Below are 72,089 nucleotides of genomic sequence, written 5' to 3'. Positions count from 1 at the left end.
CTGTCAGAAATAGCGGAGCTCTCTGCAGTGACACTTTTGCCGGCTGATCGGGAAAAATTCGATTCGTGCACCCGAAGTTTGCTAAAATTCGGATTCGATGCGAATCGAATTTTTCCTAATATTCGAAACGAATTCCACTTCGCCAAGTTCGATTCGCTCATCTCTAATAGTAACCAATCAGCTTCTAACTTCAGCTTGTTCAATTAAGCTTTGACAATAAAACCTGGAAGCTGATTGGCTACTATGCACAGCAGCACCAAAATCTGTTTGCACCAGTTTTAGTAAATCTCTACCATAGGAGTTTATTTACTGAAAGTGTAAAATCTGGTGCAGCTCTGCAGAGAAACCAATCAGCTTCCAGGTTTTATTGCCAAAGCTTAAATGAATAAACTGAAGTTAGAATCTGGTGCAGCTGTGAGTTAGTAGCCAATCAGCTTCTGAGTGCTCCAGTTTTAGTAAATCTCTCCCATAGTATCCAAAACCATATTAAAATCTATAAGAACTTTTACATGCTTGTGGAAAAAAAAAGTCATGGGTAGCTGGGCACTGCTTTAGGGGACCAAAGCAAACTTTTTTCTAAAAGTACTATTTGACAGGGTATGGGTCTTTTATGCTTAACCCCCCTGGCGGTATTCCCGAGTGTAGCTCGGGGTACAATTTCAGTACCAAAAGCGGTAACCCCGAGCTACACTCGGGCTTACCATGCGGCATTGCATAGGGAGTCCCTGCAGAGCTTACCTTGTCCTTTGCTCCTGTGATGTGTCCCCTGCAGCGTCCCTGGCCATCTCCTCCAGCTGATGCCAGCATCTGGCTTCTATGTCATTTTTTTCAAAACAAATTTTATATAGTAAAACATTGCTGTTTAAAACCATTTCACATACATTTTGTCCCGAGTGCTTTGTCCGGCGCCCTGCCTGCATTTTTACTCTTCTTTCTGCCTGGAAACTTAGAAAAGTCCATGGCGTCCAAAAAGCGTCCCTTTAGGTCAAAAGCGGGTTTAGATCAGCTAGAGAACAACGATAGTAAATCAGAACCACTTGCAGAATTGAGTGATAATGATTCGTGGGGGAAATTCGTCATCAGACACTGAAAACAATTTTGAGACTTTGCTCAGCGATGTGCGAACTTGGAGCTATATTTCAAATTTCAGTGTTTTTGGTTTGATTATATTATTGAATTAAATGTATTATTATTATATTATTATTTTTTGTGATTATTTATTAAATTATAATTTATGATTTTGTGTTTCAAATTTTATCCTACCCGGGATGTTTAATAGACTCTTGTTCGGACAGATTTCAGTGAGTTATAACTAAATATTACAGCCTACAATAAAAAAACGACATATTTCCATGCAAAATAATGGTACCGCTTTCAGCACCAAAAATCTGAAATAATCATACCGCCAGGGAGGTTAAAGGGTAGCATTAAAAAATATGTAAAAAGAAAAAAACGTGTTTAGTGTCAAAATCATTCACCATAAATGTTATTACAGCTGCACTCAAAAACAGCAAACTACAAGTGGTTAAACCTATTTGTTGCAATATTGTTGCACTGTTGCATAATTAAAAAAATAAATCAACATGAAAGTTCATCAAAACCATATATAAAATGTAAGGTCCCAAATAATCTATCCAATAGAATGATCAGCTTGAAGTATCACCAGTGAGTTCTACCACCATGCCCCTTACCTGATCATCAGACCCCCCTTGCCCACAGCCCTCTATAAGTGTTCTGAGGTGAGTGGAGTTTGCTGCAGCCAATGTATCCAGTTATTAGGGAACCACAGGGCACACCAACAAGGAGACTTAATTCCTTCACCTCTTTCGCTCCATAGACGTTAATCTGGCAAAAGAAGGCAACTAATGGCCTCCAGTAGTGGATTGGAGGCTGTCATTTGTTTTCTTTTGCACTTATAGACCACCTAGAATTTTGGGTCTGATTTACTGGTAAGGGGCTGTGTGCGACATGGTGGTAGAACTCACTGGTGACACTTCAAGCTGATCATTCTTTTGGGTCTTTTTTATTTGTATTTTCACATATGGTTTTAGTGGACTTTCACGTTGATTCATTTATTTAATTATGATTGTTTTTACATTGCTGAGGATATACAGATACAGCTCAAAAATATTGAAATAAATACACAATTTCTTGAAATCATAGGAGTCAAGGGAGAGAGAATCATCGTGCATGGGCCATCATAGGTATGTTGGTAGGTCATTGGGGCATCACTCTCTGTGTTTGGTGATGGATCTACATCACCGGATGATTTGTTTGATATCATAGAACTTTTTTTTAAAACAAAGATATTTTCCAAAGGTGTCTAATCTAAAGAATTTTTCCAAAGGTGTCTCATCTTTTTTTAACAAAAAGAAACAAAAAAAGCTGCTCAAATAGTGAATAAATGAAAAAAGCTGCTGGCAAGACAATCAGGTCAATTGTATACAAATATTATAAATAAATTGCTGTGCTCAAATGTCGCAACTAAGGCAACCTTATACGTGATAATATAAATAAGTCCAAATGTGAAAATAGTCCCAGTATATTGAACCATGCAGTAGATCACCACATGTCTTCAATTAAATTAGTGCTCCACCACCAGAAAATGGTAGGACTCTTACCAGAACATACAGTGGGGCAAAAAAGTATTTAGTCAGCCACCAATTATGCAAGTTCTCCCACTTAAAAAGATGAGAGAGGCCTGTAATTGGCATCATAGGTAGACCTCAACTATGAGAGACAAAATGAGAAAAAAAATCCAAACAATTACATTGGCTGATTTGGAAAGAATTTTGTTTTGCAAATTATGGTGGAAAATAAGTATTTGGTCAATATCAAAAGTTCATCTCAATACTTTGTTATATATCCTTTGTTGGCAATGACAGAGGTCAAATGTTTCCTGTAAGTCTTCACAAGGTTGGCACACACTGTTGCTGTTATGTTGGCCCATCCTCCATGCAGATCTCCTCTAGAGCAGTAATGTTTTGGGGCTGTCGCTGGGCAACACGGACTTTCAACTCCCTCCAAAGGTTTTCTATGGGGTTGAGATCTGGAGACTGGCTAGGCCACTCCAGGACCTTGAAATGCTTCTTACGAAGCCACTTATTCAAGAGTCACAAACGCATGAGAATATATCCAACAAATCCCTCAGAATTGCTAGATCATGGTACTGCATGGAAATATTGCCTTCAATTCCTCTCCATTCTTAATCTCACGATTATACCTCTCAGTATGACCATGCAGAGAAAGACAAAGGGGCGACCATCGCATAAAACCATAAAACACATTTATTGACATAAAATATTGCACTTACATTCAGATAAGCAGATCAGTGCTGTGTACAGAGTATTCCCATATCCCGGGAGCAGGTACATTTCCTGGTGTTAGAAAGCAGTGTGTAGACATCCTATGCACAAGCTCCACCCGACACGTTTCGTTGCATACAACGTCGTCTGGGGTGTGTAAGCTATGTGCAACTGCCACTGCTGCTTTTTATAGCCATCCAGAGAGGGAATGAGCCCCCTTAGATAAATTAAAACTGAGTATCTTTAAATGCCAAAGAGAGATACAGCACAAAAATATTGAAATAAATACACAATTTCTTGAAATCATAGGAGTCCAGGGAGAGAGAATCATTGTGCATGGGCCATCATGAGTATGTTGGTAGGTCATTGAAATATCACTCTCTGTGTTTGATGATCTACATCATCGGATGATTTGTTTGATGTCATATTTACATCATGTAACTATTTTTAAAATAAAGTATTTTTCCAAAGGTGTCTCATCTTTTAACTTTTTTTAGTGAATAAGTAGCAAGGGGTGCTATCTATTCCATACTCGTTTTGTGTGTGTGTGGGGCTTGATATCTGGGGCCCTCTTATTTTAATAGGTGCTTTTAGAATTTGGTAAGTCCCCACCACATCCATCAAGCCAGGAATGTCTAGATGAGGCTTTATTTCTCATTTTAATGGGGACCTTAATGCACCTCATGATGTAGATCCATCAGCAATCAGGATCAGTGATACCCCGCTGAACTGCATACCTAAATACAAAAACCGACATCACAATAATCCTCTCCGGTCACACGCCCATCAAAAAATGATGGCTTCTCGGCTTTCTGCTGACTGTCAATGAACCAGCTAGGAAAGATAGCTAATGTCATTGACCAAATATGGTCATGGTCCTATATATTCAGTGATGTCACCCTTGATGAGGTGGGCAGCCTGAAAATGTTTTTTAGTGGCAGTTATAATACCTTCCCAAAATGAATGTTTTCAGGCAGGCAGGTCATTTAGGTTGTTTGTTGGGTGAACTGCAACCATTTTGTGTTTGGGTCGAACCCATGATCATCCTGAACTTGAAGCTCAGTCCAGTCCTATGAGATACAGGATTCTGTTTCCTTTTGCTTTTCCAGGGTTGGGAGGTCCTCAGTTATGAAGAAAATGGAGATGAAGTGATGTCATGTGGACAATCCTCTGCATTATGGAACAATAAGTGTAGGGTTCAGATCTAGAGGGCTAGAGCAGTTAATTGTGTATGGCTCTGTATCAACTTTGTATCTACTTTTTTAATATGTTGGGCCTTGCTGTTGAATTGTTATAACTGCCTTGCATTTTCTGGCTTCAATATTTTTGAGTCAGAGACCTAGAACAAACATGCTGTTAATGGGTGTGGGTAAGTTCTGAAAATCTTTATGTCCAAAAGCACTGAAATCGTGCTAGTATGTAACCATGGAACTACCACTCTCCAAAGGAAAAGTGAACAATGGCCGCCTACATTATTCGCTCATGACAGATATACTTTAATAAAAAGAATGGCTAACTCTCTCTGCTCTGCCTTGTGAAAAAGGAGAGAATTTTAAGTTTATTGAACAATTTTCCTCACTGATGGTGCAGCAGCCTCCCCGAATAAAGGCAATTACAGAGAAGTGCCCTTGGTGAGTGTTTACGATGAAGTACAGCCAGAAATCAATGTTCTGAAATAGATCAGACTTACTGAAGGCTGCAAGGCAATTTAGTTCACCAAGAAACATATCACTTTTCAGCACTACATGAGCTAATAACTACTTTATCAGTCAGTCAGCAGTACATTGCTTTGTTGATTTTATTATTATAAAATAGCAATATAGATTTACCCTGAGGCCTAAAAACTTTCCCTTTCAAGTCAAGAAATAGTACAACAGTGAACTTGGTTGATGCTGCTTACTGTCATTGGCTATTTGGGTTATATCCATATCTACCCTTCACTGCAAGGTAGGTCAACAGGGCAATTTACAGGCAAAAGGCAAAATTATAGAAAAATTATAGTTATATTTTAAGTTAAACTATGTGTCAGGGAAAAAAGAAAAAAATACCAGTTGAATTGCAAGAAATCCAGTGTGCTTCTAACATCTTATTCAGGCTGACAACACAGTGATGTTGATTTACTAAAAGCAAGCAGGCTGTTCACAGTCTATTTGCTTTTAGTAAATTGACCCCATTGTCTCCACTGAACTGAAATTTCAAGAATTGTATTCAGACTTGCCTTCTTGACTACAGAACTTTACTTATTCCCACCCCTCCTTACTGCACTCCACATGCATGGAGGCAGGGGCATACCTACAGGGGTCACAATTGCCACCTGGCCCCATGCTGCCTCCCTGTATGCCTATACTCCCAGTCATCTTTATTCTGCTGCCCCCTCTGTGCTATTCGGCCCCCCTGAGCTCTTTCCTGGTACCATCCCCAGAAGCTCTGTGAGTTCCCCCGTCCCCTCTCCCATCTGCAGGGGATCTGTCAGGATGGAGAATGGGGAAGGGGCTGGTAAATGTGTTCCTTTTCTGAATAGAGGGTAAGCGATCCGCAATGGTCACTGACTCTGTCCATTCATAACTGAAAAATAGTAAACTGTGTTTATTATGTTTCAGTTTGTGAATGAACAGGAGCCTCCATACAGAAATATTCCTATCTATTCATTTTGAAACTGCAGAGAAGGAGATTGAGGTCTGTGTCCTGCAAATAGAGTTTTAAAATGGTAAAGTAAATAAATAAATAAAATAACTAACTACTAACACCTGAGGTGGAACTACCAGGGTCACAAAGGTCACAATTACGACCGGGCCCTGGTGTTCCTCTCCTGGGCTCAGGCGGAAGAGCCACTGCTGAGAGTCAGTGGGGCCCTTCATGGTTCCTTCACCAGGGCCCTGAAGGTTCTAGTTACGCCACTGATGTATTGATTTCTTTCCCAGAAAAACACTGCTGCTGCCTTGACACCGTAAAGCCTTCTCACATATGGCTCTTGCTTGTGTTGGCGACTGCGCTGGACTGACTGGATTGGTTGTTGGCCATCAGTGGATATTTTTTGTGGGGAAAAAGGAAGAAATCCCTTCCAACAGATTGTGCCCAACAGTGGCGATAAGCACTCTTAGGGGTTGGGCTACTACCTTTTCTGTGCTACCCTGTTGTCATTACAGCATGTAGACTGGATGGGAAGCAAGTAGTGCCCTGGAGTCCAGAGAAATACAACTTATAAAGTATGGTTCATATTGGGAAGTAGCAACATGTGCATCAAGCCAACATTTTTCGGAGGAGAGGACTTCCGCTTCTTCAGAGCTATTGCTGCCAACAGCCCTGAAGAGTCATTTCCCCCAAAAGGTGATGTCTTAATGTACGTGCTGCTACTTCCAAATAAACGCCCATTACCCATACTTTACAAGTTGTATTTCTCTGGATACTGGGCACTTCTTGCTTCTCATCCAAGTCACATAAGGCTCTTGACAGCTGTAACTCTTGGGGTGTGCCTTTGTAGTACAAATAGTTTCTCAACAGCTGCCCGTGTATGAAATGTACTTGCTTGGTGATGATGTAACAAGAAGTAGTACAAGCCATTTTGGTAAAAAAAAAAAAAAAAAAGAAGAGGTAAAACAGTATTTTTAAAAAGACAGCTCAGCACTAAGACCAGGTTCACATATCTATGGGCTGGTTTCAGTGCAATTTTTCAAAAGCGTCCGGTGCGGTTTCGTTCAGCAGTTCAGGTGCAAATTTTTTAAGTGTATGACTTTTTAAAACACCCCTGAACAGGGGCAGACTGACAACTCATGGGGCCCCCGGGCAATAGGGGATCATAGGGCCCCTGTGTCCTTGCCCAAACTCAAAAAAGCCTATGAAAAAGGTACCAGGGGCATCTCATGGGGCCCCCTACTGACCCCGGGCAGTGCCAGAGTTTCCAAATGGTCAGTCCGCCCCTGCCCCTGAACCAGACTGAAAATCGTACCTGACTGTAATGCGGCTGGTCCACACTTATGTGAACCAGCTCCATGGAAAGCTAGGTTGGTTCACAGGTCATGCAAATCAGATGCAGTACTAAACGCATCCAATTCTCATATATGTGAAGTGAGGCTGACATCTTACTTGTGGGCTGCCTCTCTCTAAACGATAATCCAAACAGCTGTATACACATAAAATAGGGAGGGGTGTTCTAGTCTTTCCTTCCTCCTCAAAAATCTCTTTTTGCTTTATCCCAACCTTGATCCAAACCAAAAAGGAATACAGTATCTTCATTTTTACTCCTCTTCCTGCAAGGTGACACAGCAAGAGAAACTGCTGGCAATGCTAAAATGTAAATTTGATGTGGGCATCAGTGCCCTCACCCAACAGTGGTATTCTGTCCTGTGATAGACTCTAAATGCCTCTCCCACTGGGGAACAGTACAAAACATTTTCCACTGATGGACTTGTCTTGGGAATAGATTTATGGCCTCCTCATACAAGATGTTTTCTTATGCAAACCCGAATAGCAGCGAGACTTGCATTTTTTAGATCTTGAAATGAAGCTCATTCATTACTTTTAAACCTAAACATCCTAATTTGCATGGAAAACTGGCTGTCAATCGACACAGAATAGAGTGTTCTTATCTTGTTAATACCTGAAGCACAACTAATGGGTATGGTATCATTTAAATTATACAGAAATATTTAATGTGGGAAGATTTACACTCCTCCTCCTATAACATTGTTGGTGTTTTTTTTTCTGGGAGCAGGTACCTTTTTCTAATTGATACCCGCTCCCACTTCTGCATTTCACACCAGAAGTTCATCCCCCTCCCCGTCCACAACTTCCTGGGACATGACACATGTCCCAGGAGGCTGCGGGACCAATCTGAAAGTACAGCACATTTCATGCATTCATAGTGGAGAGTTGGCTGTGAAACAGCAGGAAGTCACAGCCAGAATCCCACAGAAAAGATGGTGGTACTGGGGACCTGGAGATTGGTGAAGAACCAGCCCAGGTGAAGACAGTGCTGGCCTCCTGGGCTGGTGAGCATAAAAGTCAGTAGCTACAGTATTGGCAGCTGTAGACTCTTATTATTATTATTTTTTATGAGTGTAGTTCCTCTTTCATAACATTGTACCTACATGCAAAAGAAGCATCATATCTCACATATAAAAATACATAACAACCATGTAAAATGTATGTATGCACAGTACAATCTAGTAATAATGTATTTTGCACAACTGTAGAAACCATCACTTCCTCTTTGAAAAAGGTTTATTCTTTCTACTCCCTGAATTTTAACAATAATGCACAGTGTTCCTTACTAAAATATGCAGACCCTAAACGCACATAAACACTTTTCACCCCAAAAAGTGTATAAATCATATAAAGAATATGCTAACGGGATTACGGATTAGTTAAACAATCACTTTTATGTCATTGCTAAGAATAACCCCACAAATGTTGGAAAGTATTTTAATTGTCATAATGGAAACATATTGACATTACAAATTCAGGGAGTATAAAGAATATGCTAACATGTATGAGTAAACAACAACTCAAATTGCAAAATTAGATAAAAGGTAAAAATATAATAAAATCCTTGAAAATAATAGTCTTTCAAAAAAAGTTCACAAAAACCTTCCAGCAAGGAGATGCTTCCAAAGCGATTTCTGAGATCAGACCTCAAAAGAAAAAAGAACTCACGAAGTGTATTACCATAGATAATGACGTTAAAACATCACTGCAAACGCATGTGAGTCACACTAAAACCACACGTGATCACTACTAGAATAAGTGAGCAACTGTGTAAACGTGTACGTGAAAACTCTAGTGACACTTGCATGCAGTGTTCATACTGTGAGAAATGTGTCCACTTCTAAGTATGAGGACTAAATACCCTTACCAGAGCGTGATTATAAATCAGCATGTAATCATCCAAATGAAGAAGCCGCCTGATAGGCTCGGCCAATGAATCAATACTCCTTCATCCACATTAAACTTCACACAATGCCACCATATAGGGCTAGATAATGATTCAGTCCATGATAGGCTCAACCAATGAATTAATGTTCCTCTGTATGCATAAACTCTGAACCGTGCCACCATATAGGACTAGGCAATGATTCAGTCCATACGAAGCCAAAATATCTTTATTAAACGTTAAAAGTGGATTACCATCATATATAAATGAAGTATTCATTTATGAATAAATCAAGTGACGAAACGCGTCAAAGGAAAGTGACGTCAAGATGCACAGCAAAGCCGGAAGTTACCGGACGGCCATCTTGGATCCTGGAATTCTCATTCATTAACACAGAAGGAGTGCTTCTAAGGATCCACAGAGGGTCTGGCTGATTACTTTATTATTATACTATGTCTTTTATATATGATGGTAGAACCCATGATGGCGAAACATGTAGGAGACTGTGTAAAGGATTTCTTTCAGTGTACTGTGAATAGTGCATCACCTTAATTACCTTTGTACACGTTTTATTGTTTTTAAATATTTGCTGTAATAAAACATTGTATTTTAACTGGTGACTTGTTTGGTTATAATTAAGTATCTAAAAAATCCCATTCCAACCACTTGTACTATATATCTCAAGACAAACAGATTGTGCACTTCGCAAACAAATATCAAGTGCCCCAATCTATAACTGGCCTTTGCAGCAAGGAACACACGGAAGGGCGATGCATGTCAAATAACAAAAAAGAATAATTCCCAGCTCAGCTTACCAAACAATCTGCAACCAACCAAATTGCCCTGTCTAAGAATTTTCATTAAAAACAGGGGTTTAGTTTGCAAAGACGAGTAAGCTGCAGAGCCTCTTCACAGCACCCCATTATTTTCTGCAGTCTTAACTCTATAATTTTGAGATCCTCCATAGTAGAAGCACATGTAACATAATGGATAGACTGAGGGCAGGTTAGCCTGGAGGTAGCCCGACCCTCCTTAAAGGCACAGGGACACACTGCACACCCTGTATATAGCACAATGGCAGCTAAGGTTCCAAATATACCCCTCACCATTACAAACTAATGGCAACTGCCCCGATCTATAACTGGCCTTTGCAGCAAGGAGCACATGGAAGGACGAGGCACGTCAAACCCCTTTAAAGAGGAGTTCCACCCTTTTTTCATGATCCTTGCCACACAATGCCCACCCTCAGAACAGTCTGTTATGGGATATTTTTATTTATTTCTAAATACCTTTTTTTGCTGTCAGAATCCTGCACTTCCGGTCCGGCCGACCTAGGCAATTTCGTCATTAAGCGATTTCCTAGGACTCTTGGGAAATCGCCATTAGTTTTCCCAGATATCTTTGGGAAGCCTAATGGTGAAGTCTTGCGGTATTTCTTGACCAGAGGTGAGGTTATGGAGGGGAATGATTGACAGGTTGCCATACCAATGGGGCGGGATCTTCCCTTGCCACCTCCATTGTTATGACAAAGTACAAACAACAGTGTCCTTTGTCCTTACAAGGCAAGCAGGAGATCAGGAGGTGCATTCTGGGTAGCTAGCTGCACCGGATCTAGAACAAAGTAGGAGCTGGCTTCAGATGCCCACACTAGTAATGGCTGCTGCCTGCCTGCCGGGATCCTGCTGAGAAATATCACATTTACAAGTAAGCAAACGACATACAGTTAGAACACTGTCCTAATTATATACTGCAACTGAAGAGAATCACGGAGGTGCTCTTTGTAGAAAACTGCCGAGGAAACTGGAACTCCACTTTAACCATTTGCCGCCCGGCCTATAGCCATTTGGCGGCCGCAAAAATGCATTAGCTTTCCGGGGTGTACGCCATTTGGCATCCTCCCGCACATGCGCAGTTTGCGTGGTTGCAGAGACGCGCAGCAGCGCGATCTATCACCGGCCATCTACCTCGGACACGGCCGATGACAGATCTGAGTATCGGCCCCGTTGCTGGTACCATGTGACCTGCTGTGACCAATCACAGCAGGTCACATGACAGTTGTATACAATGGATGGCTTCATTCATGCCATCCATTGTATACTAGTGTCTAGCTGTGAATGGTCACAGCAGGTCACATGCACATGTCATGTGATTAGCTGTGGCCAAATCACAGCTAAGCACAAAAAAAAATAAATGCTTATAGCAAAGTAATTCTTTGCTATAAGCAAATTGTGTAAAAAAAAAAAAAAAATACTGATCACTTCCCCAAAGTAGTAAAATAGTAGTAAAAGTAAAAGTAGTACTAGTAAAATATGAAAAAAAATCTTTAAAAAAAAAAAAAGTAATAAAAATTAAAAAAAAAAAAAAAAAATATTTTTTTTTTCATACTGTCACCAGTCAGTGTCCCTAATCACCGCCATGCCAGTTATATGATGACGCTGTACTGCACTGGTGACAGTATGTAAAAAAAAAAAATAGTGAAAATAATTTTTTTAATTTTTTCATTTTCCGAAAAATTATGACAAAAAAAATATAACTTCAAAAAACTCGCCATTCCTCTTATGAAGTACGTCGGACTGTCTACTTTACAAAAAGGGGTCATTTGGGGGATATCTGTACTGTTCTGACATTCTTGGACCTCAAGAAATTAGATTGGCTGTCAGTACTTCAGGATTGATCAATATTCAGATCTATACCATAGTTTGTGAACTCTATAACTTTCCTACAAACTAAATAATACATCCTAATTTGGGTTATTTTCACCAAAGACATGTAGCAGAATACATCTCGGCCTAAATTTATGAAGAACAATTATTTACTTGTAAACTTTTATAACAGAAACAAAGAAAAACGTGTTTTTTTTCAAAATTTTTGGTCTTTTTTTGTTAATTTAGCAAAAAATAAAAACCCCGGTGGTAATTAAATACCACCAAAAGAAAGCACTAGTTGTGTGAAGAAAATGATAACATTTTTGTTTGGGTACAATGTTGTATGACCGCGCAATTGTCATTCAAAGTGTGAGAGCGCTGAAACCTGAAAAATGGCCTGGGCAGGAAGGGGTAAAATTGCCCGGTATTGAATTGGTTATGGAGGGTCGGGCTCCCTCCAGGCCAACCTGCCCTCAATCTATCCATTATTATACATGTGCTTCTACTATGGAGGCTCTCAAAATTAGAGTTAGGCCTGCAGGAAATAATGGGGTGCTGTAAAGAGGCTCTGCAGCTCACTCATGTATTTGCAAATGTGTGCAAACTAAACCCCTGTTTTTAACACAAACTGTGAGACAGGACAATTCGGTTGGTTGCAGGCTGGTTAGTAAGTTGATCTGGGAATTTTTCTTTTTTGTTGTTAGACTGTGCACTTTGCAAGTGCAGTTGCACTAATTTTCCCGGAACGTAGTAAATATGGTGAAGCTCTGTTGATTTTTGTCTTCAAATCGTGTACAAGCAAAAATGCTGTTTTTTTTAATTTTCCTTACACTTGATTGGGTATTCCTTACAAAGTGAAATTTCACCATATTCACAAAGCTCTGGGGAAAATTAGTGCAACTGCACTTGCAAAGAGCACATCATATTTGCCTTTAGTAAATCAACCGCGCAGTATCTAAGTGGGTTTCTACCTCCAAAGACGTGAGTCCTCGCCCACCAACTCATATATAGTTTGCTATGGAGGGACCTTAAAACCTGGAAAACCTTAAAGTGTTACTAAACCCAGGACCCTGCATTCACTTTTCTCCCACAGTACACAGAACATGGAAGTGCAATTATTTTAGTAAATATAAACTGCTAAATACCTTTTCTCATCAGAAGTTAGAGCAGTCTTGTGACTTTTATCAGTGTTCAGCTGAGCACTGGTTAAAGCTTGGAGGAGGAGTTTTCATTTTGCTCTAGGAGGATGCAGAACCCCTGACCTCTGTCTGGACAGTGCTGATTGACCCTGTGCTGATCACATGCACTCTCCTAAGAAAACAAAACCTATCTAGCAATACACACCAAACTGAGCATGTGCAGAGTGACTCCCCACACTATGTTTTATCAGAAGATAAGAGGGGGACCTTGGAAGAAGGGGAGGATCAGAGAAGACAGGATCAAACAGCATTTTTACACAATGTGGAGGATTAAACCCTTAGATTCCACAGTGAGTATAACAAGCATGCTTTACTGCTTATACAGACTGATTTTACTGTTGTTATTAACACTTTAACTTAAATCAAGGCTCTGCGTTTTTGGAGGTAGCATCTTCCATTAATGTAAAAAAAAATTACGAGCGAGTAACTAATCCAAAGAACCAACAAGCTCTCTTGCGGCTTTCTCTGCTCATCAACTGTGGCTTCTGGGGGAGGAAAACTGAGGAACGTAAGCTCCCTAGGTGTCCGTGAACCCAGGGAGTTGTGAAAAATGGAGCTAAAGAACATATGCCTGCATCTGAGCGTGGTGCATAAATGAGGATTCTGCTACATTTGACAAACTACATTTTCGCACTTGGCAACTAGTTAATTCTTAGACAGTACTTGGAGAACTTTGTGTAGGCTCTGCAGATTACACTTGAACGTTGCTGCATTATTAAAGCCCAGTCAAAGTCAGTTTATCATAAGACTTATCAAGTTTGCTGACAATGTATTTGGAAGCCCTTTATTAATCAAGGTCAATTTAGGACATCTACAATGGTGATGAAATTAGACAGACATTAATTCTCATCCTCATTTTTTTCCACTATGGCTTTAATCCTTTTATTTTCCAGACAACACAAATCAATGAATACTTCATTCTGACTTGAATAAATGACTACAGCAGATGGGTTTTAGCATGATATTATAAAAGCTATTAATCATTTTTATAAGGATTCTGTTAGAATAACTTCCCTGGTAGAGAGCATACTGGCTGCATCAGAAGTCATTAAAAATGGTGCTGATAAATGACTTGCTGTTGTTTTTGCTGACTTGATGCTCAGAAGAATTGACTGGCAGAGAGCTCCTTACACCCCACTTCATCATCAGCAGAATTACTGCAATCCATTCTGCATCTGCTACCGGATATTTAGGCTGGAGAACACAAAGGTTCAACTGGCTAAGGATCAGCCAGAAGAAAAAAAAAGGACAAAACTGACATTCATGCCATTCATACTGATTTTGTGCTTACACTAAGGAGTTATATAATGCTTTTTAGCTGCTTAAATCATTTTGCCAAAGTCGATGTGGTTATTATAATGACACTTTGCTTACATCTTGTAATTAATTCTTGCTAACTATATAGACAATGAGACAAATATATAGCAATTTCTTGTACAACACATTCAACAAGGTTTAGGGCACTAGATAGATAATAAACAGGTGGTGCACACACCTAGTGCATTATCCAAGGTTTATTGAAAGGTATGAAAAGTAAAAACATACTCACAGACAGGGGCGGACTGACAACTCATGGGGCCCCCGGGCAATAGGGGATCATGGGGCCCCTGTGTCCTTGCCCAAACTCAAAAAAGCCTATGAAAATGGTACCAGGGGCATCTCATGGGGCCCCTACTGACCCCGGGCCCTCGGGCAGTGCCTGAGTTTCCTTATGGTCAGTCCGCCCCTGCTCACAGACAAAGCATGTATCTAAAAAGCATTTGCATAATGATGATGGCCACAACGGCAAGCAAGGTGTTCCAACTGTCAGCACGGTCAAATGGCTGACGCATTTCGGGGACGAATCCCTTTCCTCAGAGCTACTGACCAGCCTCTGGTGCATATGTGTAGTGGATGGATGATGGGAGCCTTAGGCCTTAGGCTCCCATCATCCATCCACTACACATCTGCACCAGAGGCTGGTCAGTAGCTTAGGCTCCCATCATCCATCCACTACACATCTGCACCAGAGGCTGGTCAGTAGCTCTGAGGAAAGGGATTTGTCCCCGAGATGCATCAGACATTTACCGCACTGACAGTTGGAACACCTTGCTTGCCCTTGTGGCCATCGTCATTATGCAAATGCTTTTTAGATACATGCTTTGTCTGCGAGTATGTTTTTACTTTTCACTCCTTTCAATAAACCTTGGATAATGCACTAGGCGTGTGTGCCACCTGTTTATTCTCTATCTAGTGGCTGATCTCCCTGTCTGAAGAGGGCTGCACCCCTGAAACATTTCCTTTGGTCGTCGCTGTCCTGGTTCCCTTGGCTTCCCTTTTGGCTGTGCATTTGCTGAGGCGCTGGAGAGTACATACGATATCCGGTAAGGTTTAGGGCACATTAGACACTGTGGCAAGCTGCTCACATTGTCTATATAAAGTGTACATGGGTATCAAGGCAGGAGCTGTGGAATGGACAGACAGGCCTAATGGCACCGACTGATGACAACCACCACCCACAGACCGGAGTCACTCAGGGTGCGGAGTCTAAGCCCCAAGCTGCCCTTCACCAGGGCCCCTGATGGTGGGGATGGACTTGACGCAGCCAGGGACCAGGTCGCGGCCCCCGAGAAACCCCAGCTGCAGTAATGGCCGCCGCCAATGGCGTATAGCTGGTAGGAACCAGATAACGATAGCGTAGTCGGACAGGCCGGGTCGATAACAGCGGAACAGACAGTACAGAATGGTAGACAAGAATACACAGGTCACAAGCCGGATTCAGCAACGGGAGGTCAGATAAAGGGATAAGGCTGAGAATAGTCTTGACAAAGCCGAGTCAGTTTCCAGGAGAGCCACGAGAGTAGAATAAGAGCTGCAACAACACTATCAGACAGGACACGAATGCAAAGAGCACGTGCAGACAGCAGGCTTAAATGTGCTCAACCACACCCCTCTGGGGGATGGACCGCAGAGGCCTAAAAGCATAAAAGGCTCCCACCATGCTTTGCAGAAACCCAAGATGGATGCTAGCACATGGAGCAGCATAACCTCTGGGAAAAGGTAGGACCTTGACAATGGGTAGAAGAATTACAAAGAAAAGAGGAGAGTGCATGAGTGAAAGAGGGGAACGAGGAGAGAAGAGAACAGGCATGGGGGTAAGTGGATGAAATTTTCCAAAATGGACCTTGTTGTATCTCCATTGCTTGACTTTGTACTACTTTCTGAAAACTTATCTCTACCTGTTTTATAAATGTCTTGCTTGTTCTCATCATTATTTTATACTCAATTCATTGTACTTATCTATGTTCATAAAACCATTTTGTTGACAACATGTTCATGTTATTTCGATTCCTAATAAAACTTTTGAAAAAGAAAATGGCCAAAGGGGAGAAAAAAGGATGAATAGAATTAAAGTTGAATGATCACAATAGGAAATAGCCATGGATAGGACAGTGGGAGACAGCCCATACAGGAGAACAGACAATGATGAAAGTGAAAGAAAATCACAGAAGACAGGGGTATGGCGGTGAACAAACACTAAGGTGGGAAGAACGATCCAGGAAAAGAAAGAAATGAACAATGGAAGTGGACAAGAATGGGCAAAAAGATGAGAGCTTGGATAGAAAGGGAATGCAATGATAAGAGAGGAAAATAATCATTACATAAGGCAAAGAGAAGGATTGTATGTAAAACTAGGAATAAGAAGAAATAGGAGAGCAGTTACAAGAGCAAAGGAAGGAGATGGAATACAGAGGGATGTCAACAGGAAAAAACAGACCATCAGTTAGTGCTCAGTGGCCAGAGCAATGCAATTTACTATAGCAGATATACTGCTACAGGGCGGCACGGGTGCGCAAAATCATATATATATATATATATATATATATATATATATATATATACACAGTTGCAAGAAAAAGTATGTGAACCCCTTGGGATTACATGGAGTTTTGCATGAATTGGGTATAAAATGTGCTCTGAACATCATCTAAGTCACAACAATAGAAGAACACAGTCTGCTGAACATAATACTACACAAACATTAGATGTTGCCATGATTTAATTGCACATAACATGTAAACATTCACAGTGCAGGGAGGAAAAAGTATGTGAACCTTTGGACTTAATAACTGGTTGACCCTCCTTTGGCAGCAATAACCTCAACCAAACGTTTCCTGTAGTTGCAGATCAGACCTGCACAACGATCTGGAGTAATTTTGGACCACTCCTCTTCACAAAACTGTTTCAGTGTAGCAATATTCTTGGGATGTCTGGTGTGAATCGCTCTCTTAAGGTCATGTAGCAACAGTGCTAAACTTTCTCCATTTGTAGACAGTCTGTCTTACCGTGGACACATGAACATCTATCCTTTTGGAGATACTTTTGTAACCCTTTCCAGCTTCATGCAAGTCAACAATTCTTGATCGTAGGTCTTCTGAGAGCTCTTTTCTGCGAGGCATGGTTCACATCAGACAGTGCTTCTTGAAACCAGTAAACCCAAAACAGGTGTGTGTTTCTTAAGGGCAGGAAAGCTGTCAGCAACACATCCAATATCATCACACTGATTGGAGTCAAGGTTGGCTCACTCCTGGCTCCAATTATCTCTGGGAGAAGTCATTAAGCTAGGGCCTCACATACTTTTTCCTCCCTGCACTGTGAATGTTTACATGTTATGTGCAATTAAACTATGGCAACATCTAATGTTTGTGTAGTATTATGTTCAGCAGACTGTGTTCTTCTATTGTTGTGACGTTCAGAGCACATTTTATGCCCAATTCATGCAAAACTCCATGTAATCCCAAGGGGTTCAAATACTTTTTCTTGCAACTGTATATATGTGTGTGATTTTGTATTTCTGGGTAGGGGGCTCTTGCGAGCTGCGTGTGCTCCCTACCCGCGCCACCATTCGCGGCCGCAGCTGAAATTAGTATTAATACAAGCTGCCTGTCAACTGCATGATATTTGATGAACACACACACATGCACAGGAGCTTCACATTGACCATGCTGCAGAGACTGCACTAGCAACAATGGACCATTACCACCTTAATGGCTCCTTGTAACGTACCTGGTGATAGAACCTGAGGTGCAGAAGAAGGTCTCCCTTACAGCTCTGTCTCGGGATCCTGGTAGAGTAACAGGGAGCTCCAGAGCACAGAGGTGCACAAATGCCTGGTAGGACTTCTGCTGATGGATGTTGATGTGCATCTGGGATGCAGTAACAGCTGGTAGAATGCACACTGCCAGAAATGCAGGAGCAGGCTGGCAGAAGTGCAGAAGCAGACTGGCAGATGGCACGCTGGCAGAGGTGCAGGAGCAGCTGCCGATGGCATACTGGCAGAAGTTCAAGAGCTGGATACCAGCAGGGATCAGTTGGTTCAGGTGCAGGAGGCAGAGTAAGGCAAGGTCAGACAGTCCAGGTTGGCAACAAGCAGGCAGAGCAAGCATAAACAGTAAGCAACAGCAGGGGCGGACTGAAAACTCATGGGGCCCTCGTGCAATAGGGGATCATGGGGCCCCTGTGTCTTCGCCCACACCAAAAAAAGCCTATGAAAAAGCCAAAGAAAGATACAAGGAGCATCCCATGGGGCCCCCTACTGACCCCGGGCCCTCGGGAAGTGCCCAAGTGCTTGAATGGTCAGTCCGCCTGTCACGTACCTGGATAGTGAGCCTGATGTGAAGAGGCAGACCTCTCGGACAACTCCGGCTCAAAGACTGCTGAGAGTGGGACAGCGGTCGCAGGAGCACGGTGGGGTATGAGTGCCTGAGATCTGTCCGGTAACAGCTGGTGGGCTGATGAGTAGCAGGCCAGAGCAGGGTGCAGAAGTGTCCATGCAGGATGGATGGATGCCGGAGCACCGTGTGCTGAGGATGCAGGGTCAGACGAGCCGGGTTCGATATTGGTGAGACAGATCAGGCTTAAACGGCATGTAGGAGAATAGTCGGGTCACAGGCCAGGTTCAGTAACAGGAGATCAATCAGATGGGAGCAGGCAGAAGAATAATCCGAGGACAAGCCAGAGGTCAAGGCTGGAGGCGATCAAGCAGAAGTCAGGAACAGGCTGGTTTGGCAACAGGAATTAATCACGGAAGTCAGGAAACACGAGCAGGGGGAAAAGACCATACAGCAATGAGATAACCACAGCAGACAGTTTAAATAGCCCTCTTGGCGCCAGCATTGATGACAGGTGCGCTCCCGCGTGTGCGAGTGCGCATGCGCAAGCCTCTGCCCAGGCGCCCGCACATCTGCTCGGCTTGCCAGAACCCTGCACATGCGCATATTTGTGCGCCATGGAGATTTACCTGTACTAAGGGCAGGCCTTTCCTGGCAACACCCCTGGGCGTCAAAACAGATCAGGTCGGCAAAAGAAGATCAACACAGGAACAGGATGCACGTATGCTTAAACGTAATAGACAAAATGGCACTAATGCAAGGCACTAGCCCAGCCTAAATAGCCCATCTGGCATCAATGCACCATCGCACATGTGCATGTGCACTTGCGCGCATTTGTGTGCAGGATCACGCACCTGCTAAGCGGCCACGAGCAGGGCTTACAAGGGTTCTGCACCTGCGTATAAGTATGCCTGACACTCCTGATTCAGAATGCATGCAACATCTTGTCATTATTCAAAGAGGTGACCCAAATGGTAAGCCATGACAGGACAGGGATCAGTGACACAATCACATTGGTGTCCTTGCTGGAGCACACACTACATAGTACAATAGTCTAAACACTGAAGACAGAGAAGTAGGAGGAAGAGAAAACAATGTACTATCCAGCTTAAATAGGCCATTTGGCATCATTACAAATGCTGAGTGTGCATGTGCTCCTATGCACACACTAATTACATTACACAATCATATCCTTGCACATGCCTGAGCCTTTATTATATTATATACTGAATTATATACAGTAGTTTTCTTGTTCTAGCACATATTGGACTTTTTTTTAAAGCATCTTAGGTAGGCTGCATTTCAAAAGGGACATACCAGGTAGGTGTTCATGAAAAAAGTCAAACATTTTAGTTTATTATTTGACAGAAAAAGGGGCAACAGCTAGATTTTAGTCCAAAAATCAACAGTAAAGTGCCAATGAAAAATTGTTGTAACTCCGCGTACAGTATTTAAACACTTTCACAAGGTCACATTTTGAACAAGACACACACTTTCACAATATCACATTTTGAACAAGACACACATCAACCAGCTTTTAATCAGAACATCAGCATTGGAGTTTATTTATTTCACTGGAAACAAGCCCCTAAACTGTTGTAGTGCTTACAGGCAAAATATTGAATCGCCTGCATTAGGTTGTGCCTTCTGCACAGTATGTGCGTTGTAATGAATCACTTTGAACAGAACCTAAAACAGCAATTTCCAGTTATCGAAATGGACATTATAGTGTAATTTATTCGCAAAGACAGCCCCAAAAATAATGTAGTACCTACTGCACATGGGCAGTATTAAATCACTTGTACTAGGCCATATTTTGAAAAGGACCTATGAAAATGGGACAAAGCACTATATATACTCTGTCCCAAAACAGCAATTTCCAGTTATCGAAATGGACATTATAGTGTAATTTATTCGCAAAAGACAGCCCCAAAAATAATGTAGTACCTACTGCACATGGGCAGTATTAAATCACTTGTACTAGGCCATATTTTGAAAAGGACCTATGAAGATGGGACAAAGCACTATATATACTCTGTCCCATAGGGAACTGAACAATGTAGAGAAAAAGTAATATTTCTGTTTTAATGACCAATTGAGCACCAACTCTAGCTGACTTATACTAATTGGTTGTGGTTTAGCACAGGACTATTTAAGGGAGATTACTAAAACTGACTACAGTACAACATAATACTTACAATTACTTTCAGGTAAACTTTCTTCTTAGTTAACTAATGAAATGATTTTGGTTCAAACTGCTGACCTGTATTGTACATTTTTAGATGTTCAGCTTTGTGAAGTTGCACCTGTCTTAGAAACCAATATCTTTACTTTAAATTTGAGAACCAGTGGATATTCCCAGAAGGGTACTTGAAAACAGAAGTGTAACTTAAAGTCAACTGATAATTAAGCTGCGAAATGCATAGAGAGCACAGGCTACCTATTATTGCTCAGTTGTTGCTGCAGACATTGTTGAACAATGGCAGTTCACCCAGTATCATGCAGAGAAGCGGTAAAAGAAAATAACAAATACAATTTCAGGGATCTGTATATAGGGGACAATTTAGTGAATGAATTTTCACTAGGATAGTCATTGTCCTACTATTGAACACTTTTACAAAAGAGACTAATCTTGACATATACTATATGGCCAAATATTTGCAGACATTTGAAAATGACAGCTACAATATATGGTCAAAAGTATGTGTTTCAATTTAAGGGTGATGTTACTGCTAAAAAATGGAAAGACATTGTGGACAATTGTGTGCTTGCTTCCTTCCTTGAGAAAATGATTTGGGAAGGAATGACTGTGCTAAGCAGCATTAGGTCCTCAAAACATGGTTTGCTTAGTTTGATGTGGAGGAACCAAAGTGGTATGTGCAGAGCGATGGGATCAACTTACTGAATACCTTTGAGGTGAACTGGAGTACTCACTGTGAGTAAGGTCTTCTTATCCATTGTCCATACCTGACCACAAAAAAGCCTTTTCAGCTAAGTGGGCCCAAATAACCCTGGCATACTCCAGAATCTTGTTGAAAGGCTTCCAATAAGGTTGGAAGTTATATTATAGTTACAATGGGGAGAGGGTAATTCAATAAAAATGCTCATTGCTTTGAAATTGAATGTCCAACAAGCTCACATAAGGTAGAAGTGATAGTCAGGAGTTCACACAATGACCATGACTACATTGCATATCATTATACACCATTTATTTACAATTTGTGTAATACATGTAAATTAATAAAGGTGTTTTGCTTTCCAGTCCAGTATTGGGTACTGATGTGTGTTTTATATCTTTGGAGTCATTACTTTAGTTCCTGGTATTTTAATTGAGCTGTTTCTTAATGTAAACTGTAATAAACGTACAAAACATTTTAGTTATGTGTCTCGTGATGTGCCAAAAAGTCCATTAGTTGTTGGTGGCAGAAGGCATTATATACCCTCTCTGCTTAATTTTTTTTTTTTGATATTTGGATGTAGCATTTTGGAAGTCTTCATTAATATATTGTTGAATTTTGGGTGTTTGTCACGTACCTGGGTAGTGAGCCTGACGTGAAGAGGCAGACCTCCCGTACAACTCTGGCTCAAGGACCGCTGATAGTGGGACAGCGGTTGCAGGAGCGCGGTGGGGTATGGGTGCCTGAGATCAGTCCGGTAACAGCTGGAGGGCTGATGAGTTGAAGGCCAGAGCAGGGTGCAGATGTAGGACAAGCCTATCTATTACACTGCTTAATTACAATTTGTGTAAAACATGTAAATCGATATACTGTAAGTATATCGCTTTCCAATACAGTATTGGATATTTATATGTGTTTTATATCTTTGGTGACATTTTTTTTTGTTTCTGGTAGTTTCATTGTAATAAACGTATACAAATTTTTAGTTATGTGTCTCGTGATGTGCCAATAAAGTCTGTTAGTTGTTGGTAACAGAAGGTATTATATACCCTCTCTGTTCCATTTGTTTCTAATTTATTTTTGCATATGGAATTTTACAGTGGAATAACTAGAACCTTTAGAGCCCTGGTGCAAGAAACCATGAAAGGCCCCACTGACCCTCGGCTGAGGCCGGTTGCAAGTGTGACCTTTGTGACACTGGTAGTTCCACCACTGGTGTCAGTTTTTGTTTATTTTTTTTATAATTTAAATATTTATTAATTTTCCATTTTAATTACATTTCATCATCACAATATAAATATATATATATAAAAATATATTCTATAATATTATATTAACCAACATTTCTACTTTATATACTCTATGTTACCTTTCCCCCCCTTCTCCACCCCCCACCCCGTATCCCCTCTGCCTATTCTACCTTTTCTCTGCGTCTTCTTATATCAGCAAGTGGAATTTTTCTGTTGTTATCTTTATTCTTTCCTATACCTCATATATAATCTAGCTTTTTCCCAGTTCTCCCATTTCCCATAGTAAACCTCCATCTTATCTTCTTGGGTATGGCACAATCTTTCCATCTTTCTAATCTGCTCGACTCTTTCAATCCAGTCCTTTTCCTTTGGTGCCTCTACTCGCCTCCAGAACTTGGGTATCAGGGCTTTTGCAGCATTTATATAGTCCCATATCCCTGATTTTTTATATTTATTTACCGTTATATCCGTGATGTGCAAAATACATACTTCTGGATCTAGATTTATATCTATTTCTGTCAATTTTCTTATTAAGTGGATTATTGTTTTCCAGAATATCTGGATTTTTGGACATCCCCACCATATATGGTATATTGTGCCTATTTCTCCACATCCCCTCCAACACAACGGTGTATTCTCTCCACACATCTTATTTTCTACTGTTGGTGAAATGTGCCATCTTGTCAAACACTTATAGTTCATCTCTACTTCTCTCATAGAGACATTTTCGTGAGTTAATCTATACATTCTCCTCTGCTTTTCCTCATCTATCACAACTCCCATATCCATTTCCCATTTTGTTAAATATGTTGGTTTCGTGTTTGTGTCTAGTTCAGTGAGTATTTTATAAACTCTAGCAATCCCGTGTTTTCCATCACCTAGTGTTCCCAATGTCTTTTCGAACAAGTTCCAGTTGTCTCTTGTCCTTAAAGGTCTTGGCAAGCTTCCAACAAAACACCTCAATTGGAAATACCGCCATTCGTCTAATTTAGTGAAAATCTCTCCCTCTTTTTTTTTCAATTCGCCAAATGCTCCTATTTCATCTCCCACCAAAATATCTCCTAATTGCACCTTTTCTTTTTTAAACCACTTCCCTCCTATTTCTTCTCTACCTGGGGGAAAAAACTCTGTATTTTTTAGTGGAATCAGTGTGGAATTAAAAGTCCATTTCATACTTCTGTGTAAGTTATCCCAAATCTTTAAAACATTCAAAGTGTATGTGTTTACATTGTCATTTAAACCCCTATACTGTGTTGGCACCCATATCATTCTTCCCAAGTCTATTCCGCTGAGTTCATTCTCTATTCTCACCCAGCTTTTTTTATTATTAAATATCCAATCTATGGTTCTTGCCAATATTACCGCTTTGTAATATCTTTTAAAGTCTGGGAGCCCTAAACCCCCTCTTTCTTTCCTCCTACTTAGCAGTTCGTATGACAGTCTTGGTTTTTTATTCCTCCATATGTATCTTGTTATCAATTTCTTAATTATTTTAAAGAAAATCTCTGGGAGTTTAATTGGGATCATTTGATATCTATATATGATTTTTGGTACTATTACCATTTTTACCAGATTAATACGACCCATCCATGTCGGGGTTCCTCCCTCCAATCTTTTTAATTCATCTCTAATCTCATTAATCAGTGTAATATAGTTTAGTTTATATAGATGTTTATGTGAGGCTGTAAGTTTTGCTCCTAGATATTTTATATCCCTGTCTTTCCATTTAAAGGGAAATTCTTTTTGTATCCTTTCTTTTTCGTTTTTTAAGATGTTTATATTTAGAATCTCCGTTTTTGTTGGATTTATCTTTAAATTTGATAGTTCTCCGTACTCCTTTAGTGACTTCATTAAGTTTGGAAGTGTTATCCTGGGGTTTCCTACATAGAACAACAAGTCGTCTGCGAAGGCAGCAACTTTATGTTCCGTATCTCCTATCAGGATTCCCTTTACGTCTCTATTCAGTCTTATTGTTGACAATAAAGGTTCTAGTGATATAACATACAACAATGGGGACAATGGGCATCCCTGTCTTGTTCCGTTTGACATCTCAATGGGTTCTGACCTCTCCCCGTTTACCCCAATGACCACCGAGGGGTATCTGTACAGCTTTCCTATCCACTCTCTCATCCTAGGCCCGATTCCCAAGGCTTCGAGAGTATCCATCATGAATCTCCAGTTTACCCTATCAAACGCTTTTTCAGCGTCTATAGACAGTAGTACCACCGGTTCTTTTCCCTTTTTACTCTTTTGGATTAGCATCAATGATCGTACCTGTCAGGAATCAAGGAATGACCAGAAAGGTGTGGACTGACACAGGGAAACACAGGTTTCAGGTATAGTATAATACAGGTTATTATTAGCCACCCAGATATATATAAATATAAACGCACAGTGCGCAAACCAACCTTCCACTAATCTTAGGAGGTGCAGGAACACAGGCGTAGTCAGGGCTGGAGAGGTGGAATGGTCAGGCCGGCCGTAGGGTTCTGTAATGACTGCCTGGTGGTACCTCTAGCGGTCCTCAGGACAGGATTCCCCAGGGCGCGGAGTCTAAGTCCCAGTCTGCTATTCACCAGGGCCCCTGATGGTGGGGATGGACTTGGAGCAGACAGGAACCAGGTCGCGGCCCCTGAGTACACCTGCTAGTGATAGAGGGATCCGCCAGAGGTATGTGCAGGTACAGCTGGATCCGTGCAGGATGGATGGATGGCAGAGTAGTGAGCGTGGTCAGACGGGCCAAGTCAGCAACGTGCGGGCAGCAAGGTATCAAAGGAGCAGGCAGAGAATGGTCAAGGTCACAAGCCGGGTTCAGTAACTCACGGACAGCGCAGTACAGAGGATCAGGCAGAAGGATGGTCAGGGATGAGCCAGTAGTCAGAACAGGAGACGGTCAACAGGAATCAGAATCAGGCAGGGTCGGCAACAAGGTATCTTCTCACAGGAACTAGGAACAGGATACAGGGGCTCATGGGGAGACATACACCAAGGCACAGAGCACAGGCCTGGTCATGCCTTATATACACCTTTCTGTAATCAGCCCCAGGTTTGGCTGATTGTGAGCTTCTGGCTGCTAAGAGCACCCGCTGGTCAGCTCTGGTACTGCAGCCCACACGGCAGGAGAGTCCCACCACCAGTGCTGAGAGCACCCGCTGGTCAGCTCTGGTACTGCAGCCCACACGGCAGGAGAGTCCCACCACCAGTGCTGAGAGCACCCGCTGGTCAGCTCTGGTACTGCAGCCCACACGGCAGGAGAGTCCCACCACCAGTGCTGAATCCATTCCTGACAGTACCCCATTATCTTTTCCTTCCCTCCCTGGAACGAAGCCCACCTGATCCTCATGTATCCATCCAGGCATTAGCTCTTTCAATCTGTTTGCTAGGACCTTTGCGTACAACTTAGTGTCTGTGTTCAATAGTGAAATAGGTCTATAGCTCGAACACTGAGAGGGATCTTTTCCCTCTTTTTGAATGAGCACGAGTTGGGCTTGTAATGATTCTCTTCTTACTTCCATCTCTCCACCTAGTGCATTCATGTAGTTTTTAAGTTTTGGTACTAAGATTTTGCTAAATTTTTTATAGTATCTCACTGTATAACCATCTGGGCCTGGGCTTTTCCCCGACACTGTCCCCTTTAATGCTAGTTTTATTTCTTCCTGTGAGATATCTGCATCTAGGGAGTTTAGTTGGTCCTCACTTAATTTTAATAACCTAGCCATTTCCAAATATTTCTTTCTTTTTTGATTTTTCTCTCTGTCTATAGTTTCTGAACCTTCCAAGGGGCTTATATTGTACAGTTTCCTGTAATATTCTATGAAGGCTTTGGTGATATCTTTATTTGAGTGTTTCATGTTTCCTTTAGCGTCTTTTATTTTTTCTATATAATTTCTATTTTTCTTTTTCCTCAGGGCTCTCATCAGATACTTTCCAGGTCTTTCTCCCCATCTATATCTCTCACTTAAAACTCTATTATATACTTTTCTCCTCTCCTCTTCTATCATTTCTTTCAGTTCTTCCTTCTGTTTTTTTAACTTCAGCTCTATTTCTTTTGTTATTCTATTCTTATGTATTTGTTCTAATTTACCTATTTCTTCTAAGAGCTCATTCATTTTCTCCCTTCTTTCTTTTTTCTTTCTTGCCCCAATCGCCATTAATATTCCTCTTATATAAGCTTTGTGAGCCTCCCACACTGTGGCTGTTGACACCTCCCCTGTCTCATTCTCCTTAAAAAAGCGTTCGATCTCCTCCCCTATTTTCTGAGCTATTTCCCTTTCCACTAAGAGTGTCTCATTCAATTTCCATCCCAGCCCTCCGCTTTTCCTTCTCCCCCATTCCATTTTCATAGTAACTGGAGCGTGATCTGATAGAGATATTGTCTCTATGTCTACCTGGGTCAGATGGTCAATTAATTGATGTTCTATTAATATATAATCTAATCTTGAATATCTCTTATGCATATTTGAGAAAAAAGTATAATCTCTATCTTGCGTATGTGTAATTCTCCAGGCATCTACCAATTGACTTATGTGTAATTCTTTTTTCAATAATTTCAGGGCCTTACTTCCTTCTGTCTTTATGTGGGAGGTGGCGTCCCTTTGTGGGTCCATACAAAAGTTAAAGTCCCCTGCCAGGATCAAACGTCCTTTTTTAAAGTCCATCAACTTCCTCAACACCTTTTTCAGATACTCCTCCGGTTTTTTATTAGGACAGTAGATATTGGCCAATGTACACTCGATCTCCTGTAGCTTGCCCCTTAAGAACAAAAATCTCCCATCTGGGTCTGTTTTTCTATCTTCCAACTCAAACCTAACGTTCTTTGCCAGGCCTATTGCTACCCCTTTTGCTCTTTTAACCGGGGTATTTGCATAATACCATGTTGGGTGATTTCTAGACCTCAGTCTAACTTTTGAACTTATCTCCAGATGTGTCTCCTGTAAAAATATCACTGAGGCATCTCTATGGTGTAATTCTTTAAATAATCTATATCTTTTCCCGGGACAGTTCAACCCATTTATATTATATGTTATACTGAACAGTGAAATAATTTATTTCTAGAGAGGCCACAAAAAAAAGGACTTGTGTTGCTAGACTAGGCATGGCACAGAAATCAGCAAATCAAACTTGACATCCTAAATACTAGACCACCTTTATTCTGTAGGTGTCACAATATTTGTGGATAAGTATTTAAATGGTATTAAACACAAAACCAAAAATGTATTGCATACATTTATTGTACATGTATTGGAAATATATTGCAACTTGCCAATCATTAGATGTGGTGGCTACATCAGTCTTCTTTTTTTGGTATTTGTCCGTCTGCTTTCCTTTGGTAGTAACATACATCTTGTATTAGAGTGCCCCTACTCTGGATGAAGGAGCACAGGGGCACATTTGGATAGCAGCATTGTCAATCTGGGGGGAGGGGAGTGTTAGGTGTACTACACTGTAAACTGCTACATTTGCAGGACAGTGTGTTCTGTTGAAAAACAACAGACTCACTGGCTAGATTAGTAGATGAAAATAAAAGAAAGAAAGACTAAAACAAAACTAATGCAGCCATCACCTCCAAGAATTGGCAAACTGCAATAGAATACATTTTAGCTTTGCTTTGGGTTTAATACTGCTTTAAGGCTGAACATATATTAAAGCCTCAGCAATATATCCATTCTAGTGGCTGGTGCAATGTTAACAATTTGTTGTATTCTTTCTGCTGTTTTACAGCTGGCACATCAATATTTTTTTGTTCCACAAAGTTTATTGAGAAAAAGTCAAAACATATAAATGGTATAAATTGTACAATGTAATACAATGTGCCAAAGAAAAACGCGGTAAAACACAAATCGCACATGCCAAACAATAAGAAATATGCAGGTGAACAAAATAATAAAGCCCTCTCTTGTCACCTGTAACAATAATGAAGTTGAACTTGGAGAAGAAAAAAAAAAAAAAACACGAGAACACAGCAAAAAAAAAAAAAAAAAAAAAAAAAAAAAAGAAGGCAAACACCAATCATAATCACCACATAGCATACAAAATATCACCAAACGAGCAGGATCATTTATTTGCACCCCCAGATTTCTTTCATCGTCGAGCAGCAGAGTAGGGGGGAAGGGAATAAAGCTAAAGGTGCTGGGCTTCTGGTGCAAGGAAGAAGTTGCGAAAATATAGAAAGCTCGGTGTTATCCAGGAGGAGCAGCAAAGGTACCACTCAAAGGTAGCCAACGCATATGAAAATTACTCCGTGGAATGGGAGAGGCACATGTGCAAGTGTATTCCGGGTGTGAGATTAGGTTGCCTATGGACAGCGGAATAAACATAAGTGTAGAGGAAAAAGAAAAAGGGAAAAAATGAAGTGGAGAAGATGTGAAAAACAGCAAAGACAGTACTGGCAGGTACAGGGCACAACGAGGAAGGAGTCGGGAGGAAAGAAAAAATAAAAAATGGTGAGAAGCTGGAAAGCCAAAGAAGGAAGAAGAGAAAAAAAAAAAAAAAGGGGGGTAAGGGGGGTAAGGGTCAAAGGGGAAGGAGACTAAGGGGGGGGGGGCGGTATGGATAGACATGTCATATAGGTGGAAGCTCCAAGGACAGAGCTGGTGTGCTCATCCCCTAGGGGATAGAGACATAAAGCAGACAATCGGGCACCAGGGAAAAGGATTGTCTCACTACCTGATCAGTGAAAGGGATATAATAGAAAAGTGTTATCGACAGCCCAGCAAGGGTCGAGGAGTCAGTACAATACAGAGTGTAATACAAAGCCACAGGTCTGGCTCAGAGTCAGGTAGAAAGACCCATGAGGGATTGGTAGTCGGGGGTCGTTTGGAAGTGGGTCCAACACGACCAAGTATGGGAGAATTTAGTCGGGTTATCTTGGGAGGAAGCAATCAGCTCCTCCATCTCTGCAATTCTTCCCAGACGAGTGAACCAATCTTTTATTGAGGGGGGTTGAGTAGATCTCCAAAGCACAGGAAGACAAAGTCTAGCAGCATTAATCATATGCATTGCTAACGATCGGAAGTATAGACGTTTGGGGAGCGGTGTATGGTGGAGGAGAAATTGGGCCGGGGAGAAATCGAGAGGTAAAGTGGACACTGACGAGGTTATACGGTGGACTTCCCGCCAGAAGGGCAGGACGATAGGACAGGACCACCAAATATGGAGAAGGGACCCATCGGGTGCTCCACATCTCCAACAATTATTGGGTAGAGAAGGGTTAAAACAATGAGTTCTGGAAGGGGTAATGTACCAACGGGAAGCTAGCTTGTATCCGTTTTCTTGGGTCGATACATTCAGCGAACATTTGTGGGAGTATGTAAAAATTTGGTCCCAATCTGAGGAAGAAAAATCTATATCAAGGTCTCTCCTCCAAGCTCGGCAAGCGGGGAGCGAGTTAGGATTCCCATCACCGGTGAGAAGGAGGTACATGGATGAGATTAGATGCCGCTGGGGTTCAGCCTTAGAACAAAATGATTCAAAGGGGGTGAGAGGACGAGTCCATTTGAGGCGGTGAGCAGAGGATGTGAGAAAATGCCTGATTTGAAGGTAGGCCCAAAAGGGGAAGGTACGATCTTTCATGGTGCTCGCCAAAGAGGAGTAGGATTTCAATTGGCCTTTATGAAAAAAGTGTTCCGCTTTCACCTGGTCATACGGCCAATGTTCCGACAGGAAGGCCTTGTGCATACCCGGAGGGAAGTCCGGGTTTAAGCAAAGGGAGGTTAAAGGGTTGGGGGCATCCGAGATGGAGGCCGACTTGCATGTCAAGCGGAAGATGCGCAAGGTAGGACCAATCAGTGGATGAGTGAGAAGGGCCTGGGGGGTATGTTTCGTCAAGAGCCACGGGATCGAAGCTATAGGAGAAGGAGAGAAGGAGTTTTCGAGATGCACCCAGTCTTTGGTAGTTGAATGAATATTCCAATCTATAATTCTGCAAAGATGGCAGGCCCAATGATATTGCCTGAGGTCTGGGAGCCCAATCCCACCCCTGGATTTGGGGAGAACCAATTGGCAGAAAGATATGCGCGGACGCTTGTGGTTCCAAAGGAAGAAGGAGCACATTCTCCTACATGAAGCGAAAAAGGCGGGTGGCAAGTGGATAGGTAAGGTTTGAAATAAATAGAGGAGGCGGGGGAGAATGTTCATTTTTAATATAGCAGCTTTGCCGAACCAGGAAAAGCATGGTCGATGCCATTTAGTGAGATCTTCCTGAATGGATTTAAGTGCTGGGATAAAGTTTTTTACATAAAGGTCAGAGAGGTCGCACGTAAGCTGAATGCCCAGGTAAGTGAGAGTTTCACTGTCCCATCTAAACGGGAACTGCGATCGGCAAAATGAGACTACATCAGAAGGGAGGGTGACATTGAGGGCATTAGACTTTGAATGGTTGATTCTAAGGTTCGACATGTATTGAAAAAGTGAGAAATCTTTAAGCAAATTGGGCAAGGTGGTCCGAGGTTCCGTTAGAAACAGCAAAATGTCATCCGCATAGGCGGCGAGTTTATACTCTTGAGCCGGAGCGGAAACGCCCTTAATATTTGGGTTGGAACGGAGTTTACGCAGCAGTGGCTCTAATGATAGCACAAAGAGGAGAGGAGAAAGGGGGCAGCCCTGGCGCGTGCCATTGCCGAGAGAGAAATGGTTCGATAAATGGCCATTCACCCGAACCTGTGCCGTGGGTCCAGAATACAAGGTCATGATGAAATTAAGCATGTGTTCTCTCAAACCAATCGCCTGAAGGGTTGCCCTCAAATAATCCCAGGACACTCTGTCAAAGGCCTTCTCAGCGTCCAAAGAGAGAAGGAACCCAGGAGACTTTGATGTGCGAAGCCAATGGATAAGGTTGAGGGCCTTGATAGTATTGTCTCTCGCTTCCCTGCCAGGGATGAAACCCACTTGATCGAGGTTAATCAAAGAAGGGAGTAAGGGGAGGAGACGGTTGGCCAGAATTTTAGCATAAAGTTTCACGTCTACATTCAGAAGGGAGATGGGCCTATAATTGGAAACCAAAGTTGCATCCTTATCCCCCTTGGGTATGACAGTGATGTGCGCTTCTAGAAGGCGATGACACGGCACAGGGAGCGAAGAGAAAGTGTTGAAAGCCGAGAGGAAGGGGATGGACAAGACGGGTAAAAACTCCTTGTAATATACCGCAGACAGGCCATCAGGGCCCGGGCTTTTACCAGACTTCATTTGTTTGACGGCCCGCGACAGTTCCTCAGCCGTGATATTTTGCTCCAGTTCCAGGGCGGATGTCTCAGAAAGTGCAGAAGGGCTATAAAGATGAAGAAAGTCCGAGATCACCGTGGCTCTGAGTTTGTTGGTTTCAGGTGGGGGACGTTCCGGAGGGAGGTTATATAATGCCTTATAATACTGCTCAAAATGAGAAGCAATGTCAGCATTAGTGGTGGCAAAAGAACCGTCTGGACCCCTGATTTTGTGGATTGTTAAGCTCGACTTTTTCGCTTGAAGGGATCTGGCGAGGAATCGCCCGCTTTTGTTTGCAAACTCATAAAATAATTTTTGAGACAAGACATATCTACGTTTAGCCACCTTACCCAGTTCGGTCAAAAGCTGCGTGCGAGTGTTTGTGAGTTCAGTCAAGGTAGAAGCCGCTTGACTGTGTTTGTGAACTCTTTCCAAAAACTGGATGCGCTCCATAAGTCGTCGCAAATGTGCTTGTCTCTCCCTTTTGCGCTTCGTAGCCATGGCTATGAGAATCCTGCGAATTACGCATTTATGTGCCTCCCATTGCGTCAAGGAGGAGGTATCTGAAGTCTGATTGGTCGCGAAGTAATCTACCAATTGGGAGCGGATCTCGGCTTCGTGTGTTGGGTCGGAAAGAAGAGATGCGTCCAATCTCCAAATCTTAGAGCGGGAGTGTTTTTCAGGAAAACGCAACGTCATGGTTATGGGATGGTGATCCGATAGGACCATTGGTTCAATGGAGGTGTCATGAAGAAATGGCAGATCCACTTGCGAGAGAAAAATGTAGTCAATTCTGGAGTACTTATTGTGTGGAGGAGAAAAGAACGTATAATCTTTAACATTCGGGTGTAAGATTCGCCAAGAATCGTGGAGTTGTAAATCCTGGAGTTGTGTGCGGATCTGTCTTAGGGATTTGTATGGTAAAAAGGAACTGCCCGAGGAAGAATCCAATAAGGGGCATAAAGGGACATTAAGGTCTCCCCCCAAGATCAGCACACCCGACTGAAAAGAAGAAAGAGAGGTGGAGATTGAGCGGAAGAAGGGAACCTGCTTGGTATTGGGTGCATATAAATTTGCCAGTGTAATGGGTCTGTTGGCAAAAGTGCCTTTTAGAAACAGGAACCTACCTTCTGAGTCAGGGAGCGACTCCGTTATAGTTAAAGGGAGATGTTTTGCAATCAAGATGGCGACACCTTTTGATTTGGCATGAGGGTTAGGGGCATGATAGACTGTCGGATAACGTGAGTTAAAGAGCTTGGGAATGACATCCTGTCTAAAATGCGTTTCCTGAAGGAAAACGACATCCGCTCTTTGTTTAGATAAATAGGAGAGCAGAATGGAGCGTTTTTCAGGTGTGTTCAAACCCTTCACATTAAGAGATAGAACTTTCAGTGACAAGTGTCCTGACAACGATTTGGGAGAAGACATGTCCAAAGAGGAATGTGAAAGCAACCTAAAAAAAAAGGGAACACGGGGTACTAAAAGGATGGGAATAGGATTGGGGGGGGGGGAGAGAAAAAAAAAAAAAAAAAACAGAACTACCAGCGGGAGGAGTAGACCAGCTAATCCGCCTAGATATATAAGAAAAAAGGGAGAAGAGAAAGGAAGAGAAGATGGGGGGGGGGGGTTAAGGGGTAACAGAAAAGAGAAAGGAGGGAGTAAAAACAGCCGGCAAGAGTCAGTAAAAGCTCTCCGAGCTTACTGTGTGGGGAACGCAGTGGGCCGAAATCCAAAATAAAAAAGAGGCCCGCCATACGGGGACCTTAAAAAGTGCAGGGAATGGAGAGGTAGGGCGAGGATAGGGCATGCACAGAGAGGGACTACACCCAGCCGGCGAGGGAGATGTATCAACCCTCACCTGGTAGGACGTATGGCTCAGGATTTAGCGAGAAATTGGGTCAAGAACAGAACGGTAGCCTGCGCTAGGAGGGAAGTGAGGGAAGTGAGACAGGCAACAAGCCATATCAATGTTTGGGAGATACCCATATGAACAAAGCACTACATAGGAATTCTAAAGCGGAAATATAGTGTCACGAGTATACCGTGGTGGAACTACTAGGAATGTCGTCCGCAAAGGTATGGCTTCATAGAACGGTCAGACCGCCCTCTCTTCAGGGAGAGAACAGGCAGTGTCGCACAACACATGAAGTCACAAAATATTGGCAGGGGAACAGTAAGGCATAACATGTGCAGAAAAAAACATACAGCTCAAATATCGCATATCAAAAAAAAACACAGTATACTAAATTGAGAACAACTAATATGACAGAACGACCCCCCCCGGCCTGGACTCTCAAGGTACTCCTGGACCCGAGCAGCACCTCATATCAGATAGGAGGAAATGCGTGGGGAGGGAAGAAGAAGGCACAGGCAGAGTACCTACATTGGAGCCTCATCAGAGGCACTCATTAGTATTCAGAAAGTGAAAAAGGATACAGAGCGGGATGGGAGAGACCGATTTCTGCAAGGAGTCTCCATCCGGAGAGCTCATTGAGGTGATGCTCGTTCACAGGTGCACAGCAACAGCGTGAAGGTTAAAAAAAAACAAAAAAAAAAACAAAAAAAAATAAAAAAATAAATAAATAAATAAATTATAAGCAAAGGTTTCCCCCCCCCCACCACCCCTCCCAAGCCAAACTCAGCAACCCGCTCATCAGAGTACGTGAAAAAGGATAAATGGTGCTGAGGAACTCTCTTCATCCTCTCCCAACTCGATCTTCCGGAAACGGTGCAAGGCGAGATGAATACGATGCGTGTGGGGGGACCTAAAGTCCTTCATTGGCGAACTCGATATCCTCGGAGGTCCCCAGGATAGGCTCGGAGTCAGCTGTGCAGGAGATGGAAGAGGATCGGAGCCCTCCGGAGTCCACCCGGGGTCTCTAGATGTCAATAGACCTATCAGAGGTGTCATGGAGGAAGTTAGGCACGAAATTGGTTGTAGATCCGATATTCCCGTTGCGAAGCGACAGCGGTGGTGCAGAAAATGGGCGGGTAGAAGGGAGGAACTTATAGGAATATTCTGTGCCAAACAATCATTAAGGGTCAAGAATCGTAGGGATGAGATCTTAGTGGCCCCAGATGCATAGGGCTGCCTGTGTGCAAGAGTACCAATGAGTCCAGTCCAGATCATGTGGAGGGAAGATCCCAGGATGATAGATCAGAAAGCTCCATAAGTAAGGCGAAATGGGACAAGGAATTTGCAGACAAAGTCCGAAGAGTGGCTGAACGGATCGCGAGCAATGAAACCAGCGGTAGCGCACAGTAAATTAAGGAAATCAGGACATAATGTAGAGAAGGGTCTCTAAGCTTCATGACGAGGCCTGCGATGAGCAGGAGAGGCCGTCGGGCTGGTTATGCTGGTAGAGCCACCGGCTGGAAGTCTCGGCGGGGTTGCGGGAATCAATCGGCGTCGGCGAGAGCCAGGGCCCTGCCATTCCATCTCACTTGGCATCGGTCTGGATTCCGGAACACCTGGGAGACGCATATTGCTATACCAATCGGGGAGGTCGATTAGTGGGATATCTAGGGAAGTGCAGAAATTAGGCAGATCCTCCGGAACTCGCAGGTAGGCTGTGCGCCCCTGCGCCTGTGCGGAAAGACAAAATGTGAAACGCCACCTATATGGTATGTTATGTGAGCGGAGTGCATCCAATAAGGGGCGAAGTTCCCGTCTTTGTTGCAGAGTAATATTGGAGAGATCCTGGAATAAATGTATTTCAGACCCCTGATATAAGAGGCGCCTTCTGTCCCTGGCGCGCCTGAGGATGTCCTCTTTTAGTGGGAAGCTGACTAGGCAACATATTACATCTCTTGGGGGATCAGAATCTCTGCCCCTGGGACGGAGTGCTCTGTGTGCCCGTTCCAACTCTATAGGCGTGGCCGGCGGGCGACCTAGTAGGTCATTAAAGATCGCCACAACCGTTGTAGAGATGTCGTTCGGTTCCACAGATTCTGGCAAACCACGGAGTCTAATGTTATGTCTGCGTCCACGATTATCCAAATCCTCTATTTGTCTGTAGAATTCACGGATATGCGATGCGTGTGAGACTGTTGTCTGCTGTATTTCTGCTATGGCGTCTGCATTATTGCGGCTAGCAAGTTCCACTCCCTCCAGCCTTGTGCCTAAGGAAAGTAAATCCTCTCGCAGATCACTGAGGGCGGTGGTGAGTGTGACTTTAATATCTGCAGCCACCGCCTGAAGATCTCTGAGGGATAATGCCTGGGAGTCAGAGGAGAGGTCATGCTGCGGGACTGTGTCAGTGACATGCTCAGTGTCACTGCTTTGAACACAGGCTGCCGTGGAGGAGGAAGGAGGGGGGGGAGAGGGGGAAGCTGCTTGGGCCCTGTCCCTCTGTTGGGAGCGGAACAGCTCCTGTATATGCCGCGATTGCGGCTGATTAGGGACCCGTGGGGAACGGGAACGGGAACCGGGTGTGTTCCGGTCCGATTTCCCCATGGTCATGTGCCCCTGCCTCACCCGATCCTCCGTGTAGCAGAAGGAGAAGTCCTCGGCCGGCGGGAGCTCCTGTCTTAAGCGGCCATTCCGGATCGCGGCAGACCACGCCCCCATATTATATGTTATAAACTGAATCTCTTCCATCTTCCTTAAATTTCCTCTTTTCTCCTCCATCTATATTTTTTATTTCTCCCTCCTTCTCCCTTCTCACTTGCTTTTATATCATCTTTTATTTTGCAGGAAAAACAACCACCCTCTCCCATTTCCCACCCTTCCAACCCCCTCCCTCCCCCCTCCCCTCCCCCCTCTTTTTAGGCCTAACATTTGCCTACTAATCATTTATGGTTTAAAAATCCACCTTTGATTGGGTCCTTGGGCTAAAACTCCGTCCATGGACGACTTTCCCCTTGTCTAACCTCCCCATAACCTCCCAAACCCCACCTGGATTTGTCACAGGCAGAAAAGAGAAAAAAGAAGAAGAAAAAGTCCAAAACGGAGGCAATAGAGTGGGGGTAGAAGGTGAGAAGAGAAAAAAAACAAAACAAAAAAAAAACCTCTCTCTTCCTCCCTCCCTCTCTCCCCCTCCACCTCCTCCCCCCCACACATTGCCAGTCCTCCTTTCTCTTCGCTCTATTTTCTCATTGTTCTTCTTCCCAGCCGGGGATTTTCATTCTTTGAATTTTTAAACTGTCACAAAAATTTTTCATATCTTCTGGAAACCTAAGGTATGCTGTAGTCCCATTTTTCCATCCTATTAAACATTCGGGAGTCCCCCATCTATATTGCACCTTTTGTTCTTTCAACCTTTCCAATAGGGGTCTCAAAGTTCTCCTTCTCCACAAAGTCTCTGGAGCCAGATCCGCATATATCTGTATGTCTCCTCCTTCATACTTAATTACTGATTTTCCCTTAGTCTTCTTCCAGATTTTTTCTTTATCCCAGAGTTCATAGAATTTAACAATTATATCTCTCGGCCTTTCTTTCCCCAGGTTTCTCAGAGTTTTTCCTTTTCTAAAGGTTCCTTCTATTTTAGACCTTTCCATTTCAGAGCTGTCTGTTATAGTATTAAATATTTTACAAACCACCTCTTGCAGACTTTCTCCCTTTAAGTTTTCTGAGACCCCACGTATCAAAATGTTTCTCTTCCTATCTTTATTTTCTTGTATCTCAGCCTTGTATAACAGTTTTTCTTGGACTTTCCCTATATTAGTTAGTTCTTTTTCAAGTTCAGAGATAGCCTGGGTCTGACCTTTAACTTTCTCCTCCGTTTCCTCAACTCTCTCCAAGAGGTGTCCCAGATCACTGCGAATGTTTACCATTTCTTGTTTTATTGTTTTCTCCAGTTCTTTAAACATTTCTGCCATTTCCTTTTTATTAGGTATTTGTAAATCTTTTTCCATCTCTGTATTGCCTGATATTTGCTGGTTACTAGTATCAGGGCCTATTGATACTCTAGGGCTTCTTTCCATACTAAGGTCTGCTTCTCCTTTTTCAGATCTGCTCTGAGGTCTTTCTGGGGTTACGTTTCCTTGAGATGTGTATTTTTTAATTGTGCCAGTCTGGGACCCTTTAAGCCCACTTCCTTTTACATTTTTGTTTTTCATTTTTCTCTGTGGCACTTATCCTTCTTATACTCCTTTATAAGTTCGTGGGTGGGGTGGGATATTATTTCTTTAAACTTTCAAGTCTCTGCCCTGTCCCCCTGCTGGTTTTTCTCCTTTTCCTTTCTTCCTCTTCCTCCTTCCCTCCTCTCCCCCTCCTTCCCCCTGAGCCTCTCTTCTTCTCTCTGCGAGCCTCTTCCACCTTTTATACAGTCTCTAGGGGTCCCCCCTTTCATATACACTCTATTTCTTGGAGGTCAGCACAATAGATCTTCAAATGCAATTCACAACTGTCACTCACCCTCCTCCTATGTCTTCTTCCATTGAGTGCCTTTTCGCTCGGTTCCTCTGAGGGTCTGTTCATGGGGGGGAACTCCCCAGGGTCTCTTCAGACTCCTTGTCCAGGTCTCAATGGTTCTCCTTCCACATTCTTTTAGGCTCCAGGGTTACTAAGGGGGTAGGGGGAGAGTGTGTCGTCCCCCGGCAAAACAGGTCGGCGCTGCTCTCTCCCCGCAAAACGCCGGCCGGCCGGCTTCCCGATCTCCCAGAGGTGCCTTGCGGCCGGTCACATGGTCGCGCCGGCCCCTCTCGTCTCCCAGCGTCCAGGGCCTCTCTCTTCACCAGTCACCAGCCGCTCCTCTCTTTTCCCTCACCCGCGTCAGCCTCTCCTCCGTCGGGAGCCGTCAGACCGGGTAAGTCCCCCACCGCAGGGCTCTAACTTGCCCCAGGGGATAAGCTTGGAGGCCTGGGGAGGTCAGACAACGGAGCTCCGTCCACGAGCTCCTACATTGAGCTCTCCCCTGCCGCCATGTTCAGGCTCCGCCCCAATGGTGTCAGTTTTTGTTTAAATTTTGTTTAAATTTTTTTAAATTTTACTTTATTTTTTAGGAGCCCCATTGGGGGGCTTTGGTGATATATCTGGGGACTAAACAGATCTTTTACATCTCATCTTTGAGACATAGAAAGAAGCTTGAGGACACAGCCCTCAAACTTCTTCTCTGCAGTCTCAGCTGCACTGAATGAATGGATAGGAATAATTTCCTGTCCATTCATAAACTGAAACATAGTAAACACAGTTTACTATGCTTAGGTTATGAATGTACAAAGTCAGTGATCAGTATGGAGCATTGACTCTCCATTCAGAAAAGTAAGAGGCCGGTAAATTACATATTTACTGACCCCCTTAACCACTCTCCTTTCTGAGACTTCCACTGCAGCAGCCAGCAGAACCATGGAGAGACGAAGGGGGCCAGGAGAGAGTACAGGAGGGGTTGGAGAGCATGGGGGGAGGCTAGATAGCCGGGAAGGCAAAGAGCACAGGGGTGGCCTGGAAAGCAATGAGGGGGGGGCGAAGCATGGGAGAGCGGCCCATAAAGCATGGCAAGGGCAAAGAGCATTGGGCTGTGAAGAGCAAGAGAGAGGAACAGCAGATAAAATCTGTATAGGAGGAGTGGTAGGGCAGATGCATATAGAGGAACTGATCTCTCCATTTCCTCCTGGAGCTGCTGGATGCTCTCCTCTCCCTCCCACAGGTATTCAGCAGCTGCAGGAGGAACATGGAGAGATTGGTTTCTCTATATGCCACCGCTTCTCCTATCCAGGAATACGGGGGGCCTGTCACGTACCTGATTGGAGACAAAAATGACGAGGTCGGCCTCACTTGTGTCACCAGCCCTGACCCCACTGGAAGTGGAACAGAGGGTGTCTAGGGACCAGGGGGACAAGAGCGCCAGCAGATGTTGTTTGCAGCTCTTGCAGTTGGAGACTTTGGAAGACTGATGAACCTCCGATTCAGGAACAGTAATGATATGCAGAGCTGGTATGGTAGGTCGCCAGGCGTGCACCAGAGCAAGGCAGGAAGCTGGGATGGGAGACAGGAGCAATGTCATAGGAATAGCCGGGGTCATCAATGGGCGGACAGCGAGGTACCATATCATAAGCAAGCCAAAGTCAGGAGCAGAGCCAAGGTCAGAAACCAATATCAAGCAGGAGAGTAATCAAGAGTCAGGTCAGGAACAAGCTAGGTCAGCAACAAGGAAATCACACAGGAATGAGCAGGAAATGGGGAACAGCTGAAGACCAGTAAGAACTCAGCACAGGCAGAGGCAACTTTTAAATAGTCTGTTTGGCGCCAATCTTCACCGTGCGTGTGCACATGCATGTACACGATTGTGCATTTCTGTGTGCATGCGCACTTCTATTCGCCAATTGTCTCACCGGGATTCCCTTACAGGGACACAGGGGCCCCCTGCAGCAATTGCGACTCTTGCAGACCCCGTAAGTACAGCCCTGGCATTTTGGAAGTCTTCATTGGTATATATTTTTTTAAAGTTATGCAGTCTATTATTCTGTTCAAAAGAAATGCACACATTGGCTGATTCTTCTTCCTTATTATTGTTCATTGTAAATTGTAATTAAAAAAAATTCATAAAATACTCAGGCAATAGTTATACAGTATATCAGAATGCCTACTGACACACACACATATACAGTATCAGGGGCGGACTGACCATTTGGAAACTCGGGCACTGCCCGAGGGCTCGGAGTCAGTAGGGGGCCCCATGAGATGCCCCTGGTACCTTTTTCATAGGCTTTTTTGAGTTTGGGCAAGGACATAGGGGCCCCATGATCCCCTATTTGCCCGGGGGCCCCATGAGTTGTCAGTCCGTCCCTGTCAGTATATATATTTATAAATTTATATATATATATATATATATCTTCCCATTTCCATTTGAAAGACAAGACTGTGGCTCAGTTTATGCTGAGTCTGCAACAGGAGCAACTGCATATAGAGTACACAACAAATGTCTCCACTGAGGCTTTACACACTTGTCTTAGCTGTCACTAACTGGTTTCACATATTCTCTTTCTGCTAACAGTTTTTCAGGTTATTTTAATCGTTTACTAAGTCAGTAACAGTACAAAAAGCTGTGACAAATCCACAATGCTGAAAAAGAAATATCCAGATGAAAAGAAGGTTAACCCCAGGGCACAAATATAATCATTTATTAACTTGCTAATGGGTGGTCCATGTACAGCTACATTGAGAATTCCAATTTCCAGATTTACTTGAAATTATTGGGCTATTTCAGCATTGCTACAGGGAACAAGCAAGCACTTCCTGTGGTTACAGGTGCTCGTTATTGTACAGGCAGATTTTTCTTACCTGGTGGAAAATCTTCCTGGATACATTTCTGATCCTTTTCAATTTTAAGGAGCAGAGTAAATCATTCAATTAACCAGAACTTTTTTCATGTTGGATAGCCTGTGGAAGCATTGAAACCCTTGTCTGCTGTTTGTTATTCTACAAAGCCTCGAGCTCATGGGCCCATGCTACTTCTCAGATCTGAGAATACAGAAAGCTTGTATTCTTCATATCAGATACAAATCCTAGAGCCCATCACCATGGTAGGTGAGAAGCCTAGTGGGCATATATATACATCCTGAAACCTGCCAACTAGAGGCTCACATACCCTTCCCCACTGGTCGTACTTGTGGGACGGAGCACCTTTTGCCAACATACAGTGGACATGTGACAGTCCATCAACAACCCCTTGTTGGGTGCATGGGAATATTTTCTGTACTTCTGAAATAGATTTTCTCTAAAGTTCAGGTGCCTAATAAGGTTTTAACTTTACCTTGACATGAGGCTTAGTCCCAGAAATCATGATAAATTATATTTGTTTGCTCAGGTAATTCTGAAAACATCATTCTTTTTTTCTGCAAGAACTCACCCCCTAAATCAAAGTAACAGAGAGAATCTGTCAAGGTCCTACCTTTCCTCAGGGCTTGTGCTGCTCCATGTGCTGGCATCCATCTTAGGTGTCTGCAAAGCATTGTGGGATCCTTTATGCTTTCAGCCCTCTGCGGCTCCTCCCCCAGGAGGTGGCGGCTTATCACATATAAGTCTGCTGATTGTAGCTATCCATTGCATTCGTGTCCTGTCTGTTGCACAGCAGCAAGCTCCTGTTTAGTTTCTCATTGCTCTCCTGGATACCGACTCGGCTTTGGCAAGACTCCTTCCTGGCTTCTGACCCCAGCGACCATCCTTCCTGGCTTCTGACCCTGGCTCTGGTGACCATCCTTCCTGGCTTCTGACCCCGGCTCTGGCGACCATCCTTCCTGGCTTCTGACCCTGGCTCTGGCGACCATCCTTCCTGGCTTCTGACTCCGGCTCTGGCGACCATCCTTCCTGGCTTCTGACCCCGGATCTGGCGATCATCCTTCCTGGCTTCTGACCCCGGCTCTGGCAACCATCCTTCCTGGCTACTGTTCTACCAAGTCATCCGCTGTTGCTGTTGGACTTGCATAGACTCTGTCTTGTTTTTGTATAATAAACCTACCTTTAATTGCACCTCCTTGTGTGTCTGGCTCCTCGCTCCCTGACAGAATCCCTGACATCCTAATATCTGATATAACATAGATACAAAGTTAGTCTGGTTGAAAAAACACAAAAGTCCTTCCAGTTCAATCTACAGAAAAAAAAAAAAACACACACACAAATAGAAATACTCCATATACACAATCCTATACCCACATTTGATCCAGAGGAAGGCAAAAAAACCCAAAAAAAGCATGACACAATTTGCTCCAGCAGGTAACAAAAAAAATCCTATGTTCCCTAAGAGGAAATTGGATATTTCTTGAAATATTTTGTGCAGTTAGGAAAGAATCCAGGCCTATTAAAAAAAAACCAATCTACTGACCTGGCCAGAATCAACTCTTTAGGGAGTCTGTTCCACATTTCCACTGTGAAGAGGTCTTTCCATATTTGGAGATTACATTTCTTTTCCTCCAGATGTAAAGCGTGCCCCCTTGTCCTCTGTAATGACCTCAGGGTGCATAGCTCTACTCCGAGTTCACTATATGAACCACTGATATATTTACACGTTGATCATATTCGCCCCTAATTTCCTCTTCCCACGAGAGAATACATTCAGTTCCTCTAATCTTTCCTCATAGCTGATCTCCTCCATGCCTCTTATCAGTTTGGCTGCCCTTCTCTGTACTTTCTTCAGTTCCTCGATATCCTTTTTGTGAACTGGTGCTCAAAATTAAACTGCATAACATTCTGTGGTGATACTTTAGTCATCCTCTTTGCTGAGTAAGCCTCATGATCCTTGCATGGTTTTATTAGGTTTACATGGAGGAGCTTTCTCTATATAGACTGGTATACTTGTAGGTCGGCATCATCATGGCCCTGCCATTTTGTTAGAAATTTACTCTCTACAGTGGACACCAAAAACAAATAATCTTTTTCCTAGGTAATAGGTTTAGATTTTAGCAGAGTGGCCTGCTCCTCTTGAGCCTGTTGCATATGTTCCCAGACTATGGGCATAAATGGCACTATCATATCCTGCATCTCAGCAATGTATTTGATAACATTTTTGTAAGGTGTGGCCTCTTGCTGACATTTTTCCTGGGCTCTGTTCAGAAGCCCCCAGGGACATCTATCATACAAATGTTTACATGGGAAAAACGATGTAGAGGACTCTGGCATGTCTCTAGTTGAAAACATGAAGTAAGGTAACAGCAAGTTGCAGTTTTTCCCCATCCTATCAACAACTTCTTTGCCATATCTTTTAGGATTCTATTGAACAATTTCATGAGTTAAAGGGTGGCACACTGAGGTGTAAACAGCCAGCCCAGCTCTTTAGATACCTTTGTCATTAAAGTGGTACCCTCAGGCGTGTATCTACCGCGAGGCAAACAAGGCGTTTGCCTAGGGTGGCAATTTTTAGGGGAGCGGCACCGCACCCCCCCCCCCCTCCGAAGGAGGTGAGCTGTGGTCTGTGGGAACTCCCTGTCTCCCTCCCTGCACTGACAGATTGTATGGGACTGCACACACCTCCCCCCCTCCTCCTTCCTGCTACACGGAGATCAGCAGCCCTTGGAGGAGGTGTGTGTGTGCAGCCCCATACCATGTGAGAAACGGAGAGGGAAGGAGGGGGGAGAGAGAGGGGGGGAAGAGAGAAAGGGGGAGAAGAGAGAAGCAAGAGAGAGTAAGAAGAGAGTGAGGGGAGAGATGGGAGAGAGAGAGAGGAAGAGAAGAGAGAGAGGGGGGGAGTAGAGGAGAGAGAGAGAGAGGGGGAGAGAGATGAGAGAAGGAAAATAGAGAGGGGAGAGGGAAGAGAGAGAGAGGGAAGAGAGGAGAGAGGAGATAGAGGAGAGAGAAAAGGAAGAGAGAGAGAGGGAAGAGATAGAGGAGAGAAAGAGGGGAGAGAGAGAGAGGGAAGAGAGAGAGGGAATGAAGAGAAAGAGGGAATGAAGAGAGAAAGAGGGAATGAAGAGAGGGGGGGTGAGGGAGAGAGGGGAAGAGGCAGAGAAGAGAGAGAGCAGGAAGAGAGAGAAAGAGAAGGAGGAGAAAGGGGGGAGAGAGAGGGGGATAAGAGAGAGAGGGGGGAAGAGAGAAAGAGAAGGAGGAGAGAGGGAAGCGAGAGAGAGGGAAGAGAGAGAAGGAGGAGAGAGAGAGAAGAGAGAGAGGGGGGAGAGAGGAGGAGAGAGAGAGGGAAGAGAGAGAAGGAGGAGAGAGAGAGAGGGAAAAGAGAGAAAGGGAGAGGTAGGGGGGAGAGGGAGAGGTAGGGGGGAGAGAAGGAAGAGAGAGGGAAGAGAGGGAGAAAGAGAGAGAGAGAATCATATATATATATATATATATATATATATATACACACACATGCACACTTATTGACTCTCTCGCTCCCTCATTGGGGGGGCGCAAAATGTTTGTGTTGCCTAGGGCAGCACAAAGTCTGAATAGATCACTGGGTACTCTGATCTGTCAAAATGTCTAAGGGAATACGTACATGGAAAGACATGTGGAACAGCTCATTCAACATAATTTTAGTGGAGGTGTTTCTGAGAGAAATTTACTTCTGGATAACGCATGGCATAGCCAATAACTACTAAAATGTTCTGGTGCTCCCTGGCTAACTTTGGCAGTGGCTCAACAAGATCCATAGTAAACCTATCAAAACAGACCTTGATTATTGTCAAAGGTAACAGAGGACTTTAAAATTGTCGCTTGGTGTATTAATTTGACACTCAGGACAAGATTTTCAATACTTATAATAGGCTTTGTAAATACCATGCCAAAAAAACAATGCTCAATTTTTAGTTCTCTCTACCTCTAAGCAACCACCTGTAGCACTACCCTCTTAGGCGTTAAAAAGATTTTGGGTTCCCCTATAGTCCTGCACAACCAGGCAACATGCATTTTCCATTCAGACTTGCATCCAGGAGATAGTGACCAGTTCTTGTTTTGATGTTATTAGTGGATAATAAAACTTGAATGGGCTAAGGGGTGTACAGGATGCCCAATGGAACTGGATCTGAGAACAAACTTCCTGAAACTTGCCTTTCCCAGTGTACCACCGCAGACTATCCTCTCTCTGACTGCCTGGAAGAATTCCTGAGCAAGGGATCCAGTGCCTGTCACTTTAGGACAATAAGACAGTCCCAAGTGGCAGCTAATCTGGTTTCCCACCAGAGTGCTCCTTCCACTATCTGGCTCAAGGTGTGCAGGCCTACTCACTCAGTCCTTCTCCTGTGCTGCTGGAGGGTCAGTGGCTGCTACCAGGCCTTCTAGCTAGGCTGCTCATTCCCTGCCTCACAGGTGGGTCCTCTCTCAGAGGGCTGGTGAAGTCCCAAGTTTTCCTTCTTCCTAGGTCCTCTGCCTGCAGGGGAGCCCCTCTCCATCTGGACCCCCCCATAGGCTCCTGCCTCCAGCCTCACATCCTGCCCTCTCTTCCACTCAAACTCTCCTGCTGCTGAGCAGGCTCAGTTACTCTTAAAGGATGTCCTGGCCCCATGCCAAGCCTCCTGTCGGGGATTGGCCAGGATCCCCTAAGAGTACAAACCAGTCACTCCTCAGATCTTCCTACTGCTTCTAGACCTTTCTCCAAAACTCTATAGCAGGGAGGAATTCCAGAGGGGCTGATCTCGTAGCCTCTCAGCCCAGACCCGATTTTGACCTCCCCCTGCTAGCTATTACTCCCAGGCTGCTACTCTCTGTTAGCCCTAGCTAATAATTCTAATAATTGAGGTTTAGCTCCCCTTAGCTACCTAGAAGAGTGCTACACAACCATTGCATGACAATGGGACAAATCCAACACAATCCTTGTATGAGAGTGAGGTAGCACCAGGTCCTCCACAACTTGCTTCAGTTCTTTCTTTACATGATATTGCAAGTCATGAAATACTGCAAAAGTTAGATATACTAGGCTAATACTGACTTCACTGTGAGTAGCAAAGAAAGCTCGTCTTTGACATTGCAATGTGTAAAGAGTATATATGACAGGTCTAAGCCAAGCTTGGCAGGATCCAGCAGACTGGCATAGAGATGAGTCCCCCAAAGTCTAAATATGCCTCTTCTGGGTGTCCTTCAATGGGGACTACAGTGAGGATAACAAATTGTTTCATCAAAAGGTCCCTGATGAGTATGATTTGGTCACATTTTGAGTTAGGAGGAGAGGATCTTTAATTTAACCCCTTCCCGCTGGCACCTCCCTTTAAGAGTTTCAGAAGCCGTGAGGCGGGGTTTAGGGATCATGTGACCGCCATGACGCGGCGGTCACATGATCGGGAAAGGTCCCGATCGAAAGAGCAGACTGGGACCTTTCCGTGAGTACAGGACATGTGTGCTGGGAGTGCACAGGGCTTGCACTCTCAGCACATATGTTTTTTCTTACCTGAACGCAAATGTGCAGCCGCTCAGAGTCTAGGCCCAGACGCTGGGAGGCTGCACATTTGTGTGCGGCCGGCGTAAAGGGGTTAAAATTCTATAGGAGGTCTTTTCAGTTAGAGCAGCAAAAATGTGGAACTCACTTCCCCAGGTAGTAATATCAGCTGGAAGTGTAAACATCTTCAAAAAACTGCTAGATACCTTACTCAATGAGTACAATATACAGGGGTATGTGTATTCTTGAGAGACACAAACTGACACTAATTAATAAAGACATATAGGTTTGATTGGATGGAGCCTTTTTTCCAACCTTATGTACTATTTAACTATGTAACAGGTCATGTTTCATAGGCTCACATATTATAAAGCAATTGGCAGCCTAGTCCTTACCACAGCTAGCACTAAATATGTCATGTTTCTCTCAAAGAAGAAACTCCTTTGGGCAAGAATTCATATCTGGCACCCATGGATGTCTCACTCCCCTTTCCTTGAAAGCCTGTTCTCCCCTTTGATGGGAAGGAACAGCCTTACCTGAGGTTTGTGTTCTGTATGCCTTATGCAGTGCTGAATCTCAACAGACAAGGCCCTGATATAACAATTGCAGACCACTCGCTGCACCATCTGAGCAAGCTTAAGCACCTCTGGTTCCAACTATTTGTGTTTAAGGTTGAATTGACCATACATCTTGGACCCCACAGGCTTCCCAGGACCATATTCCAACACAAATACACTACACTCAGATGCCAAAGACATTAAAAAGGAGCACATTGTAAACTGCTTTTTAGGTAGCGTCTCACATTCTGCAATTTTCTCAAAATGCTGAGGTAGGCTTCAACATCACCCTCAAGGGGCAACTTCTATAAATCATTTTGTACCAACTGTTGAGGTGGAGAAATTGGCTCCTGCACTACCACCTGCCTCTCTAACATGGTCTGTGTTTGCTGCTGCAAAGGCTGTCGGAAGAAGATCCCCCACTAGCTGTCACTAGATACAGCAGAGCAGGCAGCATGAAGACTACCAAAGAATTCTGGGGTGCAATGTAGGACCCAGTGTGAAAAAATTGGGTCTCTGTCATGATCATGGAACTTACTGCAGGACAATGACCCAAAGTACATATCAAAAAGCACTCATAATTGGTTCAGACAAAGCACTGGAGAGTACTGAACTGGCCAGCAATGAGTCCAGCTCTCAATCCTATGTCACCCATTGATTCCTATATAAATACCATATGCTATAATGTAGTTGTTGGCAGTAGGAACTACTGATCCATATATATATATATATATATATATATATATATATATATATATATATATATAAAATCAATGTACCATTTTAGGGAATATTGTCTCTGCATCTTTCAGGGAAGAAAGGCAGATGAGGTCACTGTCTGGGGAGTACTGTGACCTCTGTGAGAAGTAATACATATTTGGAAGTCGTGCACATTATTTAGCATGCCTGCACTGAACGTGAAAAATATATCTAATGCTAGATGCTCTTTAAAGTGGAACTAATGCCTGTTATTGAAACTCTGATGCTAGCAGGTCTTTATTTGCAGTATTGGCTCTGTATGTCACTTCTGCAAAAGAAAAACTCCTATTCTGCCTGCCAGCAATGCTTCTATTGAATGTACACTGTGTTATATATAGAGCTCACCATTTTTTCTTGGCATGCCTTAGTAAATGAACTCCCATTTGCATGCATGGGAATTATATGATCCTTTGTTAGCCATTCGAAATAGCCAAAAGACAATGAACCTGGAAAAAGACTGGGCAAAGAGGCAATCACACACAAAGGAAAGGTAACTAGAGGGAATTTAAGTTCAACTTTAAATAAGCTACATGTGTGGAAGTTGGTGACATTTTTCTGGTAGAATAGGGACTGGCTAGAAAAGGATCCTTTGTCTGTATAGTGTACCTACGTTGGAGCCCCACTTAGAGCATACACAGCCAAACACACAGCATTTTCTTAATTCTCACACTGGCTTATTAAACAGTCTAGGGGTTCTTATTAGGGTTTTTATTGGGAACAATGAACTCAGATAGGGAGCATGGGATACCTCAAAACTGTAGAACTGGATAACCCAAGGACTCCTCAATTTCTGGCTGCACTGCATAGAACGGTTGACTGCACTACACAGACTGCTGTATATCCCAGAGAATCACTGTTGGTGACCTGTACTCCTGCCAGAGTTAAAATAAAGCTACACGCAGTCACTTTTCCTCCAGGACTAGGGGCTCATCTACTCACTCAGCTACAGGATCATCAGTTTCCTCCTGCCGATATTCACCAGGCTCTTCCTAATGAGAGAGATTTAGGCTTACACCACCTTACGACAGCTGGATTCTTTCCCACCAACTTCCTCCTGGCTTTCTCCGATGAGCTTCTCCAGACCCAGCTTGACCCCCAGACTCAGATTTGCAAATTGCCCTCCCCCCCCACACAGCCAAGCCTTGGTGTCTTCTTGAAGACTTCCTCTAGAATACTGCACCATGGGCAGAGCCTCTGCACAGAGGTGTCCTCCTGCTGGAAAACTGGAAGTCACTGCTCAGGTCTCAGACTATTTATGAACTCCCTCTCCACCTTCCCAATACACCTCCCAAGCATGGGCAGACTGACCATTTGGAAACTCGGGCATTGCCCGAGGGCCCGGGGTCAGTAGGGGGCCCCATGAGATGCCCCTGTTACCTTTTTCATAGGCTTTTTTGAATTTGGGCAAGGACACAGGGGCCCCATGACCCCTGTTGCCCGGGGGCCCCATGAGTTGTCAGTCCGCCCCTGCTCCCAAGGGACTGGATGGCTTTCCATAAATATGAAGGATGCTTGTTCTGTCCTTCCTCCTACTATACCTTTAGAATGAAACACTGAGCAGTCCTAGATAATCAACCCTGCTCCAATGATTACAGGAGAGCAAAACTAAATTTACGTAGCAGCCTGCTCTACAATAGGAGGGAGCTACACGTGCGCTTGGCTGACCTAATTATGTATGCCAATATATAGGCAGCAAAAATCCAAGTTATTATGCAACGTTTGCTGGAAGTAAGTCAATTTTTATTATTTATTTATTACAGATACTTATGTAACTTCATCAATTTACACAGCGCTTTACATATTTTATTATACATTCATATCAGAATTTGCCCTCAAGAAGCTTACAATTACACATGTATAGAACAAAAAGCAGTGCTAAAAATCAATACATGTCCAACATACACTTATGCAAAAAAAGTATAATCAATAATTCACATACTGTATATACCACAATGTGATCAAAAAATGTTAAGTGTCCTAAACAAAGAAAAGTCCCAAAAAACAATCTTCCAGCTATGATCCCTATTCCCCAAAGGAAATCCGGTCCACAATGTGAAAGTGACAATAATGATTTCTGCCTCTTAGTGCCAAATGATATGCCCAATAATATTAAAGACTCCACCAGTTTCCACTAAAATGCGAAAAGGCCTCTTACCAGACCAGATGGACCATAAAATTATAAATGGTCATAGTGCGATCAGGAAAAATGTTGTATGGATCCAGCTCCATCACAGCAGATAAATAGCCGTAATCACAGGTGACATCAGTGAATAGAAAACAAAAGTGTGTCCATAGTGAAGTACGTTCAAAGCAGGGGCAGACTCATGGGGCCCCCGGGCAATAGGGGATCATGGGGCCCCTGTGTCCTTGCGCAAACTCAAAAAAGCCTATGAAAAAGGTACCAGGGGCAACTCATGGGGCCTCCTACTGACCCCGGGCCCTCGGGCAGTGCCTGAGTTTCCAAATGGTCAGTCCGCCCCGGGTTCAAAGACTTCTTTATTTAAAATTAAACATTAAAAATGAAGCTCCCATCACATATAAAATTACACTCCTCCCACTATACCTTTAGAATCCTCTAGAAGACAAGGGAAAGTAACAGAACAGCAGCCTGTGAAACACTGAGCCGCTCTAGATAATCAACTCTTGCTCCACTGATTACAAGGGAGCAAAACTAAATTTACCTAGCAGCCTGCTCTACAATAGGAGGGCGCTACACAAGCACTTGGCTAACTTAACCACTTGCCCTCCAGAGGATTTACCCCCCTTCCTAACTGGGCCATTTTTTGCGATATTGCACTGCGTTATTTTAACCATTTGAATACCGGGCAATTTTACACCTTCCTGCCCAGGCCATTTTTCACATTTCAGCGCTCTCACACTTTGAATGACAATTGCGCGGTCATACAACATTGTACCCAAACTAAAATTTTATCATTTTCTTCACACAACTAGAGCTTTCTTTTGGTGGTATTTAATCACCGCTGGGGTTTTTATTTTTTGCTAAATTAACAAAAATAGACCGGAAATTTTGAAAAAAAACACATTTTTCTTTGTTTCTGTTATAAAAGTTTACAAATAAATAATTGTTCTTCATAAATTTAGGCCGAGATGTATTCTGCTACATGTCTTTGGTGAAAATAACCCAAATTAGGATGTATTATTTAGTTTGTAGGAAAGTTATAGAGTTCACAAACTATGGTATAGATCTGATTATTGATCAATCCTGAAGTACTGACAGCCAATCTAATTTCTTGAGGTCCAAGAATGTCAGAATAGTACAGATATCCCCCAAATGACCCCTTTTTGCAGAGTAGACAGTCCGACGTATTTCATAAGAGGCATGGCGAGTTTTTTGAAGTTGTATTTTTTTGTCATAATTTTTCGGAAAATGAAAAAATTAAAAAAATTATTTTCACTATTTTTTTTTTACATACTGTCACCAGTGCAGTACAGCGTCATCATATAACTGGCATGGCAGTGAACAGGGACACTGACTGGTGACAGTATGAAAAAAAAATATATATATATATATTTTTTATTATTATTTTTTATTTTTTATTACATTTTATTTAATTTTTTTAAAGATTTTTTTTCATATTTTACTATGACCAAAGTAGTACAATTTTACCATAGTAACATCGTACTACTTTGGGGAAGTGATCAGTATTTTTTTTTTTTTTTACACAATTTGCTTATAGCAAAGAATTACTTTGCTATAAGCAAGCATTTACCTGAATGACATCGATTCATTCATTTTTTTTTTTTTTTTGTGCTTAGCTGTGATTTGGCCACAGCTAATCACATGACATGTGCATGTGACCTGCTGTGACCATTCACAGCTAGGCACTAGTATACAATGGATGGCATGAATGAAGCCATCCATTGTATACAACTGTCATGTGACCTGCTGTGATTGGTCACAGCAGGTCACATGGCACCAGCAATGGGGGCCGGTACTCAGATCTGTCATCGGACCGCGCGAACTGCGCATGTGCGGGAGCATGCCAAATGGCGTGCACCCGGAAAGGTGAAGCATTTTTGCGGCCGCCAAACGGCTATAGGCCGGGTGGCAAATGGTTAACTAACAATTGCGCGGTCATGCAACGCCTTACAAATACAGGTTCCCAAGGCTGGCCATACACTATACAATTTGTTTTGAGAATTTTGCTCTAGATTTACCAAAAAACATATAATATGAGGTTAAACCTAAACAACACTTTCAATTGTATCCAATTAGGCAGGCCCCTTGCACTACATAGTTGAAGGTAAATCTAAAAGAAATTGGGCAGAAATTGGACAGAAAATTGTATAGTGGATGGCCAGCCTTACTCACATTCATATATACACATACTAGTAAATAGAAGTGAGTAGAAGGGTAACTGAGAATATCTGTTTACAAAAAAGCGCATCAGCCATTATCTGCATTCAAACTCTTGCTATTCCCATCAGTTCAACTGTATGACATAGTTTCACTTTGTAAATGGATAAACGAACATTGAATGTTATTGAATGAGATTGTAAAGATATGGTATGTACTTGCGGTACACTTTACTTTATGACATTTGACAAGGATAAAACATTCCCTCCGGGCTTACAGAAAAAAAAAAATGTCGCTCTTGGCAGTAACAGACTGAATCGGTGTATATTTTTAGACTGAACAACCTGCAAGTTAGTACATGGCACTTCTGGCATGCTGATTATATACAGGAGCAAGAGAAAAGTGAATTTATTACAGGCCATAATGTCCCCAGTCATCCAGGATATAGACTTATCCTTAGTGGACATGATTTTGCATAGTTTTGCATAATTTACAAATGTTGCCATGCTTTTCCATTCAGTTTCTGCACCTGCTCATCCAGCCTTACCTTTTCAGCCGCAAGTTATAAATGCTTCTGCCAAGAGCAGATAAATATATGTATAAATTACTGAGCTCTAAACTACATATAATAGCATTCGGCTTTGTGCATTTACAGGCTGATAGCAATTCATGTCTGTCATAGAAAAATGCTATCCTAGTTTAAAAAAAAAAAAAAAGGATATCATTTTGTAAACAGGGAAGGTAAAAATTTGGAGCTAGTATGAGATTTCCAGTAGGTAGTAGGGTTGCACCGATATAGGTATCAGTGCCAATACTAAGCATTTGCATGAGTATCCAAATACCACCCAAAACGCACTCTCCGCTCCTCACAAGGCCTCCTTCTCTCTAGATCCCTGGTCTCCTCCTCCCATGCCCGCCTCCAGGACTTCTCCAGGGCATCACCCATCCTCTGGAACTCCCTACCCTAATCCATCAGACTATCACCTACTCTCCTCTCCTTTAGGCACACCCTGAAAACCTACCTCTTCAGGGAAGCCTACCCCGCCCCCTGCTAATTGCCAATCTCCTCCACTCTTCCTTCCACTCCATCTCCCACAGCTTTTCCTCCTGTACCACTATCCCCACCTTCCTAGATTGTAAGCTCCAAGGAGCAGGGCCCTTGAATCCCTCGTGTATCGCATTGTATTGTTATTGTACTGTCTCATGCAGGGGCGGACTGACCATTCGAGAACTCGAGCACTGCCCGAGGGCCCGGGGTCAGTAGGGGGCCCCATGAGATGCCCCTGGTACCTTTCATAGGCTTTTTTATTTTCAAATAGTTTTTATTGAAATTTTCAGCTTTCTTAAACAAGATAACATCATATAGAAACATTCGAGTACAAGGTTCACAAAAGCAAGTTTACAACATATGAGATGAAGGAAGAGGTGATAGACCCCCACCATTCGGCTGGGGACCTGTTAATTGTGATCATGTTTACATGAGAGGTATGCTAGTGGTTCATGAACCTTGTTGAAGAACGTAAAACGTAAAGGACTAGGTAGGGGTTGAGAAAAGGGATAGGAAGAGTGTGGGAGGGAGGGAGGGAGGAGGGCACCAATGAGCTACAAATATAGCATCCGATAAGATTTTGGACTAGTAATCAGGTGATTGAACAATTGGGGTGTTTTAACCATCGAGACCAATGTAGTATGAATTTATGGTAGGTGGAGTTTCGGAGGGCCGTTCTTCGTTCCATCTCACATTGTAGATTGAGATCAGCAACAAGACGGGACAATAGGGGAGGTGATGTAGTCCGCCATAGTTTAGTAATGTTTATCTTTGCTGCTGCCAGAATGTGTACGATAATAGTGCTTGAGCGTATGGGGAATTTTTCTATCATTATATGAAGGAGGGCTAGACCAGGATTTGGGGTCATTGGTGAATCTATAATTGAAGAAATTATTTGGAACACTTTATTCCAATACGACTTGATGGATTTGCATGACCATAGCAAATGGAAGAGCGAGCCAGTTTCGCCACAATGTCTCCAGCAGGTTTGTGACTGCTGTGGATAGTATAAAGATAATTTAGCAGGGGTTAGATAACATTGGTGGAGAATTTTCAAATATGATTCCCAGTGGGAACTACACTTTAAGGCTTTGTATGTGATGGTAAACGTTGTTTTCCAGGATTGTGAGGTTGTTGGGAGAAGTAAATTCCTCTCCCAGTTAGTCAGAGATGACGTATGGGTTATAAATTGCGCTTCAATTAGTAATGTATAGAAGGTGGATATTCCCTTCTTTGGATAAATAGTCGTATGGAAGAAATGGTGTGAGGAAAGTCTATTTCAAGTGGCATGTTTGTTTTATGGAGCAAGTGGGTTATTCGCATAAAAGTGAATTGCTCTTTATCAGGAAGATGGAATCTCTCCTGGAGGGTCTGAAAAGAATCTGGTTTTTGAGTATTGTAGAGATCTTGAATATGATATATACCGCACGCTTTCCAAGATGTCAAGTTCAAATGGGGGGAAAAGAAGTGCAGAGATGATATTGGGGTAGGGATTCGTAGATTAGCCTTATGGGAATGCGTATATGACAGGAAATCATGCCAAACCATCAGAGAGGCCTGGATACATGGATGTGTATGTAGAGGTCTAGTCTGAGCTATATGGGGCGTAAAAAGTAAATCTGTTAACGTGCCTGGCGAGTACAGGGAGGTTTCCATGATAATCCAGGTTTTGTCTTGGGTAGGGTGCCTCCAGTAGAAGAGCTGGTCTAATAAGACAGCTTGATAATAGGATTTTAAATGCGGGAGACCGGCTCCCCCTCTGGAGGGCAGACGTATCAGGAAGTTTGTGGTACATCTAGGCCGTGTGGAGTTCCATAGGAATTTATTCAGAATTTTTTGAAGTGAGGAAAAGAAGGAGGAGGGTATAGGAATGGGCAGCGTACGGAAGATATATAATATTTTAGGCAATATGCACATTTTGATAGTCGCTATTCTGCCTAACATTGATAAAGTAGCCGTACGTAGGCTTCTAAGCTCCTGTGGAATTATGTCGAGTAGCGGTTTTCCCAAGTAGGGAATATTATAATTTTCCCACTTAAAAGGGAATCGTTTTGTAAGCAGGTTTTGGAGTGGAGCAGGAGTATACAGGTTTAAGATAGAAGACTTGGGTTCCTTGAGTTTATAGTATGAGACGTCTGCGTAGGTTCGTATGTGGGTGCGTATCGAAGTAAGTGACTTGTAGGGGTTCGTAATCATTAGAATAATGTCATCTGCAAAGAGGCTGATTTTGTGTTCGTGCTTAAGAAATTTGATTCCTGAGAAACTGGGGTCATTTCTGAGGTTGGATAGAAATTTGATTCCTGAGAAACTGGGGTCATTTCTGAGGTTGGATGCCAATGGTTCGATGAGTAAAGCGAAGATTATGGGGGAAAGAGGGCAGCCTTGTCTAGTTCCGTTAGAAATTTGGAACGGTTGTGAAAGCATGCCGTTGGTGAGAACTCTAGCGGAGGGTTTGGAGTATAGGGATAGAATTGCAGACAACATCCAATCCGTAATTCCAAATTTTTGGAGAGTAAGCGTCATGAATTGCCAGTGAATGCGATTGAATGCTTTTTCTGCGTCAAGTGATAGGAGGAGTGAGGGTTGATTGTCTGATTCAAGGTGGTGTGGTAGTGATATAATTCATCGAGTCGCGTCGGGGGCCTGTCTACCTGGTATGAATCCTACTTGGTCAGAGTGGATTAGGGTGGGAAGGTATGGAAGCAGTCGTTGAGCTATTATCTTGGCATATATTTTTAGGTCTGTGTTAAGCAGTGAAATTGGTCTATAGTTTTGAACTAATTGGGGATCTTTACCTGGTTTCGGGATAGTAGAAATTATTGATTGTAGCATATCAGAGGGAAATTCCCCTTTAGAAGGAACGTAGTTATAGAGAACCGAGAGGTGTGGCTTGAGATGGGGTGCGAACGTCTTATAATATTCATTGGTGAAGCCGTCGTTACCCAGTGATTTGTTCAAGGGGAGTTTGTTTATGGTTTTCTCGATCTCTGTGGGTGAAATCGGCACAGAGAGGGAGGCTAGTTGGGAAGGCGTAAGATGGGGGAGATTGGTATGATGTAGGAAATTTTCAATCGATGGGGTTGTTGGTTGGGTCGTGTTTAAGTCACCTTTTATATTGTATAGAGATTGATAGTAACACGCAAATGCATTAGCTATGTCTTGTGGGTTGGTCAATGGAGCACGTGAGATTGGGTGTTGGATTGTGGAAATTTTGTTTTTAAGCCGTTTTTGTGTGATGATTTTGGTAAGAAGAGAGTTTGATTTGTTGCCTAGCGCATAGAATTGGGATTTTGTTTTTTGGAGGTTCGTATCATAAGTATGTAATAGAATAGTACGTAGTGCATTCCTATCTCGGTTTAAGGCCGCGGTCGTGGTAGGGTTCGGATTTGGTTTGTTAGTGTCTTCGTTTTTGCATATAGAGGCTAGGAGTTGGTCAATTTGCTGTGACCGTTGTTTTTTAATGCGAGAATTTAGTTGGATGAGGATACCTCTCATATAAGCTTTATATGTTAACCAAAGTGTGGTAATAGAGATATCCGGAGTGATGTTAGTTTCAAAAAAGAGGTGATGAGCATCTAATATAAATTTTTGGTTTTCCGGGAGTTTCAAAAGTGTAGAATTGAGTCTCCAAATAGGTTGAATCGCTGACCGTTGGTTATCGTCTAAAAATATGCTGATCGGAGCATGGTCGGACCAAGTTATAGTACCGATGTTGGATGATGACTAGAGATGAGCGAATCGAACTAGGCGAACCGGAATTCGAGTCGAATTTCAGGAAATATTCGATTCGTGTCGAAACCGAAATTTTGCCTACTTTGGGTGCGCGAATCGAACATTTCCCGATCAGCCGGCAAAAGTGTCCCTGCAGTGAGCTCCGCTATTTCTGACAGTTCTCTGACAGAAGGAACACATGTTTAGCGGTTGAAACATTGTATCTATTAGTTTACATTTAGGATACAGATGTTTCAACCACTGTACATGTGAAGAAGTTGTGAGAGAACTGTCAGAAATAGAGGAACTCTGCACATACACTTTTTGCCGGCTTGGAATTATTCTTCTTTTCATCCTACTTCTTCTTCTTCTTCATCCTCAGAAGAAGAGGATGAGGATGAGGATGAAGAAGAAGAAGAAGAAGAAGAAGAAGAAGAAGAAGTAGGATGAAAAGAAGAATAATTCCAAGCCGGCAAAAAGTGTATGTGCAGAGTTCCTCTATTTCTGACAGTTCTCTCACAGCTTCTTCACATGTACAGCGGTTGAAACATCTGTATCCTAAATGGAAACTAATAGATACAATTTGTATCTATTAGTTTCCATTTAGGATACAGATATTTCAACCGCTGTACATGTGAAGAAGCTGTGAGAGAACTGTCAGAAATAGAGGAACTCTGCACATACACTTTTTGCCGGCTTGGAATTATTCTTCTTTTCATTCTTCTTCTTCTTCCTCATCCTCATCCTCATCCTCATCCTCTTCTTCTGAGGATGAGGATGAAGAAGAAGAAGAAGAAGAAGTAGGATGAAAAGAAGAATAATTCCAAGCCGGCAAAAAGTGTATGTGCAGAGTTCCTCTATTCTGCAGATACACTTAGAGGAGCTCTGCAGATACACTTAGAGGAGCTCTGCACATACACTTTTTGCCGGCTTGGAATTAATCTTATTTTCATCCTACTTCTTCTTCTTCTTCTTCTTCTTCTTCATCCTCATCCTCAGAAGAAGAAGAGGATGAGGATGAGGATGAAGAAGAAGAAGAAGAAGTAGGATGAAAATAAGAATAATTCCAAACCGGAAAAAAGTGTATGTGCAGAGCTCCTCTAAGTGTATCTGCAGAGCTCCTCTAAGTGTATCTGCAGAATAGAGGAACTCTGCACATACACTTTTTGCCGGAAACCGCTGTATGGAGTGAATGTCCCAGAACTGTCAGAAATAGACTATTTATGACAGTTCTGGGACATTCACTGCATACAGCTGTTTTAACCGCTGTATGGAGGGAATGTCATGGAACTGTCAGAAATAGACTATTAATGACAGTTCTGGGACTGTCCTTCAATGCAGCGGTTGAAACATTGTATGTATTTGTTTCCATAAATGGATCCATTTATGGAAACAAATACATACAATGTTTCAACCGCTGCATGGAAGGACAGTCCCAGAACTGTCATTAATAGTCTATTTCTGACAGTTCCATGACATTCCCTCCATACAGCGGTTAAAACAGCTGTATGGAGTGAATGTCCCAGATCTATCAGAAATAGACTATTTATGACAGTTCTGGGACATTCACTGCATACAGCTGTTTTAACCGCTGTATGGAGGGAATGTCATGGAACTGTCAGAAATAGACTATTAATGACAGTTCTGGGACTGTCCTTCCATGCAGCGGTTGAAACATTGTATGTATTTGTTTCCATAAATGGATCCATTTATGGAAACAAATACATACAATGTTTCAACCGCTGCATGGAAGGACAGTCCCAGAACTGTCATTAATAGTCTATTTCTGACAGTTCCATGACATTCCCTCCATACAGCGGTTAAAACAGCTGTATGGAGTGAATGTCCCAGATCTATCAGAAATAGACTATTTATGACAGTTCTGGGACATTCACTGCATACAGCTGTTTTAACCGCTGTATGGAGGGAATGTCATGGAACTGTCAGAAATAGACTATTAATGACAGTTCTGGGACTGTCCTTCCATGCAGCGGTTGAAACATTGTATGTATTTGTTTCCATAAATGGATCCATTTATGGAAACAAATACATACAATGTTTCAACCGCTGTATGGAAGGACAGTCCCACAACTGTCATTAATAGTCTATTTCTGACAGTTCCATGACATTCCCTCCATACAGCGGTTAAAACAGCTGTATGGAGTGAATGTCCCAGATCTATCAGAAATAGACTATTTATGACAGTTCTGGGACATTCACTGCATACAGCTGTTTTAACCGCTGTATGGAGGGAATGTCATGGAACTGTCAGAAATAGACTATTAATGACAGTTCTGGGACTGTCCTTCAATGCAGCGGTTGAAACATTGTATGTATTTGTTTCCATAAATGGATCCATTTATGGAAACAAATACATACAATGTTTCAACCGCTGTATGGAAGGACAGTCCCACAACTGTCATTAATAGTCTATTTCTGACAGTTCCATGACATTCCCTCCATACAGCGGTTAAAACAGCTGTATGGAGTGAATGTCCCAGATCTATCAGAAATAGACTATTTATGACAGTTCTGGGACATTCACTGCATACAGCTGTTTTAACCGCTGTATGGAGGGAATGTCATGGAACTGTCAGAAATAGACTATTAATGACAGTTCTGGGACTGTCCTTCAATGCAGCGGTTGAAACATTGTATGTATTTGTTTCCATAAATGGATCCATTTATGGAAACAAATACATACAACGTTTCAACCGCTGCATGGAAGGACAGTCCCAGAACTGTCATTAATAGTCTATTTCTGACAGTTCCATGACATTCCCTCCATACAGCGGTTAAAACAGCTGTATGGAGTGAATGTCCCAGATCTATCAGAAATAGACTATTTATGACAGTTCTGGGACATTCACTGCATACAGCTGTTTTAACCGCTGTATGGAGGGAATGTCATGGAACTGTCAGAAATAGACTATTAATGACAGTTCTGGGACTGTCCTTCCATGCAGCGGTTGAAACATTGTATGTATTTGTTTCCATAAATGGATCCATTTATGGAAACAAATACATACAATGTTTCAACCGCTGCATGGAAGGACAGTCCCAGAACTGTCATTAATAGTCTATTTCTGACAGTTCCATGACATTCCCTCCATACAGCGGTTAAAACAGCTGTATGGAGTGAATGTCCCAGATCTATCAGAAATAGACTATTTATGACAGTTCTGGGACATTCACTGCATACAGCTGTTTTAACCGCTGTATGGAGGGAATGTCATGGAACTGTCAGAAATAGACTATTAATGACAGTTCTGGGACTGTCCTTCCATGCAGCGGTTGAAACATTGTATGTATTTGTTTCCATAAATGGATCCATTTATGGAAACAAATACATACAATGTTTCAACCGCTGCATGGAAGGACAGTCCCAGAACTGTCATTAATAGTCTATTTCTGACAGTTCTATGACATTCCCTCCATACAGCGGTTGAAACCGCTGTATGGAGTGAATGTCCCAGAACTGTCAGAAATAGACAGAAACTGTCACAGAACTGTCCTTCTTCTCATCCTTCTCCTTCTTCTCATCCTTCTTCTCATCCTTCTTCTCATCCTTCTCCTTCTTCTCATCCTTCTCCTTCTTCTCATCCTTCTCCTTCTGCTCATCCTTCTTCTCATCCTTCTCCTTCTTCTCATCCTTCTCCTTCTCCTTCTTCTCATCCTTCTCCTTCTCCTTCTTCTCATCCTTCTCCTTCTCATCCTTCTCCTTCTCATCCTTCTCCTTCTTCTCATCCTTCTCCTTCTTCTCATCCTTCTCCTTCTCCTTCTTCTCATCCTTCTCCTTCTCCTTCTCATCCTTCTCCTTCTTCTCATCCTTCTCCTTCTCCTCATCCTTTTTCTTCTCATCCTTCTCCTTCTCCTTCTTCTCATCCTTCTCCTTCTTCTCATCCTTCTCCTTCTTCTCATCCTTCTCCTTCTTCTCATCCTTCTCCTTCTTCTCCTTCTTCTCATCATTCTCCTTCTTCTCATCCTTCTCCTTCTTCTCATCCTTCTCATCCTTCTTCTCATCCTTCTTCTTCTCATCCTTCTCCTTCTTCTCATCCTTCTCCTTCTCCTTCTTCTCATCCTTCTCCTTCTTCTCATCCTTCTCCTTCTTCTCATCCTTCTCCTTCTCATCCTTCTCCTTCTCCTTCTTCTCTTCCTTCTCCTTCTTCTCATCCTTCTCCTTCTTCTCATCCTTCTTCTTCTCATCCTTCTCCTCCTTCTTCTCATCCTTCTTCTCATCCTTCTTCTTCTCATCCTTCTCCTTCTTCTCATCCTTCTCCTTCTCCTTCTTCTCATCCTTCTCCTTCTTCTCATCCTTCTCCTTCTTCTCATCCTTCTCCTTCTTCTCATCCTTCTCCTTCTTCTCATCCTTCTCCTTCTCCTTCTTCTCTTCCTTCTCCTTCTTATCATCCTTCTCCTTCTTCTCATCATTCTCCTTCTTCTCATCCTTCTCCTTCTTCTCATCCTTCTTCTTCTCATCCTTTTCCTTCTTCTCATCCTTCTTCTTCTCATCCTTCTTCTTCTCATCCTTCTCCTTCTCATCCTTCTCTTTCTTCTCATCCTTCTCCTTCTCCTTCTTCTCATCCTTCTCCTTCTTCTCATCCTTCTCCTTCTCCTTCTTCTCATCCTTCTCCTTATTCTCAGCCTTCTTCTTCTCATCCTTCTCCTTCTCATCCTTCTCCTTCTCATCCTTCTCCTTCTTCTCATCCTTCTCCTTCTTCTCATCCTTCTCCTTCTCCATCTTCTCATCCTTCTCCTTCTCCTTCTTCTCATCCTTCTCCTTCTTCTCATCCTTCTCCTTCTCCTTCTTCTCATCCTTCTCCTTCTCCTTCTTCTCATCCTTCTCCTTCTCATCCTTCTCCTTCTCCTTCTCATCCTTCTCCTTCTTCTCATCCTTCTCCTTCTTCTCATCCTTCTCCTTCTCCTTCTTCTCATCCTTCTCCTTCTCCTTCTCATCCTTCTCCTTCTTCTCATCCTTCTCCTTCTCCTCATCCTTTTTCTTCTCATCCTTCTCCTTCTCCTTCTTCTCATCCTTCTCCTTCTTCTCATCCTTCTCCTTCTTCTCATCCTTCTCCTTCTTCTCATCCTTCTCCTTCTTCTCCTTCTTCTCATCATTCTCCTTCTTCTCATCCTTCTCCTTCTTCTCATCCTTCTCATCCTTCTTCTCATCCTTCTTCTTCTCATCCTTCTCCTTCTTCTCATCCTTCTCCTTCTCCTTCTTCTCATCCTTCTCCTTCTTCTCATCCTTCTCCTTCTTCTCATCCTTCTCCTTCTCATCCTTCTCCTTCTCCTTCTTCTCTTCCTTCTCCTTCTTCTCATCCTTCTCCTTCTTCTCATCCTTCTTCTTCTCATCCTTCTCCTCCTTCTTCTCATCCTTCTTCTCATCCTTCTTCTTCTCATCCTTCTCCTTCTTCTCATCCTTCTCCTTCTCCTTCTTCTCATCCTTCTCCTTCTTCTCATCCTTCTCCTTCTTCTCATCCTTCTCCTTCTTCTCATCCTTCTCCTTCTTCTCATCCTTCTCCTTCTCCTTCTTCTCTTCCTTCTCCTTCTTATCATCCTTCTCCTTCTTCTCATCATTCTCCTTCTTCTCATCCTTCTCCTTCTTCTCATCCTTCTTCTTCTCATCCTTTTCCTTCTTCTCATCCTTCTTCTTCTCATCCTTCTTCTTCTCATCCTTCTCCTTCTCATCCTTCTCTTTCTTCTCATCCTTCTCCTTCTCCTTCTTCTCATCCTTCTCCTTCTTCTCATCCTTCTCCTTCTCCTTCTTCTCATCCTTCTCCTTATTCTCAGCCTTCTTCTTCTCATCCTTCTCCTTCTCATCCTTCTCCTTCTCATCCTTCTCCTTCTTCTCATCCTTCTCCTTCTTCTCATCCTTCTCCTTCTCCTTCTTCTCATCCTTCTCCTTCTCCTTCTTCTCATCCTTCTCCTTCTCCTTCTTCTCATCCTTCTCCTTCTTCTCATCCTTCTCCTTCTTCTCATCCTTCTCCTTCTCCTTCTTCTCATCCTTCTCCTTCTCCTCATCCTTTTTCTTCTCATCCTTCTCCTTCTCCTTCTTCTCATCCTTCTCCTTCTTCTCATCCTTCTCCTTCTTCTCATCCTTCTCCTTCTTCTCATCCTTCTCCTTCTTCTCATCCTTCTCCTTCTCCTTCTTCTCTTCCTTCTCCTTCTTATCATCCTTCTCCTTCTTCTCATCATTCTCCTTCTTCTCATCCTTCTTCTTCTTCTCATCCTTCTTCTTCTCATCCTTTTCCTTCTTCTCATCCTTCTTCTTCTCATCCTTCTTCTTCTCATCCTTCTCCTTCTCATCCTTCTCTTTCTTCTCATCCTTCTCCTTCTCCTTCTTCTCATCCTTCTCCTTCTTCTCATCCTTCTCCTTCTTCTCATCCTTCTCCTTATTCTCAGCCTTCTTCTTCTCATCCTTCTCCTTCTCATCCTTCTCCTTCTCATCCTTCTCCTTCTTCTCATCCTTCTCCTTCTTCTCATCCTTCTCCTTCTCCTTCTTCTCATCCTTCTCCTTCTCCTTCTTCTCATCCTTCTCCTTCTTCTCATCCTTCTCCTTCTTCTCATCCTTCTCCTTCTCCTTCTTCTCATCCTTCTCCTTCTCCTCATCCTTTTTCTTCTCATCCTTCTCCTTCTCCTTCTTCTCATCCTTCTCCTTCTTCTCATCCTTCTCCTTCTTCTCATCCTTCTCCTTCTTCTCCTTCTTCTCATCATTCTCCTTCTTCTCATCCTTCTCCTTCTTCTCATCCTTCTCATCCTTCTTCTCATCCTTCTTCTTCTCATCCTTCTCCTTCTTCTCATCCTTCTCCTTCTCCTTCTTCTCATCCTTCTCCTTCTTCTCATCCTTCTCCTTCTCATCCTTCTCCTTCTCCTTCTTCTCTTCCTTCTCCTTCTTCTCATCCTTCTCCTTCTTCTCATCCTTCTTCTTCTCATCCTTCTCCTCCTTCTTCTCATCCTTCTTCTCATCCTTCTTCTTCTCATCCTTCTCCTTCTTCTCATCCTTCTCCTTCTCCTTCTTCTCATCCTTCTCCTTCTTCTCATCCTTCTCCTTCTTCTCATCCTTCTCCTTCTTCTCATCCTTCTCCTTCTTCTCATCCTTCTCCTTCTCCTTCTTCTCTTCCTTGTCCTTCTTATCATCCTTCTCCTTCTTCTCATCATTCTCCTTCTTCTCATCCTTCTCCTTCTTCTCATCCTTCTTCTTCTCATCCTTTTCCTTCTTCTCATCCTTCTTCTTCTCATCCTTCTTCTTCTCATCCTTCTCCTTCTCATCCTTCTCTTTCTTCTCATCCTTCTCCTTCTCCTTCTTCTCATCCTTCTCCTTCTTCTCATCCTTCTCCTTCTCCTTCTTCTCATCCTTCTCCTTATTCTCAGCCTTCTTCTTCTCATCCTTCTCCTTCTCATCCTTCTCCTTCTCATCCTTCTCCTTCTTCTCATCCTTCTCCTTCTTCTCATCCTTCTCCTTCTCCTTCTTCTCATCCTTCTCCTTCTCCTTCTTCTCATCCTTCTCCTTCTCCTTCTTCTCATCCTTCTCCTTCTTCTCATCCTTCTCCTTCTTCTCACCCTTCTCCTTCTCCTTCTTCTCATCCTTCTCCTTCTCCTTCTTCTCATCCTTCTCCTTCTCCTTCTCCTTCCTCATCTCCAAGGGCATTTAAATTAAAGGTACAGTGTTCTGCACTAATTTAAAGGCTCTCTGAAGCCTAGAAACCCTTTAAATAAGTCATCTTCGTAGCGGAGAAATTCGCATCGAATCGAATTTCACACTGGAATTCGCCGAATCAGCCGAATCGAATTTTTCATTTCTTCGCTCATCTCTAATGATGACACGTGTTGTAAAGTCCATTTGTCAGTGACGAACATGTCAATTCTAGAGTACGAGAGATGTGGGGGTGAAAAATAGGTGTAATCTCTCTCCGAACCATGTTGGCATCTCCAGATGTCGTATAAGTCATGGTCATGAAAGAAGCGGTTGAGGTTGGGAGATGAGGTTGAAGAGTTTGCGGTAAAATCTTATTTGTTTGCTATTCGGACCGTATATGTTCACCAAGGTATAAGTAATCTCGTTAATTTTGCATATCAAGATAAGGTATCGCCCTTGTGGGTCGATTATGGTGGAGGTAAGTTGGAAAGAGAGAGAGTCATTAACAGCGATAATAACTCCGTTCTTCTTTTTAACATTTGTTGCCATGAATTGTTGAGAGAATCGGTGAAGATACAGTTTAGGGGTCTTTTCTGTGGCGAAGTGAGATTCTTGTATAAAGAATAGGTCTGTTTGAGATTTTCGGATTTCTCTTGATAGCATCGATCTCTTGAATGGGGAGTTGAGGCCTCGTATATTAAGAGATGTGATGGTAATCATTTATAGGCGGATTTTTGGAATATAGACATATTTGGGGTGTTCTTTGGCAGTATTCGGGGTCAGGAGGCCTAAATCCAGTGTCAGAGATATATAGCTGGTGGTGCCATGGAAAGGGATAGGTGGAAAGGAAAAGAAGAACAGTAAAAAAACACTTGCGTATAACGCAAGTAACCAATGTAGCCAGGATCGCTACTTCAAAAATGGGGGAGTCAAACAGGTTTTGACCTCCGGAAGGGTCATACCTATAGAAAATTTTGAAAATGAAAGTCATTGGGTATAGGTCGATCGCCAGAAATAGGAGTGTTCAGAGAGAGCCTCCAGGGAAAAATATAAACGTGTGTAAACGCGGCTTGTGCCGCTAGGCCCTTCAGGTTGCTTCCATATTTTGGACGGAACCAGGGTTGTTCTTCTGTGGATCTGCAGGCAAAATGCTCCAGACCTTAAGAAAGTCCAAGCCAGCCTCCAAATTCTTAATAGTATAAATCCTGCCTTGGTGTCGTACTATTAATTTTGTTGGGAAGCCCCATTGATAGGCCATACCATGATTCCTGAGCGCTTTTGTGATTGATATCATTTTTTTCCTATTGGAAAGTGTGGCCTTGGATAAATCAGCATAGAGACGCAGATTCGCATGAGAGGGTGGGAGTGGAGGTGGATTTCTAGCCGCCATCATAATTCTCTCTTTAATGTGGTAGAAATGTATGCGGACGAGCACATCTCTAGGGATGGATGCTGACAGGAATGAAGGCTTAGGAAGTCGATGTGCTCGATCGATCGTGGCCTCTACTTCGGAGAGTGCTGGGATTAAAAGCTTGAGGAAGTGTTGCAGATACGGCAACAGTGCTTCGGTAGACACTGTTTCTGGGATCCCTCTGAATTTGATATTATTACGGCGCGATCGATCCTCCATGTCAGCCAATTTTAGGTTCATTTGTTCGATGTCCGATATGTGATCTGTATGAGCATCAATCAAATCACTGTGTGCCTCTATGATGTCTGCTATATTGGTCTCAATATGGCGGATTCTGCGTTCCTGTCTTTGCACCAAAGAAGTAATTTGGGTTAATGGCGCAGAGATATCATTATGTAGAGTTTGGCGCAGTGATGTTAGCATGTTCTGCATGCAGATTTCGGTCAGTGGTTGGTCAGACGCTGGAAATGCGTCTATGTCAGGCAAGGAGGGATGTGGTGGCTGAGGCGGAAGGTTTAGGGCCTGGCAAGTGTCATCAGGGTCACTGTCAGGAATGGACTGGCCAGCAATAGTGGGACTCAGCTGCCTTATGAGCTGCAGTACCAGGGCTGGCCAGAGGGTGCTCCCAGCAATCAGAGACTCAACCTTGCAGCCAGTCAAACACCTGGAACTAATTATACTGGTGTATTTAAGGGACATTCAGACCTGCAGACTCTGCCTTGGTGTTGTGTTTCTCTTGGGCCCTGTATCCTGTTCCTGCTCTCTGTTCCTGTCTGATTCTCTGCTGACCCTGCTCTGATCCCTGGCTTGTCTGACCATTCTCCTCTGCCTGACCCTCTGTACCACGCTGCCCGCTACCTGCTGAACCTGGCCTGTGACCCCGACCATTCTCCGCTTGCTCCCCCTGTACCTACCTGCCCGACTGATATTGACCCGGCCTGCCTGACGACGCTTGCATTATATGTACTGTTATCTGTGGGTGGTTGGTTGGTTTGTTTGCACTGTGTTATGTTTTAGTATTGCACTGCGTTTATGTTTGTATTGTTAGTGTTAATAAATTACATTGTTTATAACATATCTGAAGTCTGCGTTTCCCTGCGTCAGCCACACACCTCTGGTCACACCCGGGAGCCCTGACATTACACCAAGGCCAATCCTGACCAGAAGTGGCTGCACAGGGAAGCCATCTTGGCTTGTTGATGGGAAGGATGGATCTGGATGAGGTTGTGTATTTATATCTGCTAGTGTTTGATGACAGGGAGTATGCTTATCAAACTCTGAAGGAGTATACCCGGGATGAACTGCTAGAATGTATACGGCTCGCTCATGTTCTAGTAGATCAGGGCACAGAGTTCTCTGAGGTGCAGCCTTTGATTGAGGTTTGTGCTGAGTTGGTTTCATCTGGTACCCCCGAATGCAGGGATGAATTTTTGCCACCATTTAGTGCAGACCAGGTAGAGTCCCTGGTGTGGTTATTAGAGGATGATGTGGGTTACTTTCTGGAGCGTTATTCCACATGTTCACCACAGGTACTAAGAGATTGTATAAACGCAGTGCAGTCTTTGGTCAGACAGGCTTTGTGTAAGCTCAGCTTTGTTCAACCCCTACTGCAGACATGGACAGACTTGTTGCACCCAGCCTCAGTCAGTTTACAAAAACCCAGTCCTGCTTCTAATCTATTTCCTCAAAGCTCTACTCCTGTATTCCCAACAGCTCCTCCTGCCCTGCTATCTACCGCATGTCAGTACCCTGGTCCCACTCGCTGCACCTATCCTGCCTTTAACCCTGTAAAAAAGCCCTCTGTAGCAACTGCTCCCTCTCCTGTTCCATCCTCCACTTCTCTGTCTCCAGCTGCTCCATTCGTTTGCAGACCTGCGTTTACTTGCAGTGCTCCAGTAGTTAAAACCAGAAAAAAGCGAAAATTCTTTCCAACCAATACCATCCTGCCAGTATCCAAACCGGTGAACCTGCCTTCCGTGGTTCAGCCTGAAGCCTCTACTCAGCCTGATGCCTGTACTCAGCCTGATGCCTGTACTCAGCCTGATGCCTGTACGCAGCCTGATGCCTGTACGCAGCCTGATGCCTGTACGCAGCCTGATGCCTCTCTTCAGCCTGAAGCCTCTACTCGGCCTGAAGCCTCTACTCGGCCTGAAGCCTCTACTCAGCCGGACGCCGGCATTCAGCCTGATGCCTCTACCCAGCATGATGAACTGATCCAGCCTGACGATCCTATTAGGTCAGTTGACTCGATGCCCGCTGTTGATCCAGATGATCCGGTACCTGATCCGGTGCCCGCTGTCGTACCTGGTGACTCGGTGCCCACTGCCTTGCCAGATGACGTGGTGCCCGCTGGTGAGCCAAATGACCTGATGCCTGGTGACCCAGTGCCCGCTGTCATACCTGGTGACCCGATGCCCGCTGTCGAGCCAGACAATCCGGTACCTGATGACCCGGTGCCCACTGTCGTGCCTGTTGACTCGGAGCCCACTGCCTTGCCAGATGACGCGGTGCCCGCTGTCGAGCCAAATGACCTGATGCCTGGTGACCCGATGCCCGCTGTCCAGCCAGACGATTCAATGTCTGCCCCAGTGCCCGCGGTCATGCCAGTTGACTCGGAGCCCACTGCCTTGCCAGATGACGCGGTGCTCGCTGTTGAGCCAAATGACTTGATGCCTGGTGACCCGATGCCCGCTGTCCAGCCAGACGATCCAATGTCTGACCCAGTGCCAGCGGTCATGCCAGTTGACTCGGAGCCCACTGTCGTGCCTGGTGACTCGGTGCCCGCCGCTTCGCCTGGGGGCCCGAGACCTGTCGCTCCGCCTGGGGGTCCGGCGCCCGCCGCTCCGCCTGGGGGTCCGGCGCCCGCCTGAGGGCCCGAGACCTGTCGCTCCGCCTGAGGGCCCGAGACCTGTCGCTCCATCTGGGGGTCCGGCGCCCGCCGCTCTGCCTGAGGGCCCGAGACCTGTCGCTCCGCCTGAGGGCCCGAGACCTGTCGCTCCGCCTGGGGGTCCGGCGCCCGCCGCTCCGCCTGAGGGCCCGAGACCTGTCGCTCCATCTGGGGGTCCGGCGCCCGCCGCTCCGCCTGAGGGCCCGAGACCTGTCGCTCCACCTGGGGGTCCGGCGCCCGCCGCTCCGCCTGAGGGCCCGAGACCTGTCGCTCCATCTGGGGGTCCGGCGCCCGCCGCTCCGCCTGAGGGCCCGAGACCTGTCACCACGCCTGGGGGCCCGAGACCTGTCGCTCCGCCTGGGGGCCCGAGACCTGTCGCTCCACCTGGGGGTCCGGCGCCCGCCGCTCCGCCTAAGGGCCCGAGACCTGTCGCTCCACCTGGGGGTCCGGCGCCCGCCGCTCCGCCTGAGGGCCCGAGACCTGTCGCTCCATCTGGGGGTCCGGCGCCCGCCACTCCGCCTGAGGGCCCGAGACCTGTCGCTCCGCCTGGGGGTCCGGCGCCCGCCGCTCCGCCTGGGGGCCCGATGCCTGTCGCCCCGCCTGGGGACCCGATGCCGGTCGCCCCGCCCGGGGGCCCGATGCCTGTCGCCCCGCCTGGGGGCCCGATGCCTGTCACCCCGCCTGAGGGCCTGATGCCTGTTGCCCCTCCTGGGGGCCCGGCGCCCGCCGCTCTGCCTGGGGGCCCGATGCCGGTCGCCCCGCCTGGGGACCCGATGCCGGTCGCCCCGCCCGGGGGCCCGATGCCTGTTGCCCCGCCTGGGGGCCCGGTGCCTGCTGCTCTGCCCGGGGGCCCGCTGCCTGCTGCTCTGCCCGGGGGCCCGCTGCCTGCTGCTCCGCCTGGGGGCCCGGTGCCTGCTGCCCCGCCTGGGGGCCCGGTGCCTGCTGCTCCGCCTGGGGGCCCGGTGCCTGCTGCTTCGCCTGGTAATCCGATGTGCCTCTGCCCGGAGCCCAGCCCGGTGTGCCTCTGCCCGGAGCCCTGCCCGATGTGCCTCTGCCCGGAGTCCTGCCCGATGTGCCTCTGCCCGGAGTCCAGCCCGATGTGCCTCTGCCCGGAGTCCAGCCCGATGTGCCTCTGCCCGGAGTCCAGCCCGATGTGCCTCTGCCCGGAGTCCAGCCCGATGTGCCTCTGCCCGGAGTCCAGCCCGATGTGCCTCTGCCCGGAGTCCAGCCCGATGTGCCTCTGCCCGGAGTCCAGCCCGGTGTGCCTCTGCCCGGAGTCCAGCCCGGTGTGCCGCTGCCCGATGTGCCTCTGCCCGGAGTCCAGCCCGATGTGCCTCTGCCCAGTGTGCCGCTGCCCGATGTGCCTCTGCCCGGAGTCCAGCCCGGTGTGCCTCTGCCCGGTGTGCCTCTGCCCGGTGTGCCTCTGCCCAGGGTCCAGCCCGATGTGCCTCTGCCCGGAGTCCTGCCCGATGTGCCTCTGCCCGGTGTGCCGCTGCCCGGAGTCCTGCCCGGTGTGCCAGTCTTTGATATCCCGCCAGTTACCAGACCCGGGCGGTGGAACATTTTGCCCAGCTAGGACTGTTTGGAGCGTCCTGAGGCCGCTCCTTGAGGGGGGGGTACTGTCAGGAATGGACTGGGCAGCAATAGTGGGACTCAGCTGCCTTATGAGCTGCAGTACCAGGGCTGGCCAGCGGGTGCTCCCAGCAATCAGAGACTCAACCTTGCAGCCAGTCAAACACCTGGAACTAATTATACTGGTGTATTTAAGGGACATTCAGACCTGCAGACTCTGCCTTGGTGTTGTGTTTCTCTTGGGCCCTGTATCCTGTTCCTGCTCTCTGTTCCTGTCTGATTCTCTGCTGACCCTGCTCTGATCCCTGGCTTGTCTGACCATTCTCCTCTGCCTGACCCTCTGTACCACGCTGCCCGCTACCTGCTGAACCTGGCCTGTGACTCCGACCATTCTCCGCTTGCTCCCCCTGTACCTACCTGCCCGACTGATATTGACCTGGCCTGCCTGACGACGCTTGCATTGTATGTACTGTTATCTGTGGGTGGTTGGTTGGTTTGTTTGCACTGTGTTATGTTTTAGTATTGCACTGCGTTTATGTTTGTATGGTTAGTGTTAATAAATTACATTGTTTATAACATATCTGAATTCTGCATTTCCCTGCGTCAGCCACACACCTCTGGTCACACCCGGGAGCCCTGACAGTCACTCTCTAGCCGTGGCCGTAATTTAGCTGGGCTGCAGGTCGTGGGTGACAGTGGGGGTGACAACTCACCAGGGTCCCCTGGGTAAAGCCGGTGCTGCAGCCTGGGATCCGCGCTCTGGGACCTGTAGTCCTCCTCCTGGCCGTTGCTGCCTCCCCGCATGTCTGTATGGCGGCCGCCATCTTGGTTTCCCGGCATAACAGCCGGGAAGAAGTTTGTTAACTTCCCTGGCTGCCCCGGGCTCTTTTTCCTGCGGGGCAAGTCTAGTGGGCACACTCCGGGAGCTGCCATGTGCTCTTAGTTTTCCCTGGGGTCTGAGTGAGCCGCTTCAATGCTGGCGGGTGGATGGAGCAGGAACTATCGTGCGTCCATCCTCGAGCCGGCCGCACATGTGCCCTTTCATAGGCTTTTTTGAGTGTGGGCGAGGACACAGGGGCCCCATGATCCCCTATTGCCCGGGGGCCCCATGAGTTGTCAGTCCGCCCCTGGTCTTATGTATGGTCTCCCATTGTAATGTACAGCGCTGAGCGAACTATTGTTGCTTTATAAATACTGTATAATAATAATAATAATTCAAATGCTGCGATACCTGAAACAGATACCTTTGAAGTGTGATTTGAGCCTATACAAAATGAATGGCTCAAATTGCACTGCAAATTGCACCTGCAGGGAAACCGTGTGTGATTCGGATAGGAATGGCACCACTTTCCTGTTCAAATCACATGTGATTCTTTGCGGTGCAATTTGAGCCCATTCATTTTGTATGGGCTCAAATTGCACCGCAAAGGTAATCGGTATCAGC

Source organism: Staurois parvus, unplaced genomic scaffold, assembly GCF_062004578.1.
Source record: "Staurois parvus isolate SC_StPar_1 unplaced genomic scaffold, SC_StPar_1.0 ptg001066l, whole genome shotgun sequence".
NCBI classification, from domain to species: Eukaryota; Metazoa; Chordata; class Amphibia; order Anura; family Ranidae; genus Staurois; species Staurois parvus.
This window is presented reverse-complemented; position numbering follows the sequence as displayed.